Source organism: Bufo gargarizans, chromosome 1 (genome assembly GCF_014858855.1).
Source record: "Bufo gargarizans isolate SCDJY-AF-19 chromosome 1, ASM1485885v1, whole genome shotgun sequence".
NCBI classification, from domain to species: Eukaryota; Metazoa; Chordata; class Amphibia; order Anura; family Bufonidae; genus Bufo; species Bufo gargarizans.
The window spans coordinates 714,356,071-714,428,159 of record NC_058080.1 but is presented as its reverse complement, the minus strand read 5'-3'; the positions used below and the strand labels follow the sequence as shown (position 1 = coordinate 714,428,159).

The window sequence follows — 72,089 nt, the reverse complement described above, 5'->3', positions numbered from 1 at the left end:
CCTTTGTCCTGAGAGATAATTGGATTGCCCTCGGTTGTCTCCGGGACAGAGAGGAGTAAACCATGATGCATTGTGGGGATGTGTTGTATCTGTTCTGTGTCGCAGTCTCCCTTCTGGTCCTCTAGGGGGCGTGAACGATTGGTTGCTGTACTTGCATTGTGTGTGTTGTAAGATATTGATTGGTTGGATTTGAAAACCCTGTGGGCAGTACTATGTTTGTTTTTTATGAATAAAAGAGGCTGTACCTATTTTGTATCCAGTTCGGGAGTTTGGTGTTCTGCAGTAGCTGTGCCTGTCTCTAAGAAAGGGGCATATCGCCTAAACGGATTTTAACCCCTTGTCTGCTGAAATGGTCCATTACAATGTATGTGTGTGTGTATATATGTGTGTGTGTATGTATGTATGTATGTATGTGTGTATATATATATATATATATATATATATATAATTTTAAAAATATATGTATGTTTAACCCCTTAACGACCTGCGTCCGAAACCGGACGTGACTTAACGCCCAGCACTGTACATGTACTGATCGGGCGGGTGCAGGAGTTGCGCCGGCCCGGCCGATCCGCTGCAGGAATCTGGCGGTCACTGATAGCCAGACCCCTGCTTAAGCGCCGGCATCGGTTAAATCACTGATGCCGGCACAGTAACCCCACGGCACGTGTGGGCTTCAGAACTTGTGCGGGTTGGCCATCGGGTCCTCATGCTGCCATGACGGGGACCCTATGGCAGGGAAGGCAGCCTGATGCCTTCCTTAGGCATCGTGACGTCCTTCCGTTACAGCCTGGTAATACACTTACAGTCAATACATTACAATACAGAAGTATTGTCATGCATTGTAAAGGGGACCAGACCCCCAAAAGTTGAAGTCCCAGAGTGGGACAAAAAAGTTAAGTGAAATTTTTAAAACAAAAAAGATAATGTTTAAAAAAAAATTATAAAAAAAGTGTCCTTTTTTAAAAATAATAATAAAAGTAGACATATTGGGTATTGCCACGTCCGTAATGACCTGCTCTATAATAATATCACATGACCTAACCCCTCAGGTGAACACCATAAAAAAAAAATATGAAAACTGTGCTAAAAAAACATTTACATCACTAAAGGTGCAACACCAAGAGATCAAAAAGGCGTTTGCCCCCCAGAATAGTACTAATCTAACCGTCACCACAACCGGCAAAAAATGAGATCCTACCCAGGACAAATCGCCCCCCAAAAAAACACTATTGCTCTCAGAATATGCAGACACTAAAACATTTTTTTTTTTCTTTTATTTAAAAATCCTGTTATTTTGTAAAACTTAAATAAAAAAAGTATACATATTTAGTTATCGCTGAGACAGTAAGAACCTGCTGTATAAAAATATCACATGACCTAATCCCTCAGGCGAACACTGTAAAAAAAAAAGAAATTTTTTGTCACCTTTCATCACAAAAAGTGTAATACCAAGCGATCAAAAAGTCATACGCACCCTAAAATAGTACCAATCAAACCGTCATCTCATACCGAAAAAAATGAGCCCCTAGGTAAGACAGTCGCCAAAAAAAAAATAAAAAAAATATGGCTTTCAGAATATGAAGACCCTAAAAAAAATCTTTTTTTTTATTTTTTAAATGCTTTATTATGTAAAACTGATATTTGGTATTGTCGCATCCGTAACAACCTGCTCTATAAAAATACCACATGATCTAACCTGTCAGATGAACATTGTAAATAATTTTAAAAAAAAGTGCCAAAACAGCTATTTTTTGTTACCTTGCCTCGCAAAAAGTGTAATATAGAGCAGCCAAAAATCATATGTACCCTAAAATAGTACCAACAAAACTGGCACCTTATCCCGAAGGAGTTTCTACTCTGGGGGTGCATCAGGGGGTCTTCAAATGTGACATGGCAGCTTAAAAATTTCCCAGTGAAATCTGCCTTCCAAAAACCATATGGCGTTCCTTTCCTTCTGCGCAATGCCGTCTGCCTGTACAGCAATTTACAACCACATATGGGGTGTTTCTGTAAACTACAGAATCAGGGCAATAAATATTGAGTTTTGTTTGGCTGTTAACCCTTGCTTTGTTACTGGAAAAAATAGATTAAAATGGAAAATCTGCCCAAAAAGTTAAATTCTGAAATGTTATCTCCATTTTCCATTAATTCTTGTGGGTCACCTAAAGGGTTAAAGTTTGTAAAATCAGTTTTGAATACCTTGAGGAGTGTAGTTTCTAAAATGGGGTTATTTTTGGGTGGTTTCTATTATGTAAGCATCACAAAGTGACTTCAGACTTGAACTGGTCCTTTAAAAAGTGAGTTTTGGAAATTTTCTGAAAAATTTCAAGATTTGCTTCTAAACTAAGCCTTCTAATGTCCCGTCCCGTCCCCCCCCCCCCAAAAAAAATATGGCATACACAAAATGATCCAAACATAAAGTAGACATATGGAGAATGTAAAGTAATAACTTTTTGGAGTTATTACTATCTATTATAAAAGTAGAGAAATTGAAATTTGCTAATTGTTCCACATTTTTGGTAAATTTGGTATTTTTTTTATAAATAAAAATGAAATATTTTGACTCAATTTTACCACTGTCATGAAGTACAATATGTGTTGAGTAAACAATCTCAGAATGGTCTGGATAAGTTAAAGCGTTTGTTATTACCACATGTAGGATGCACATGCGCAGACCGGAAGGACGGATCCGGCATTGCGGTATTAGGAGCAATGTAAATTAATGCCAGATCCGGCAACTGATCAGGAAGTTGGGACGGAGATAATACTGCCGCATGCTGCAGTATTTCCTCCGTCCAAAACGCCGTTCAGTGACTGAACTGAAGACATCCTGATGCATCCTGAACGGATGTCTCTCCATTCAGAATGCATTAAGATAAAACTGATCAGTTCTTTTCCGGATTTGAGCCCCTAGGACGGAACTCAGTGCTGGAAAAGAAAAACGCTAGTGTGAAAGTACCTTTAAAGGGACCGTCCAGATCTATTGATAACATATTCTCAGGACAGGTCATCAGTATCTGATCGGTGGGGGCCTGACAACCGGCATCCCCACCAATCAGCTGGATGAAGTGGAGGCAGTGCTCCATGTGAGCGTTGCTTCCTCCTCATTACACTGCAACACGTCTCGCAAGTGCAGTGTAATAAAAGTACTAACTCTATTCAGGTTAATTGGAGCCAGTGCTTGCAATTATACTACGTCTCTGCTCTTCATATAGCTGATCGACGGGGTGCCGCGTGCCAGACCCCTGCCAATCAGATATTGATGACCTATCTTGACGATCATGAATATATATGGAAGGACAACCAATTTCATCCCTTCAGGACATTTTCCAATTTTTACTTTTGGCCTTCCCGGAGCCATCACTTTTATAGTTTTCCATTTAAATAGCTGTATGAGGGCTTTTTTTTTTTTGTGGGACAAATAGTATTTTTTTTTTATTGCCACCATCTACTTTTGAATTTGCTGAATCCGATGGGGTGTAATGTAAAAAAATAAATAAAATCTGCCACAGTGTAATTACAGTGATGCCACCTTGGCAATTTTTTTTCTTTTAATATTGAAAAAGATAATTAAAAAAATATATATTCTTTTCTTTGCATCTCCATATTCTGATCCCCATTTCTGTTTTAGAATTCTGTCTACATTGATAAGAGGGCTTATTTTTTGCGTTGTGATCTGTATTTTTATTATTTATATGTGTAGGTTTTTGATCACTTTTTATTTTTTATTTAGTTTTTTTATGAAGCAATGAAAAAAAGTCAAATTGGCCATTTAGATTTTTTTTTTTTTCAGTTATACTGTCCACTCTATGGGATACATACACTCACCTAAAGAATTATTAGGAACACCATACTAATACGGTGTTGAACCCCCTTTTGCCTTCAGAACTGCCTTAATTCTACATGGCATTGATTCAACAAGGTGCTGATGGCATTCTTTAGAAATGTTGGCCCATATTGATAGGATAGCATCTTGCAGTTGATGGAGATTTGAGGGATGCACATCCAGGGCACGATGCTCTCGTTCCACCACATCCCAAAGATGCTCTATTGGGTTGAGATCTGGTGACTGTGGGGGCCATTTTAGTACAGTGAACTCATTGTCATGTTCAAGAAACCAATTTGAAATGATTTGAGCTTTGTGACATGGTGCATTATCCTGCTGGAAGTAGCCATCAGAGGATGGGTACATGGTGGTCATGAAGGGATGGACATGGTCAGAAACAATGCTCAGGTAGCCCGTGGCATTTAAACGATGGCCAATTGGCACTAAGGGGCCTAAAGTGTGCCCAGAAAACATCCCCCACACCATTACACCACCACCACCACCAGCCTGCACAGTGGTAACAAGGCATGATGGATACATGTTCTCATTCTGTTTACGCCAAATTCGGACTCTACCCTTTTAATGGCTCAACAGAAATCGAGACTCTCATCAGACCAGGCAACATTTTTCCAGTCTTCAACAGTCCAATTTTGGTGAGCTCGTGCAAATTGTAGCCTCTTTTCCCTATTTGTAGTGGAGATGAGTGGTACCCGGTGGGGTCTTCTGCTGTTGTAGCAAATGCTTTGCTGCATACCTCGGTTGTAACGAGTGGTTATTTCAGTCAACGTTGCTCTTCTATCAGCTTGAATCAGTCGGCCCATTCTCCTCTGACCTCTAGCATCAACAAGGCATTTTTGCCCACAGGACTGCCGCATACTGGATGTTTTTCCCTTTTCACACCATTCTTTGTAAATCCTAGAAATGGTTGTGCGTGAAAATCCCAGTAACTGAGCAGATTGTGAAATACTTAGACCGGCCCGTCTGGCACCAACAACCATGCCATGCTCAAAATTGCTTAAATCACCTTTCTTTCCCATTCTGACAGTCAGTTTGGAGTTCGGGAGATTGTCTTGACCAGGACCACAACCCTACATGCATTGAAGCAACTGCCATGTGATTGGTTGACTAGATAATCGCATTAATGAGAAATAGAACAGGTGGGAAGTGGCGGTGCCAAAGATAATTTATATTTTTACTTTATATTTATTTTTACCTTTATTTTGGAGAAAGAGGGATGATTTTAATTTTACTATTTTAAAAAACCCTGCTTATTTAAAATCTCTCCTAAGGGATCTGAACATGCGATCTTTAGATTGCTTCTCCTATAGGCTGCTGTGAATTGAATTGAAGGGAATGGGTCCACATCTGCAAACTGCCTGCACTCGGCTGGTACCTGTGCATTGCAGACTATATGTGGTGCAGCACTGTTGGGGAAAGTCACCTCAGATGCTGTGGTTACAAAAGACCATGGCATCTGTCTGCGATCGGCATTATGGTCAATCACAGACATTAGCCCTGAGTCTCTTTAAAACAGCAGAAACCCAGAACAGAATCTAAACAAACCTGTTTCAGCCAACTACATTTTGCTGAAACCACTGCAGCTTTCTGGATTTCAGTTATCTCATCCAGCTGAGGTATCTGGGTGAGATATACATGCCTTCCACCACAGTATATATAGATGATGGATAGATATCTCTCCATCTTCACACACATATTATATATATATATATATATATATATATACACACACACACACACACCCTGTACACCTATGTACATGTCCACACACATGTATGTATTTTATCTCTTCTATTAAAAAATAATAATAAAGTTCACCACTGTAATTTCTTCTTTTTTGGCGTCGCAGACTACCGTGTGAAGCGGGCTTATTCACATTCAACAGACAGTTCAAAGAAGGTGTCGCGCTGCCCCACTTGTCTGTAATTCGAAGGTCTTGATCAGGATAGGATACAACAGCTTTTAGGTGATGCCAAACAACGAGGTTCCAAAGGAGGATAATCTCGGTCACAACACCACCACTCTGTAGATATAAAGGATAAGGCACATAGTGAAGGTCCACCAATGTTTCCAATGGGACCCAGGTTTCTGCGGTCTCTACAGCCGGAAGGTCTGAACATCGACCTAGATTTGAAACCTTGTTTGGTTGAATAGTAATGTATGGTTAGGTTATATGTCCTTGATTGCTGGTATTAATTGTGAGGGTTAATGTTCCTTATGAATAATGGTTTGACCTAGGGCTGCAGCTAACGATTATTTGAATAATCGATTAGTTGCCGATTAATTTCTACGATTAATCGATTAATCGGGAAAAACGACAAAATTACAAAACAGAGAGGTTTATATGATCTTACTTGAAAAATTATGTTCAAAGGCCATATTAAAACAAATTGTGGACGACACTATTATGGGGGATCTGTGGACGACACTATTATGGGGGATCTGTGGACGACACTATTATGGGGGATCTGTGGACGACACTATTATGGGGGATCTGTGGACGACACTATTATGGGGGATCTGTGGACGACACTATTATGGGGGATCTGTGGACGACACTATTATGGGGGATCTGTGGACGACACTATTATGGGGGATCTGTGGACGACACTATTATGGGGGATCTGTGGACGACACTATTATGGGGGATCTGTGGACGACACCATTATGGGGGATCTGTGGACGACACCATTATGGGGGATCTGTGGACGACACCATTATGGGGGATCTGTGGACGACACCATTATGGGGGATCTGTGGACGACACCATTATGGGGGATCTGTGGACGACACCATTATGGGGGATCTGTGGACGACACCATTATGGGGGATCTGTGGACGACACCATTATGGGGGATCTGTGGACGACACCATTATGGGGGATCTGTGGACGACACCATTATGGGGGATCTGTGGACGACACCATTATGGGGGATCTGTGGACGACACCATTATGGGGGATCTGTGGACGACACCATTATGGGGGATCTGTGGACGACACTATTATGGGGGATCTGTGGACGACACTATTATGGGGGATCTGTGGACGACACTATTATGGGGGATCTGTGGACGACACTATTATGGGGGATCTGTGGACGGCGTAGTTATAGAGAGGGGGATCTGTGGACGGCGCAGTTATGTAGAGGGGGATCTGTGGACGGCGTAGTTATGGAGAGGGGGATCTGTGGACGGCGTAGTTATGGAGAGGGGGGATCTGTGGACGGCGTAGTTATGGAGAGGGGGATCTGTGGATGGCGTAGTTATGGAGAGGGAGATCTGTGGATGGCGTAGTTATGGAGAGGGGGATCTGTGGGTGGCGCAGTTATGGAGAGGGGGATCTGTGGGTGGCGCAGTTATGGAGAGGGGGATCTGTGGGTGGCGCAGTTTTGGAGAGGGGGATCTGTTGGTGACGCTGTTTTGGAGAGGGGGATCTGTTGGTGGCGCAGTTATGGAGAGGGGGATCTGTTGGTGGCGCTGTTTTGGAGAGGGGGATCTGTTGGTGGCGCTGTTATGGAGAGGGGGATCTGTGGGCGGCGCAGTTATGGAGAAGGGGATCTGTGGGTGGCGCAGTTATGGAGAGGGGGATATGTGCACTGTTAAGATCCCTTTCCTCATAACAGTGCACAGATCCCCCTTCCCATAGCAGTGCCATACACAGACCCCCCCTCCTCCCCATAGCAGTGCTATACACAGACCCCCCTCCCCATAGCAGTGCTATACACAGACCCCCCTTCCCATAGCAGTGCCATAGACAGATCCTCCCCCCCCTCCCCATAACAGCCCCGGCCCCGATGCTTGCATCTTTATTTTACCTTTTTACAATGACGCTCCCGCTCCTGTAACAGCCAGGCAGAGCGGACGGCGGCGTAACGTCACTCAATCACGTGACGCACCTGCTCCGCCCACTTCATGAATGAAGGAGGCGGAGCAGGCGTGTCACGTGAGTGAGTGACGTTACGCCGCCGTCCGCTCTGCCTGGCTGTTACAGGAGCGGGAGCGTCATTGTAAAAAGGTAAAATAAAGATGCAGCGACCGCCCGCCCGCCCGAATAGCAACGAATCGGCGATTATTCGATAACTGGATTCGTCGACAACGAATCCAGTTATCGAATATAATCGATTACATCGATTAATCGTTGCAGCCCTAGTTTGACCATATATCATCCGAGACAAGAATTAAGATGTATTGGATAAATTAAGCTATTTTAGTAGGTAGAGAAGAATTTGGATGTGTGAACTAATATGAAGATATAAGTATAAGAAAATGACATTAGCTGGCATGTGATTTATTTCTTTGGATATTATGAGAGAAGTTGGTATTGTGATTAGAAAAAAACTGCTGTAATCCTATTTTTATATTATCTATTTTTCTATTTTAATATGGATTTTTCTGTGTTTACAAAAAATAGTGGATTTTAAATTTTGTAAAAATAAAATGGGGGATGGTAGAAGATTGAATGTTATTTCGACACCCATGTAAAAGGAACACCCATATGTGGGTGTATCATCCACTCCTGATGAAGCTGGTGTGGCGAAACCTGGGTCCCATTGGAAACATTGGTGGACCTTCACTATGTGCCTGAACCTTTATATCTACAGAGGGGTGGTTTTGTGACCGAGATTATCCTCCTGTGGAACCTCGTTGCTTGGTATCACCTAAAACCTGTTGTATCCTATCCTGATCAAGACCTTCGAATTACAGCCAAGTGAGGCAGCGCGACACCTTCTTTGAAATGTATGTATTTTATATATATCACCTTGTGGGAAAAGCAGTACCTTTATTCAATGCTGGGAATTATGTTGATTTCTCTATGTAGTTATTTGACTGGAGGACTGATGAGATGACACCGGAGGTGCTGTTGTCACTATGGCATCACAAGTAGGCAGAGAGGTCATGTGCCTGCTCCTCTGAAGATGCTTGCTGTGATGCATGCTGGGATTTTTACTTACCCCCATGTCACAACAGCACCACCAGAAAGATGGACTCCTCCCCCAGGGACAGGAAACCTAGAGCACAAAAGGAAGCACTTCCATCCCCTACATCAGTGGTTTCCTGTCCCTAGGAAGCCTGGAGTGATTCCATAGCCTGGTTTGGCTGTGTGCAGTATCTGGCTGGCGGACCTGGGAAGTTAGAAATCCCTATGGTTTAGGGTAGCTAGGTCCCCCTTAGGGCTCCCAGTGTGGAGCCGGTTCTTTCACCCCCAGCTGCCGGTCTTTGTGCCTGCTGCCTGCCTCCTGCTCCCTCCTCGCCACCGCCGCGGCCCGCTCGTAGTGCGGGAGGGGCCGCAGCAGTTTTTAGGCTCACCGCAGCTGCTGGTGGAATGAAGGAGGGGTCCGGTGCTCTGGTGTGGTTGCACTGGGAGCTCCGATGGCCGCGGCCATGTTGGAGGCAACCTGGGGCTGGGAAGGGGAGGGATGATGCCGGCGCTTATTGATGACGTCAGACGCCGGCTCTGCCAGTCTCAGAGCGGCAGTTTTGAAAAGGAGTTCCTTTGGCTGCAGTTCTGCCTTCCTTAGGTGAACTGAACAGCCAGCGTTGGTGATTCAGCTTCCAGGAGGGGGTGCTTGCCCAAGAAGATGAGTGCTTCCAGTGAAGATACAGGCTTCAGGAGGGCTCACTCACAATCTTCTACCAAGGTCCCATTTACGGTACCGTAGGGCGAGGTGGTAAGTGTATGCGTTTTGGTTTGTGAATAATGTTTTCCCTGACCCTTGGTATGGTTACTGTTTTTTAGGATGAGGGTTCCAGGAAATCTAAGAAAGTTAAGAGTAAGGAATGTGCCATGTGCAAAGTCAGTCTTGCGGCTGACTATAGTAAACCTAATTGTGTCAGCTGCACTAATAAAGTTATTGTGCAAGAAACGCCTTGACTACTGCTGCAGATGCAGGACATGGTCAAAAACCAAATAGAAGCCTCCCTAAGAGGATATTTGCCAGCGCTTACGTCACCTGCACCTCAGCCGGCAGTTGCCCCTTCTGTCCCAGTTCTATCTGATGTTGAGGAAGAAGGTTTAATTATGGCTCATTCGGACTCTGGTATAGTCTGCGGCTTGTCCGACCTTTACTTCAATGTATAGTACAGACCAAAAGTTTGGACACACCTTCTCATTCAAAGAGTTTTCTTTATTTTTATAACTATGAAAATTGTAGATTCACACTGAAGGCATCAAAACTATGAATTAACACATGTGGAATTATATACATAACAAAAAAGTATGAAACAACTGAAAATATGTCATATTCTAGGTTCTTCAAAGTAGCCACCGTTTGCTTTTACTGCTTTGCACACTCTTGATGAGCTTCAAGAGGTAGTCACCTGAAATGGTTTCACTTCACAGGTGTACCCTGTCAGGTTTAATAAGTGGGATTTCGTGCCTTATAAATGGGGTTGGGACCATCCGTTTGCGTTGTGGAGAAGTCAGGTGGATACACAGCTGATAGTCCTGCTGAATAGACTGTTAGAATTTGTATTATGGCAAGAAAAAAGCAGCTAAGTAAAGAAAAACAAGTGGCCATCATTACTTTAAGAAATGAAGGTCAGTCAGTACGAAAAATTGGGAAAACTTTGTGTCACGGACGGTGTACAGGAAACAAGACAAAGCAACATGCATATATGACTCACTGGATCCAAAGCTAAGGAACCAAAAGGGGGACCCCTGCACAAGACCTAGCACTTTCCCTGGCTGCTCAGCCTATGCAAAGATCCCAAAGGTGGATGGTTGCATATCCACGTACCTCGACTATATAACCCCTGAACACCCTACAATAGTGAGGGGACACGACCACCGGCTCCCTACACCAGACACGGAGGGAGTCAGGGTCACCTGGGATCCAGCAAACAGAAAATAACAGATAAATGTACAACACTTAACTTTGTAGCAGACTGGAAAACAGGATAAGCATGCACACACACTCCAGGAAGAAGTATAAGCCGCCCAGTAATGCATTATGGGGCGGAATTTAAAGGGATGCAATCAGTCCAACTACATGACAGCTGAGAGAGGCTAACGAGATGAGGAACTGAATACCACAACAAAGAAAACTCAAGGAGGAGGTTCTGAAAGGCTTCTGTCAGAGCTTCTCAGCTGTCTGGTTGTGACACTTTGAAAGTGTCCCCAAGTGCAGTCACAAAAACCATCAAGCGCTACAAAGAAACTGGCTCACATGCGGACCGCCCCAGGAAAGGAAGACCAAGAGTCACCTCTGCTGCTGAGGATAAGTTCATCCGAGTCACCAGCCTCAGAAATCGCAGGTTAACAGCAGCTCAGATTAGAGACCAGGTCAATGCCACACAGTTCTAGCAGCAGACACATCTCTAGAACAACTGTTAAGAGGAGACTGTGAATCAGATCTTCATGGTAGAATATCTGCTAGCAACCCACTGCTAAGGACAGGCAAAGGCAACAAGCAGAAGAGACTTGTTTGGGCTAAAGAACACAAGGAATGGACATTAGACCAGTGGAAATCTGTGCTTTGGTCTGATGAGTCCAAATTTGAGATCTTTAGTTTCAACCACCGTGTCTTTGTGCGACGCAGAAAAGGTGAACGGATGGACTCTACATGGCTGGTTCCCACCGTGAAGCATGGAGGAGGAGGTGTGATGGTGTGGGGGTGCTTTGCTGGTGACACTGTTGGGGATTTATTCAAAATTGAAGGCATACTGAACCAGCATGGCGACCACAGTATCTGAGCCTGAACCCAATCGAGATGGTTTGGGGTGAGCTGGACCGCAGAGTGAAGGCAAAAGGGCCAACAAGTGCTAAGCATCTCTGGGAACTCCTTCAAGACTGTTGGAAGACCATTTCAGGTGACTACCTCTTGAAGCTCATCAAGAGAATGCCAAGAGTGTGCAAATCAGTAATCAAAGAAACAGGGGGCTACTTTGAAGAACCTAGAATATGACATATTTTCAGTTGTTTCACACTTTTTTGTTATGTATATAATTCCACATGTGTTAATTCATAGTTTTGATGCCTTCAGTGTGAATCTACAATTTTCATAGTCATGAAAATAAAGAAAACTCTTTGAATGAGAAGGTGTGTCCAAACTTTTGGTCTGTACTGTATATATTTGTGTATATATGATATTGCTCCAGCTATTTCTAAAGAACTGGTCAGGGGATCTCAGCTCCAAAAATAAATTGTGTGCCATACCATATGAGGGCGAGTTACTCTTTGGTTCGGTCCTCACAGATTTATTAGAAAAAGCAGGGGATAAGAAGAAAGGGTTCCCTCTTCCTCAGTCCTCTAGGCAATATCGGTCCTTTCGTGCGAAGGGAAGGGAAGAGGAGGGGGCCAGGATAGAGGTAAAAGCCAGTCAGATTCCAGCAGAATCAATAAACATTGATATTATGGGGTGTATATATATATCAACAATTCCAGCACAAAGAAGAAACCCCTAAAATGTATAATTTTAATGGTATACCTTAAAAGGATCCCGATTGGGTCCACTTATATATGACATCAAAAATATACAAACAAAATAATGTGACCAATAATCACATCCAGCATAAATTAATAACCTGGGGTACGGGAATGATTGTCCCTATATCTACCCCTATCCTAAAACCTCAGCCCAGGGAGGGCTCCTAATGGTGGAGACCCCCTGTCCACGTACCTAAACTACTACCCCTTACAAATCTCTATAGCGGTGCAGCAGGGATGGTTCTAAATTGCCCCAGGTATGAGGTGAGGATAATGGATTGTCGTAAATATATAGATCAGCTGGATGGAATAAGAAAACGAGAAAAAACAAAACACATATAGTACAGACATATACAAAACATATGATTGTTCAGGGTTGACTTTATAGTCATACACCTTAGCTACCTCGACGCGTTTCCCCCTAGACAATGCTATGGGCTCATCAGGAGGTGTAATAAAACTGTTGGTCTATACTAAATAAATGCAACCAGATAAATACTGGCATAGAGCCAGGTCACATGAAAAAAGTGCTTCAGGATAAATTCCGGCATAAAGCCAGGTCGCACAGACAAAGTAGGATAATCGCTCTACATTTAGTTAATACAGGGGGATGTGATCGGGCCAATAGAAATGCTTGATGGCATCATTTCAGGCCAGTTATATGCACATTTTGATAATCGTGCTGCATAAGACTCCTTCAAAAGCAGTTGGTATGTTCCGCATCCTATAGGGCAGAAAATAATCATATACCAGGGTCAGTTTGGGGTTTATCGCCCATATACAGATAAAGTCATTAGTCAGTGCAGACTTACAGTTTAGATAATGGGGAGGATCCCAGCAGGATATTGTTTCTGTTATCCCCCTGTCATGGAGTCTTGGTAAGACCCACACTAAAATCAAGAGTTATAATCAACAATGGTGCTTACACTGAATAAACACTAAAGAATCCAAGACCAGTGGTTGACCAAGGTAAATTAGACTTACACGGTGGAGTCTTACTCTCTGCTCTCATTCCCGACCAGAACATGTGGTGGACAGAAATTTTTTTGGTTTGGACACGGTATATTGATGACGTGTTTCTGGTCTGGAAAGGTGGGTCGGACGAATTCGATAGGTTTATTATTGAGCTCAATGTGAACAAAATTGGTCTTCGATTTACATCAGATATCGACCCGAAGACAATTGCCTTCGTGGATGTATGTGTCACGATCAGTGGCGACAAACTAATGGCCAACATGTTTAGAAAGACGACCGCTACCACCTCCTTCCTGCACTGGGATAGTCACCATCCGGTCCCCCTCAAACGAGGGATACCGAAGGGACAATGTGCCCATCCACAAAGACTTTCAAAAGTACCTAAGGTTGGCAGTTCATGTAAACTCCCATCTGTTGCACCTACAGTTCTGTGCCCTGCCATTCGGAATTGCCGTCGCTCCAAGGATCTTCACAAAGATCATTACCGAGATGACGCCCCACATCAGAGAGGGGGATGGCATCTTCATCCCGTACTTGGACGACTTCCTGCTGGTGGCAGAGTCCAAGGAAAAGGTACAGGATTTCCTAATTTATACACAAACAATTGTGGAAAAACTGGGTTGGGTAATTAACTGGGAAAAATCTTCTCCCCTTCCTACAAGACAGAAGATTTTTTTAGGAATCTTATTAGATTATTAGATTCTGAGGTTCAAAAGTCCTTTCTTCCAAGACAGAAAATTTAGATTGTTTTTTTCTTTGGTGCAAGTTTGGTGCAGGAAGGGTATGTCTCTTTTAGGTCTGTTTACCGCCACTTTTCCTGCCGTTCCATGGGGTCAGCTGCATTCTAGGAGTTTACAATTACAGCTATTAGATTCCTGGGATGGTTTTTAGTCAGACCTGGATAGGAAGATTAAGTTGTCTAATGATGTTATCTCTTCCTTAGTTTGGTGGTTACAGGAGGAAAATGTATCCAGAGGTCTTGATTGAAACCCTCGATGTTCTGTGGTAATAACCACAGATGCTAGCCCCGTAGGGTAGGGGCACACATGGGGGACATAAACTGCCAGGGGTCTTGGGAACTGGAGTCTCAGACTAGATCCTCAAATTACAAGGAGACTCTTGCAGTTTTTAAGGCCCTTCAATCCTTAGCTCCTTCTATCAGGGGTAAAGATGTAAAAATGTTGTCCGATAATACAACTACTGTGTCCCTGATCAACAGACAAGGAACTACCAGATGTGCAAGTCTAATGTCATTGTCTTTTCAGTTTCTCTCTGGCAGAATCTCAACTAAATTCAATATCAGCGGTTCACTTAAGAGGACATCTGAACCTGAGAGCAGACTATCTCAGCAGACACCGGATTCGTCAAGGAGAGTGGAAGTTAAATCCAGAAGTGTTCCGGAAGATCTTATGTGGCAAGCCTCAGATCATCAAGAAGATAAAAGAAGAAAGGGCCAAAGTCATCCTAGTGGCTCCTTTTTGTCCTCGGAGGGCTTGGTTCTCCTGTCTAAAAAGCCATGTCGCTAGAGGATCACTGGGTCCTTCCGTAGCTTCCCAATCTACTCTTACAGGGCTCAGTATGTCATCCGGAGGTGCTCAATCTCCATTTGACGGCTTGGCTTTCGAGAGGTTAACTTTAAAAGCTAAGGGATTGTCGGATGCCGTCATCTCCACTTTGCAAGCCAGCAGAAGAGAGGTTACGTATAAGATTTATGTCAGGATCCGGAGAAAATTTCTGTCCACGATTAACCTGGCTTTCTTTGATCTGGAAAAACCCAGCTTGGCAGACATTTTGGATTTTCTGCAGAAAGGTCTGGAGAAGAGTTTGAGAGTGGCCACTCTCAAAGTTCACGTTTCTGGCTTAGGTGCTTTGTTTGGCCAGAAGATTGCAGATCATCCCTGGATCATTAGATTCCTTAAGTCAATCAAGATACTTCAGTTATCTGTACCGATACGATCGCCATCTTGGGACCTTTCAGTGGTTCTTCAGTACTTATGTGTAGGTCCTTTTGAGCCCTTATCTGATGTTCCTCTCAGACTGCTAGTTCAGAAGACCACCCTCTTGGTCGCAATAAAATCGGCTCGTAGGGTAGGAGAGTTTGCAGCCTTATCTGTCAGAGAGCCCTTTATTCAGATACTAGAAGACAGAATAATCTTTAAACCGGATCCAGCATTTCTGCCCAAAGTGGTCTCTGCTTTTCATATGTCCCAGGAGGTGGTGCTGCCCTCCTTCTGTGCTAATCCCTCTTCTGAGGGAGAAAGGCGTTTTCATATGTTGGATGTATGCAGAAGTGTTCTGGAGTACATAGACAGGACTAAGGGCTTCAGGACGTCTGATAGACTCTTTATTCAGGTGTCAGGGCCAAATAAAGGTGACAAAGTAAGAGGAGACACCATCTTTAGCTGGATCAGGCAGGGCATTTCTACGGATTATGTTTATGCAGGTTTATCTCCTCCGGATAGACTGAAGTCCCATTCTACTCGGGCGGTGGCATCTTCCTGGGCAGAAAGGAGAGGTGCCTCCATTGACCAGATTTGTAGGGCGGCTACCTGGTCGTCTACACACACTTTTTTCCGTCACAATAGACTGGATGTGGGTTCATTTTATTCCTTAGCTTTTGGCCGTAAGGTGCTTCAAGCTGTGGTCCCACCCTAATTTCTTCTCTGGTATTCTCTCTAGTGGTGCTGTCGTGACATGGGGGAAAGCCGGTAATTCTGTTTCCTCATGGTCACGACAGCACCACGGGGCTTCCCACTGTTCTATCTTGATTGTGCACAGTTGGTGCTCTCGAGGTGTCGCAAAAAAAAAAAGTGTTAGCTTGTTCTTTTGTTGTTAAGTGGTATGCATTATTTCAGATGTTAACTAACAAGAAGGCTTCCTAGATCTTTGTAATTCACTGATGTATGGGACGGAAGTGCTTCCTTTTGTGCTCTAGGTTTCCTGTCCCTGGGGGAGGAGTCCATCTCTCTGGTGGTGCTGTCGTGACCGTGAGGAAACAGAATTACCGGCTTTCACTTTGCAGCTGCTCCGCCCACACAGCCTCTCATCAACATGAGCATGCTATGCTGAATGCAGTAGAAAAATTATATATACACAGTATATCTCTCATGATACAAATACCTCTTGGCTTTAGTTATTTTCTGGGGCACTTTCTTGTTTGTTTTTTTTTATACGTATAGTGGCCAACCCCTTCAAGTTTACCTGTAAAGGTTAGGCTACTTTCACACTGGCATTTTGGCTTTCCGTTTGGGAGATCCGTTCAGGGCTCTCACAAGCGCTCCAAAACGGATCAGTTTTGCCCTAATGCATTCTGAATGGATAAGGATCCACTCAGAATGCATCAGTTTGACTCCGTTCCGTCTCCATTACGCTTTGGAGGCGGACACCAAAACGCTGCCTGCAGCATTCTGCTGTCCGTCTGAAGAAACTGAGCCAAACGGATCTGTTCTGACACACCATGTACAGTTGTGTTCAAAATTATTCAACCCCCAATGCTGTAAAGGGTTTTAGGGAATTTAGTGTACATTTGTAATTGTGTTCAGAATTAAATCTTACAAGGACTTTTTAAAGAACCAAATGCAACTAAAATGACATCAATTGTTTTTGTAATACAGTATTAAATGTTTTTTTGTGTGATTTCTTCATTGACACAATTATTCAACCCCTTAAAGACTACCACTCTTAAGAACAGAGGTTCATTCAAGTGTTTTCGGTCAGGTATTGAAAACACCTGTGGATGTCAAGGAGCAGCAATATAATAAGCACCAATTAGGCAGATTTAAAAGGACTGTGATACTCAGCTCCTTCTAGACATTTACTGGTGTGTTTACAAACATGGTGAAGTCAAGAGAATGGTCCAGGAAGACAAGAGAAGAGGTAATTTATCTTTACAGGAAGGGCAATGGCTATAAGAAGATTGCAAAGATGTTAAACATGCCAAGAAACACCATAGGAAGCATCATTCGCAAATTCAAGGCAAAGGGCACTGTTGAAACGCTACCTGGTCGTGGCAGAAAGAAGATGCTGACTTCGACTGCTGTGCGCTACCTGAAGCGCAAAGTGGAGAAAAGTCCCAGTGTGATTGCTGAGGAACTGAAAAAAGATTTGTCAGATGTGGGTACTGAAGTTTCAGCTCAGACAATAAGGCGCACACTGCGTAATGAAGGCCTCCATGCCAGAACTCCCAGGCGCACCCCCTTGCTGTCTCCAAAGAATAAGAAGAGTCGACTGCAGTATGCCAAAAGCCATGTGGACAAACCACGAAAGTTTTGGGATAGTGTTCTGTGGACTGATGAAACAAAATTACAACTGTTTGGGCCCATGGATCAACGCTATGTTTGGAGGAGGAAGAACAAGGTCTATGAAGAAAAGAACACCTTGCCTACTGTGAAGCATGGCGGGGGGTCAATCATGCTTTGGAGCTGTTTTGCTTCTACAGGTACAGGGAAGTTTCAGCGTGTGCAAGGTACCATGAATTCTCTTCAGTACCAGGAGCTATTGGATGAAAATGTGATGCAGTCCGTCACAAACCTGAGGCTTGGGAGACGTTGGACCTTTCAACAGGACAATGATCCCAAGCATACCTCCAAGTCCACTAGAGCATGGTTGCAGATTAAAGGCTGGAACATTTTGAAGTGGCCATCGCAGTCACCAGACTTAAATCCGATTGAGAACCTCTGGTGGGACTTAAAGAAAGCAGTTGCAGCGCGCAAGCCTAAGAATGTGACTGAACTGGAGGCTTTTGCCCATGAAGAACGGGCGAAGATACCCGTAGATCGCTGCAAGACACTTGTGTCAAGCTATGCTTCACGTTTAAAAGCTGTTATAACTGGAAAAGGATGTTGTACTAAGTACTAAGATTGAATGTCACTTGGGGGTTGAATAAAACTGATAATGATGTGAGCACAGAAAATACATTTGTCTTTAAAAGAGCTTAGTGGTGAGCTGGCAAAACCGTTAACAGATTTATTTAACCAATCATTAGTAACAGGAGTCGTCCCGGAAGATTGGAAATTGGCAAATGTCGTGCCCATTCACAAGAAAGGTAGTAGGGAGGAATCGAGCAACTATAGACCAGTGAGTCTGACATCAATAGTAGGCAAATTAATGGAAACCCTACTAAAGGATAGGATTGTGGAACATCTAAAATCCCATGCATTGCAAGATGAAAAACAACATGGGTTTACTTCAGGGAGATCATGTCAAACAAATCTTATAGATTTCTTTGACTGGGTGACTAAAATAATAGACTGTGGAGGTGCAGTAGACATCGCATATCTAGATTTTAGTAAGGCTTTTGACACTGTCCCACATAGAAGACTTATCAATAAACTGCAGTCATTGAGCATGGACTCCCATATTGTTGAGTGGATTAGGCAGTGGCTGAGTGACAGACAACAGAGGGTTGTAGTCAATGGAGAGCATTCAAAACAAGGTCATGTTACCAGTGGGGTTCCACAGGGATCTGTACTGGGACCAATTTTGTTTAATATCTTCATAAGTGATATTGCAAAAGGCCTCGATGGTAAGGTTTGTCTTTTTGCTGATGACACAAAGATATGTAACAGGGTTGATGTTCCTGGAGGGAAACGCCAAATGGAAAAGGATTTAGGAAAACTAGAAGAATGGTCAGAACTCTGGCAACTGAAATTTAATGTGGATAAGTGCAAGATAATGCACCTGGGGCGTAAAAACCCAAGGGCAGAATATAGAATATTCGACACAGTCCTGACCTCAGTATCTGAGGAAAGGGATTTAGGAGTAATTATTTCAGAAGACTTAAAGGTGGGAAGACAATGTAATAAAGCAGCACGAAATGCCAGCAGAATGCTTGGATGTATAGGGAGAGGTATAAGCAGTAGAAAGAGTGAAGTGCTTATGCCGCTGTACAGATCACTAGTGAGACCTCACCTGGAGTATTGTGCGCAGTACTGGAGGCCATATCTCCAGAAGGATATAGATACTCTAGAGAGAGTTCAGAGAAGAGCTACTAAACTAGTACATGGATTGCAGGATAAAACTTACCAGGAAAGGTTAAAAGACCTTATTATGTATAGCTTGGAAGAAAGAAGAGACAGAGGGGATATGATAGAAACTTTTAAATACATAAAGGGAATCAACTCGGTAAAGGAGGAGAGCATATTTAAAAGAAGAAAAACTACCACAAGAGGACACAGTTTTAAATTAGAGGGGCAAAGGTTTAAAAGTAATATAAGGAAGTATTACTTTACTGAGAGAGTAGTGGATGCATGGAATAGCCTTCCTGCAGAAGTGGTAGCTGCAAATACAGTGGAGGAGTTTAAGCATGCATGGGATAGGCATAAGGCCATCCTTCATATAAGATAGAGCCAGGGACTATTCATAGGATTCAGATATATTGGGCAGACTAGATGGGCCAAATGGTTCTTATCTGCCGACACATTCTATGTTTCTATTTGTGGTTATTTCATTATAAATGTTATGTTATATTTGTCTGACTTACAAGTGCCTCTTTGATTTAATTGTAAACAAGATGACTGAAATGATCAAAATCAATGTCAAACTGGCCAAAACACTCAATTTCAGTGGGGGTTGAATAATTTTGAACACAACTGTAAGTCAATGGGGACGGATCCATTTTCTATGACACAATCTGGCACAATAGATAACGGATCCGTCCTCTATTGACTTTCAATGGTGTTAACAGTATTTCTGGTGGTAGAAACCCTTTAATGAGGCTGACTGACATTAGCGATGCGCTAATGTCAGCACTACATAACAGTATGTTTTTTACCTTTTTCCCTGCAGCCGTTTTGGTAAAAAAAAAGGCTCTTTTATAATATGCTAATGAGTCTCTAGGTGCTATGTGGGCGTAAAATCAGCACCTAGAGGCTCAGTCTACTCACCCTTTATCCCGCCCAGGTCTTCTGTTCTGCCCGCCCCGGTCCTCTTGATTGATGCCACTGTCCGCCTCATCGCTGCTGAAATCCCGCGCCTGCGCCGTTCACTTCTGTATTCGGCGCAGGCGCAGTGAGTGTATGCCACTCTCCTGATGCTGGCTTCCTCACTGTGACATAATCGGCGCAGTGAGGAATCCGGCACCAGGAGCGCATCATTCACTCACTGTGCCTGCGCCGAATACAGAAGTGAACGGTGCAGGCGCAGGATTTCGGCATCGATGCAGCGGACCGTGCCATCAATCAAGAGAAGCAGGGCAGGCAGAACAGAGGACCTGGGCGGGATAAAGGGTGAGTAGACGGAGCCTCTAGGTGCTGATTTTACGCCCACGTAGCACCTAGTATATTATGCAAGTGCTTTTTTTTTTTTTTTTTTTTACCAAAACGGCTGCAGGGAGAAAAGGTAAAAAACATACTGTTATGTAGTGCTGACATTAACACATCGCTAATGTCAGTCAGCTCCATAACAGTATTTTTGGTGGTAGAAACCCTTTAAGACGGATCAGTCTTGGCTATGTTAAAGATAATACAAACGGACGGTTTGATTATCTGAACGGATCCGACTGTGCAGATCCATGACAGATCCGCACCAAACGAGAGTGTGAAAGTAGCCTTAGGCCTATTGCACACGACCGTATGGCTTTTTCAGTATTTTGCAGTCTGCAAAAGAGGCGATTACTCTTACCGGTAATTGGATTTTCCAATAGCCTCCACAACGGCACTCCAGGAGGGTGTCCCCGCCTCCCTAGGAGAGGAAACAACGTAGAAGCGCAATCTTAAAAGGCCCCCTCCCCTAACCTGCTTCAGTTAATGACATAGGACTCGGTTAGTTAGTTCAAGAAGTGTATTGATATAATGAATAGTATAACAACATAACATAACATAATATATCCCACAATAATTAACATAACTTGGGTAGGGAATCCAGTGCCGTTGTGGAGACTATTGGAAAATCCAATTACTGGTAAGAGTAATCGGCTCTTTTCCCCGGTGCCTCCACAACGGCATTCCAGGAGGATTAATAGAGAAAAAAAACTCTAGGGTGGGACTACTGCAGATAAGACATATGATAAATCACGAAGTACATCTAATTTATAATGCTTAAAGAAGGTATTTGGGTTTCTCCACGTAGCTCTCTGCATATTTGCTCTACTGAGGCAGAGACATTCTCTGCCCATGAGGCCGAGACAGCTCTGGTAGAGTGTGCTTTAATTCCTTTTAGAAAGGGTCAAGCTTCTTTGGAGGTAACAGAACTCGATGGTGCTTCGGATCCATCTGGCTATGGTACTTTTGCTTGCCGCCGATCCCTTATGCTGGCCTTGATACTGGAGAAGGAGATGGTCCGATCTTCTGAATACTTTTGAGACTTCTAGGTAAGTTAACAGGCATCTTCTGACATCCAAATTATGGTATCTCCTTTATAACTCAGAAGCTGGATTCTCACAGAAGGATGGAAGAGACGACACCTGTTGGCGATAGAATTTTGAGGCCACCTTAGGTAGGAACATCACGGTGTGTTTAAGGATAATGCTGTCTTCCAACACTGTGAGATAGGGTGCTCTGCAGGAGAAGGCCTGGGTCTCTCCCACTCTTCTAGCTGACGTTATTGCTAGTAAAAAGGTGAGTCAGGAGCTTAAGTGGGATCTCTTGCAAAGGTTCAAAAGGTGCGTCCATTAATACTTCTAACACTAGATTCAGGTCCCAAGGAGGAATGGTAGAATGGACAAATGGGCATCTTCCGAATGCTACTTTTATGAACCGCTTTATCAACGGCAAGTCTGCCAGCTTTACGTCAAGAAAACTACTCAATGCTGAAACTTGCACTTTGAGGGTATTTGGCTTGAGACCTTTGTCAATACCGGCCTGCAGAAAGTCCAGTATGAGTGGAATATCGGGATCCTGACTGCAGTACAGTCTGTCTCCTGCAAACTCCAAAAAGGCCTTCCATGTTCTCCTGTAGATCCGGGAGGTAGAGTCCTTTTTACTACAAAGCAGAGTGGATATTACAGATTCCGATAGGCCCCTTTGTTTTAAGTGGACCAGTTCACTCTCCAGGATGTTAAATGTAGTCTCGCTACATCTGGATGGAACACTGGACTCTGACGTAGTAGTCCGGGATACGAAGGGAGAGACCAGAATTGACCTGCGTAGAGATTGTAGAGGAGGGGAAACCAGGATCTTTTTGGCCAAAAAGGTGCAATCAGTATTAACTGTGCCTCTTCCTCCATTGCCTTTACTAATAACTTTGGAATCATACTGTAAGGGGGGAAAGCATACAGGAGATCCTTTGGCTATGAATATGACAGAGCATCCACCATTAGTGGGTGATCCCTGCTGGAGAGGGAACCGAATAAATCGAGTTGTTTGTCCTTCTGATTTGCGAAGAGATCCACTTTTGGCAACCCCCATTTGAGAGATATCTGTCTGAACATGTTGGGATCCAATGACCACTATCCCACTCTTAGATCTTCTCTGCTGAGATAATCCGCCATTCTGTTTTCCTCACCCTTTAGATGGACAGCTACCAGGGATTTTATATTTTTCTCTGCCCAACCGAAAATCTTCTCTGACAGTTGTAGCTCTCTGCTTCTTGTACCCCCCTGCCTAAGTAGGCTACTGTGGTAGCATTGTCGGACAATATCTTTATGTGATCGGATTTTACAGATGGATGAAGACACATAAGTACCTTCAAGACTGCCGCCAATTCTCTCATGTTCGAAGAGACAGCAGACATCCCTGGGCTCCAGGTGCCCTGGACCACCCGATTTCCTGTGTGGCCTCCCCATCCTTGGCTGCTGGCGTCTGTTGTTTTAACAATCTGAACTGCCGGTCGCCAAAAAACTCCTCTTTGGAGATTTTTCTTTATCTTCCACCAGAAGAGAGACATCTTCACTTTTTCTGGAATTTTCACTCTCCTGTTTAGAGAATTCTGATTTCCGTCCCAGGATTCCAGAAGGAACCTTTGCAGTGTCCTTGTATGATGCTGGGCCCATCGGACTGTGGGAATAGTGGATGTTAGATGTCCCAACAGTCTTATGATGTCTCTGATGGCCACTCTTCTGGATTCGCAGAATTGGGAGATTTTTTTTACTTACAACCATCTGCTTTTCTGGAGGTAAAAAGGACATAAGGTTGTGTGAATCTAGCAGGATTCCGAAGAATTTCTTGTGCTGACTGAGAACCAGGTCTGATTTTGGGGTATTTATTACCCAGCCTAACTCAACCAGCTTTTTTTGCCCCGTCTTCAGATGCCCCTGGTGGTTCTGAAGAGATGAACCTGCTATCAAAAGGTTGTCTAGATATGGGACCACTAATTATTCCCTGGAGATGTAGATATCCCGTCACCTTGGCCATAATTTTCAAAAATATTCTTGGGGCTGATGACAGCCCGAAAAGGATGCCTGGAACTGAAAGTGGTACTCCTGTCTTCCTAGGAGTATTGCAATCCTGAGGTACTTTTGGTATGCTCTGTGTATGGGAACGTGGCAATACGCGTCCCAGAGGTCTATAGTTACCATGTAACAGTTGCGAGACAGGAGATTCACTGTGGATCTGATTGATTCCATTTTGAATCTTTTGTAGGTCATGTATTTGTTTAGTTTCCTTAAATTGATTATTAGTCTGAAGGACCTGTTTGGCTTTTGAATAAGGAATAGGGGAGAATAAAATGCTCACCCTTCCTGGTATTTCGGGACTGGAACAATACCGCTTTTTTTTTTTTTTTTTAAGGAGAGATATAATCTCTGTCTCTAGGGCTTGCTGCTTTTCTGACCTTTTTAATGGCCTCACGACGGTGAAAAAATTCAGTGCAGGCGTGTCGAATTAGAGTTTGTACCCTATGCATATGGTATTTATAACCCATGGGGAGGATGAAATCTTTTGCCAGGACGTAGAGAACATTTTTAACCTGCCACCTACTTGAAGCCTGGCGTCATTGGCCAGGTTTTGAAGTGAATTCAGGGTTGAATAGAAACCTCTTCCTCTGGAGGATTGCCATCTTCCAGTACTCTTTCTTTTTCTGGTCTGGTTTAGCTTTCCTTTGATATCGAAAGGATCGGCGCTGCTGATAGAATCCTTTCTTCTTGTCTGATGCTTTATCTAAGATATCTTCAAGGACTAACCCGAACAGCCTATCCCCCTCACACGGAATAGAGCATAGCTGACTTTAACTTGCATCACCAGACCAAGATCTGAGCCATATAGCTCTTCTTGTGGAATTGGAGAGGGCTGAGGATCTGGCGGAGAGTTTCATCAGGTCTGCAGATGCATCTGACAAGTTACAAGCATATTTTAAGATGGGTATTGAGGCCAGGATCTCTTCCCTTGGAGTTCCTGCCACCAAGTGTTCTTAAAGCTGCGTTAACCAGACTAAGAGGGATCTCGAGGTACAGGTGGCAGCTATACTGGGTCTTAGCATGGCTGTGTTTGTTTCCCATGCAAGTTTTACCAGACCTTCGCATTTCTTATCCATGGGATCCTTTAAAAGGCCCATGTCCTCAAAAGGGAGAGAAGTTTTCTTAGATATGCGGGCAACAGGCGCATCAATCTTAAAGGATAACTGTCACACTTAGACCCCAATTTCAATTTTCATGTATGTAGTTACTAATAACATGATATTCCAGAATCAGTTCCTATTAGACTGACTTTTTATACACTGAGCAGACGGCAGATCTCCCTTCCCTGGTCTGCGCTGCTTCGACTCTGCATTCTCCAAGTCTGCTGAGTGAGGGAGCGTCTGCCAAGCGCAGGGACAGGGAGAAGTGCACACAGCCCAGGCACTGTTATCAGCTGCTGGGGAGGACCTGGCTTTAATCATTTACTTACAGTCCCTGGCTGTCAGTAATGTGACACTGCACGCTGCACGCTCTTGCGTCCTCCGTCCTTCAACAGATAGACAGACCCTGCATAGCAACCTGATTTTAGGCACAGGTAAAAGTAGGCAGTACAGGGAATAAAAATGTGGAATTAAGGGGCAATTGAATACACAGTGAAAAGTTGGGCCACCAAGAAGATATTAATCACCACAATCCAATACTCCCAAAAAAATAAAAAATATGACAAGAGTTTTGTCCCACAGTACAGAGCCCTCCTCGGCGAACGGATGTTTCTCTTAAAAGAAGTGGGAATTACATTATTTTTCTCTGGATCTTTCCAATCTTTATTAATCAACATTTTAATGTTATGTACAGGAAAAACCTTCCTTTTCTTCTCTCCCAGCCCCTGGAACATCCTGTCCTGGATGGACTGAGGCTCTTTAACTTCCTCTATTTTCATCGTAGCCCTGATGGTCTTTTCCGTATCCTGTGGGCTACAAAGGGGCTTCCCCGATTCATCATCGGAGAATTCAGATTCTCCAAATAATCTCTCCCTCATCAGAGTTAGGCCTCATGCACACGACAGTTGTGTGCATCCGTGTCCGTTGTGCAGTTTTCCGTGATTTTCTGCAGACCCATTGACTTTCAATGGGTCCGTTGAAAACTCAGAAAATGCACCGTTGTTCATCCGCGTCCGTGATCAGTGTTTCCTGTCCGTCCAAAAAATATGACCTGTCCTATTTATTTGACGGACAACGGTTCACAGACTCATTCAAGTCAATGGGTCAGTGAAAAAACACGGATGCACACAAGATTGATATCCGCGTCCGTAGGCTACTTTCATACAGACGGATCCGAAGATCCGTCTGCATAAAAGCTTTTTCAGAGCTGAGTTTTCACTTTGTGAAAACTCATATCCGACAGTATATTCTAACACAGAGGCGTTCCCATAGTGATGGGGACACTTCAAGTTAGAATATACTACGAACTGTGTACATGACTGCCCCCTGCTGCCTGGCAGCACCCGATCTCTTACAGGGGGCTGTGATCCACAGACTTTCGGGACTCAGAAGCTTCCAGGGGAGCAGACATGCTGTACGCGCTGCGATGCTGGAAACGCTGTACTCCATGCTCCCGTCCTCCTCATATCCGTCAGTTCTCTTACGTCACCGGAAGTGACTGAGGCTTGGCAACGGAATTCCCGGCCTGTGCGCATGATCCCTTGTTCCCCGCGATGAGCGAGCAGGGAACGGAAGCCCGGGGGCTGCCTTCATGGAAGGACTTATGCCGAAGGAACGGGGACAGGGAAGGATCATGAACCCCGACCTCTGCACGGCCCTCCTGGATGGGGCAATATTTAGGCTGAGCGATCCATCAACCCCTGACATAGCAGGAGCAGCTTCCACGCGATCCCGAAAACAGGAAACAAACTGAAGCGGGGCTTTTAAGATTGCGCTTCTACGTTGTTTCCTGTCCAGGGGGGGGGGTGTCGTCGTCCCCCCCCGCCTCCCCAGGAGTGCAGTTGTGGAGGCGCCGGGGGAAAAAAAAATAGATCCGCAAAAAATACAGATGACGCCCGTGTGCATTCAATTTTTTGCGGAACGGAACAGCTGGCCCCTGATGGAACAGTACTATCCTTATCCATTATGCGGACAATAATAGGACATGTTCTATCTTTGAACGAAACGGAAAAACAGAAATGGAATGCATACGGAGTACATTCCGTTTTTTTGCGGACCAATTGAAATTAATTATTCAGTATACGGAATGCAAAAAAAAAAAAAAAACGGAACGGAAACTGAAAAAACAAACGTTCGTGTGCAAGAGGCCTTAGAGTGCATTTTAGGTTCATCCATTAATTTCACCCAAAAGCCAAATATCCCTAACTTTTTGTGGGTAATGTATTTCTTATTAAAATGGGAGCTGAACCCATCACTTTTCCTTCCGGTTCTAGAAGTAGTATATGGATTTAAGATACCAGGAACACAGCTGCAAGGTGTTTGTTATAGGGTATGTAAAATTCTATTTATATTTTTATAAAAATCTTGGCCTGTCCTGTGTTTCAGTGTTTCTTTACTCCAGGGTGTGAGCTAAAAGGTCTTCTGCGAGCATTAAAACAGGAACTAGAGACCTGCCAGGACCTTCCTCCCCAATGGCATCACTGCAAATACATTTTCCTGACCAATAAGACGTAGCATTGGCATGGCAGCAGGGGAACACAAACAGTGACTGTCATGAGGGCCCAGGCTTGTAGGCTGAGAATGAGACTTTGCTGCAGCCCTATGAGAGCTTTAGAGAAAAAGGCCACTTACTACATGTGTGGATTCTGGAACAACGTGACATGCTCTTTTTTTTGGCTGGAGGTATGCTGCAGGAAACAAGCGACAATACACATTTTTATATTTTATTTATTTTTTCCATTTTTTTTAATTTTCATTGGAGGGAAGGGGCAATCAATGTGCATGGTGTTTGGACCAGCTGAGAGAAACAGCGTCTTAAGTGATTTTGGTTTCATGAGAAGTGTCAAAACTGCTGGTTACAATTTGTCTAAGAAGTTATCTAGGGGTGGGACTCCTTCCTTCAAACCTTTACGTTTCCTGGTTTCTGCCACCACTTGGGAGGGGCGAGAAGTGGGGTCAAATGGATCTCCGTGCAGGATCTGCCAGTGGTCAAATACACATTGTGGGAAGGCCTGACCTCCAGTGTTGGACCTGAGGTCAGCAGTAAAACCTGTGAGGAGACATGACATCAGCAATGGAATGACCAGGATTTGTATGTGCTTTTGTAACTCAATTCGTAAGTTAATACATGGAAGATTAAAGGGGTTATCCCATGGAAAGTATCACCGATTCTGAGGATAGGGGACAAATATCGGACCCTGAGGACTAGGGGGTCGCAGTCCCCCTCTATGAATGGAGCTCCTCATTCTTGAGGTCATGTGGGAGGGGCCAGCAGTCAGACCCTTTCCCCCTCCAATCTGACATTTATTACCTATCCTGTTGATAGAGGATAAATATTTTTCATGAGATAACCCCTTTTACTACGGTCCTAAATTTACACAGCATAAAAGTAGACCAGGCAGACCCTTCAAAGTGTTAATGAGGCACAAAAACAGTAAATAATCTGAATCTGGCAGAAACAGAGCGAGCACCATAGCCTCTGGGTCCCCGCTGTTTGTGGCCCCACTGAAACGAATGGGTCCGCATCCAATCCGCAAAATTGTGAAATGGACGCAGACACAAATATATGGCAGTGTGAATGGGCCCTTTGTAAGTAATAACATGTTGTTTCCTATCAATTGATGCTAAAACTGCAAAACCAGAACACCAGCTCAAGACGGCACATTTTACTCCAATGTAGAGTAGCAGGCGGCCATATTAAATGCTATTGTTAATAAATCTCCCCTTGGTCATTATTGGTGCGGCAGGACCTGCTCCTGTTTCTTGTAAAACATTTATCCAAAAACCTGGACTTGGAAGAACTTACCAAAGGATTCATTGACAGGTAAGTAGGCCTTCACTACAAACATGGGTGTTCCAGCCACATGAGACTCCTCGAAGACATGTCCACGCTTCCTGTTCAGTACACCATAGATGCCGCCGACCACCTGCTCTGGGCACTGTGCAAATAAAAGGCGGCAGATGTCAAATACTCTGGAGCACTGAGCGGACTCTATAAAGATAAAGCTGCTGGAGAATGAAAGTGGGAGGCTACTGCTCCATCTCCACGACCTACCTGAATCTCCACCAGATAGATTGGCTCCATTATCCTGGGTTGGGCTGTGATGGCAGCAGCATACAGCACTCTCCTAGCAGTGGGGATGATCTGTCCACCTCCACGATGAATTGCATCAGCATGCAGTGTGACATCATGGATGTCGAATCTGGCGCCTCTCATGTTCTCTTCGCACAGGACTCCCTGCAAAGAAATATTCAAAGCCATACATGAATTCTACAAAAAGTGAAGCACATTTGGAGTTTTAATACATCTGCTCCATGTATACCCATCAGCGTTGCAGTCACATCAAAGGTTAAATTGGAGAACCCTAAACTTGTTTGCTACAGAAATGTAAGGCTGCCCTGTACACAATGCAGCCCAGCAGCGGGATCCCTATTTGGTGGGCTACATTGCACATGAAACAAACCTCATGTACATGTGCGGCCTGGAAAGTACAGGTGTGGTCCGGCGGTGAGCCGCATACAGATACTGCTGGTGAGCCACAAAGTGTAAGAGCAGCCTAAGTGATCAGATACAAAACGAACCTCCTTGGTAGCCCACTGGAATCCTGCCACAACGCTGTCCTTGATCTCATTGAGGTACTGGACTCCTTTAGTGACGTCAACCAGGATGTTTGGCCCAGTTCCATCGGGACCGAAACACCAGATCTTTCTGGCCTCTGCCACATCCCACTCGTACTTCTCTGCCAAGTAACGGGCGCGCAGCTTCAATTCCTGCCTGGAACTGACGTCACCCTTGTCGATGTCTTCAGCCAGGCCGTCGGGTAAGGGCCGGGCCTTCATGTACAGACGGTTGTGCTTGTTGGGAGATTTGGACAAGCAGAGCTGGTTGGATTGGTCACTCACAGTCTCCCTGTACGACACAACAGGGTCCGATTTCTAGAACAGAAAGAACAGTGTCAACAATGGAGAGTTCTTCAGTTCAAGATCCTCATCTATTTGTCAGAGCCGAGACCGCCTAAAAGTCACTCTCTCTCAGGAGAACCCACCATGTCCTCCCATCACACAACCCACTGCTTTCAACTAGCCGATACACAATTTCGACTGCAAGGAAATTGAACACTTATCATGGATCACAACAAATTGCTGAGGGTCCCATCAGTGGATGGCTTCTATTGAGAGACTGTCCAAAGCTAAAAAACGTTATTAATGTTCACTCAATAGACAGACCCCTATAGAAGAGCATTAAGGCCCTGTTCACATCATGTATGGATCTACACTTAGCATGTATGCCAGGTAAAGCTCCCAGCGCATCTTATACAGCTTCATTTACCCAACTGTAGTAGACGACACCACGCTATATAAAAAGGTATACAATTTTTTTTTTTTTATAATGAGGGGCATTTATCAACTCCTGCGGGGGGTAAAACAAACATTTGCAAGTTACGGCAGACCATATTTGCCCTATAATTTGAGACTACAAAAGGGGCTGAGCTTAGCATGTCCCACTGGATTTACTCTAAGTTACAGCGTGTAATTTATTCAGGAGCATCTTCCTACAGTGCAGGGAAATAAAGACTGGCGTATGGGAACGCCTTAATAAATCTCCCCAGAGGTCCAGAAATCTTGATCTGAACATGGCCCTGGTGGAAGGGGTCATATGATATTACATATCAGAGCAGACCTTCCAACCATCTGCAGTAATGGCTGACATCTCACCTTGATGGGGATACAGGCATGATCTTCTTCAAGGTCTTTAAGGCAGATTTCTAGATGTAACTCCCCGGCTCCTGCAATGATGTGCTCTCCCGATTCTTCAATTATACACTTAGCATAAAGAGAAAAGAAAGTACTATTTACTCTGAAATTACTTTGCTGAAAATATTAGAAAACTGTTGGAAATATTCTGGAATCCTTTCTATTAGTTATCAGTTATCCTTTACAAGGAAACCCAGGGATGAAGCAACTCAGAACAACTGGTCCGTTCACTTCTGGGGTACGGGACCTTCGTTCTCGTGATTAGTGAAGGTACCAGCGTTAGGACCCCCACCAATTTAATAGTTAACCCCCCCCCCGATCTGATGTTTCAAACTGGGCTCCACTGCCTGCTTCTGTCTCGACAGCAGGAAATTGCTGTGAAATTGGCTCGGGTACTCCGGCTGAGCAGCTTTCACAGCCATTTTCTGTCGCGTCGAGACAGGAGCAGGAAGTAGAGCACAGCGGGGCCAGTTTTAATAAATTCCCCCTAGTCTCTCACTACTCTATCAAAAATACAGAAAAGTGGCTTTGGTTTCATTCTCCACCAAAACGTGCGACCCTCTGTAGTCTCTATCCTATCTGCAGGCTGCTCTACATCAGAGCCTGAAGCCTTTTACATGCCCGCTTCCTGTATTCAGCTTCGATTCTGGTTGGTCACACCAGAGCCGTCCATTGCGAGCTGCTAAACACACAGGATCTCCGCTTTACCTGGACCATAGGATCAGACTTGGCCAGACGTTTCAAGCCCTCCACCAGTTTCGGGAGGTCCGCAGGATTCTTTGCCTCCACAGCGACACGTACGACAGGACTAACGCTGAACTTCATCACTCTCATGTTGTGGGCGTGCTCAAAGGTGGAAATTGTTCCAGTCTTCACCAGGAACTGGTCAACGCCAACAAGACCGACTATATTGCCACAGGGCACATCTTCAATGGGCTCTACGTAACGCCCCATCATAAGGATAGTCCTGCGGAATAAGAGGAGAGAAGCCTTGAGCTTAGGAAGTTACCATGCTTCTGGCTAATGTTGTCCCAGTGACTTTGGAGGTGACAAATCAACTTCTTCTGTCTATTGGATTCAATGGGGCAAGGAAGGGGAGCACTTACCTCTGAATAGGCTTCAAGTAAAGATCTTCCTTCTTCCCTGGAGTGTAGTTGGGACCCATAATTCGCACTTTCTGTCCAGTTGACACAATTCCAGAAAAGACACGACCGAAGGCATAGAACCGTCCTTTATCAGATGTGGGCACCATCTTGGAGATGTACATCATCAGGGGGGCTTTGGGGTCACAGTTTTTCACACCTACACAGATAGAAAATAGTGCCATCAATATCTCCTACTACGGGGGTGTCATGTGATCATATAAAATAAATTGATTTGTGCATTGGGCCGCTGAAAGCTCAAAGACCCAGCAAGCTCCCTCTAGTGGTGGCTGCAAGTAGCCAAAATGTTGTCTATGCAGGGGATGTGGAGGAATGTTTGCCATTTACATGCCTAGAGTAGCGCCACCTGGTGTTCAAAGTGTACAACACATCTACCTAATGAGCTAAGTGCTGGTAGACACACATGCTCAGTCACTAATCCTCCTTCTCTGCTCCCTGTGTATTGATTCACCGTTCACTGACTAGAAGTCCATACAAATTGCTTCCTCGCTGCTTGTCAGGAAAGCACCAGATCCGGTGTCGTAGAACAGCACTGTACGGTAAGCTGAGGAGACTGTTTCTGAGGACCGACTTTCGAGAAAGCAAATGCTATTTCTCTTAATTGTTCCAGACCCCACAGGAAAAGTATTATCTATTGTATTTGCACGGAAACTTACTGATGATTTTCTGATATAGCTACAGCTGACAGAGGGGGAAGGAAACTGACCGGGAGCTTATAATTACAGCTACAAGAGGGGGAAGGAGGCTGACTGGTGGTTATGTGGAGAATGCATATGTAAGGGGTTTGGGGAGTTGTAGGTAGCCCTCACACAGCAGCAAAGATGGGTGCTGATGGAGGCAACAAAGGAAAAAAAAAGGTGTTTATAAAATAAAAAAATAAAAAATAAGAGTGGTTATTAGCCATTTTTGACTTTTTATATGAATTTGACTTGTTGGATAACCTCGTTCAGAAATTAGTGAGCACAGATCATTTATCACAAAATGTTGTGCTGCACATCAAGCATGGCCCTGTGGCAGTGACCCTTACCCATAGCAGCTTCATCATCAGGTGGCCCCTCGTACAGCAGCTCACAGCGGTATTTCTGCGCCGTGACAGGGGAAGGCAGGTGGATGGTGATCATCTGCAACAAGGCGTCACCAGCCGGTAGCCAACGCCTCATCACTGCCTGCAGCACAGGAAAGAAGCATCCCGTTAGTTGGTGCATTACCGCAATTCTTACCAAAGAGAACAGAAATCAGCAAGAACATTCTTCAGTGTCCACAGACAGAAAACGAGAGCTGGATTTAAAGAGAGATTTCAGTGTTAATGATGATCAGCCATCGGGTTAGTGACATAGGAAGGCGTTTATGTAACAGATGTAGATTACAAAATGCCTTTATTTCTCCAAGAACTGGGGGAGAAAAAGTGGAGTTTCCCCTTAAACCGGACTGCTGCTCCAGACTAACCTTTAGTAATGGAGGCTGCCAGCCCTGGAAGAATACCCAAAAGTAATGTGTCCCAGGAGGCCGTATCCTCACCGTTACTCATATCATGTCACAATATCGTACGGTATGGCTTTTTTCAAAGTTCTTGACCAATGAGATATATAAAATAGTTAAAGGGGGTAACAATTATTAGGAAAGACCTGGTTCCGTCGACATGCAGGAAACGCATGGAGAAGCCTGGTCAGACAACCGTCGGTCGTGGTGGTGACCTGCCTTAGCCAGTGAATGGCTGAATGGACATCTTCAGGTATTTCCTGTAAGTCAAGGTGGGACCCGAGAGCAGAGACCAGCGGGGACCTTCTAAGTGTCGGAACAGCTGAGGATCTTTGAGTCAAGTGTGGCTTCTTTTAGTCAATTTGGACATCTTCCCCAATTATTTTTACCCCTTGAACAACTTGTCTAGGTTAAAACAGAAGGGAATCAGGAATTCCATGAGTTTGCTTGTGTTGGACTTTCCCTCTGAGGAGCTGTACCAGAAAGAACCGATAGCCATTCCCCACCTTCAGGATGGCTCATCCAACAGCGAATGTTAATGGGGGTTTGGTGTTGAGAATTAGCAAAACAGATGAGTAACAAGTAGAGGATACGACCCCCCCACCACCCCAATATTACAGCTGCACCCCCCCACTAGTCGAATATGGTCACACCTTTGTGCTGCTGAATACGAGGGCGACGGCTGCTTACAATTCCCATCCACGGGCACTCGAGAGTAACAGAGCCTGAAATAAAATGGCTTTCTGCCTGTCACTAACACTTATTACTGTCGTCTTCCTAGATGGGAGGAGAAAAACAAAACATTTCAGGGTAAAAAAGAAGAAAACTGGAGATCCTTTCTCCACGATTGGCGACACGTAGGTCCTTGTGGTTTCTGTGGGACGGTTGTTGGATTAAAACACAGAACAGGCCTACAAGCCTACAGCTCCTGTTTCCATGGTTACAGACTACAAACAAGTCCCCAGTGTAGTTGGATCCTGCAGTCAGGTTCTCATCTTGGTGATCTTCAAACAGTAGGAGGGGAAGTGACTGCTGGATTCGGACTGTCTAGCGTCTGTAACCATGGGCGCACATTATTCAAATCGGGATTATTTGCAACGTTGCCTCAGATTTTATTTTTATTGAAAAATACAGACCCCCTCACCCAAAGAATAAAACACTGGATTAAAACAAATCTTGAAAAACATTTTAGTTTTTATATAGATGAAAAAATAAATGTTCATAAAGAATTACTTTCTATATACATGACAGACTGAGTTACAGTCTATTACAGCCAGAGCTGCATTCACAAATCTGCTGCATATGGCCCAATAGCTTAGTTGAGTTTTTATGAAAAGTGGAATACTTTTTTTTTGTTATTTGGTGGTCCGATGTGGCAGCCATACTGGACTTTGCAGCATACTTTAAATCTAAAAGTAAAATACTGATGATCTAGCATCAATATCAGATTGGTGGGGGTCCAACACCTGGCACGCCCGCCGATCAGCATTTTGAAGAGGCCCAGGCCAATGAAGTCACGTTTATTGGTCACATTGCCTACCTGCAGCTCAGTCCCATTCGAGTGAATGAGCCTAGGCTGCAATACCAAGTACAGCCACTAAACAATGGACAGCGCTGTGCTTGGTTTTCTTGTGAGGAAACTTCAGTGCTCGGTATGCATTGCAGCTTCTTCAAATACCAGATCGGCAGGAGTTCAAGTAGTTGGACCCTCAGATAGAGACTTCTTGCCGTCCCCTGCCACCACCTTGCGGGGCTCCGTTCCTGATATAGGTGCGGGTCCCAGCGGTGGGACCCGCACCTATAAGACAATGGGGGCATATCCTAGCAATATGCCCCCATTGTCTGTGATGAGACAACTCCTTTAAATATGTATCCAAACCGGCTTGCACCATCAGTAATATAACTGCACCCAGTTTCTTGTCCGACCGAATCCCTGTTCACACCGCCTGGCAGCGGTACCATGGGTCACTTACAAGGTGGACCCAAGCACTTGCTGATTTCTCCTCTGGGTCTGTTAACGCTCAGAAAGAATTCAATTTCCACTGCTATACATTGGTTATTTCATGGCTCTAATGTTGTGCAACCTGCAGTATGTAGGCTGCACTACTGGAATAAGACCATGCCTATCCGGTGTTGCCAAAGCCAAATATCTAACAGGATAAATCGGTGTGAAAGGTAGACGTTCACAATTGTTATTAATTCTCAGCCTGGTAACGAACGTTAAAATAAAACAAAAACTAAACTTTATTGCGGATTCAATACTAAAATCTGGAGCAGTACAGCCACCCTAAAGCGTCAAATGCAGGCCAGGGTGCAATAGTTAATCAGAGCTATGTCTATAAAGATTTCCCTCAATCCTATTGCTCCCCTTTCACTCCAAGCTGGGAGACTTCAGAAAAGCAGCCCAGGATCTGAGAACTCTGTTTATTAAACAGGGTTATCCGCAAGACATTATCAAACAGGCTTACCACCACTCTCGGAGTTCAAATCGTACACAATTATTACGCTCCAAAACTGACCGACAACAGGACAATGAGCTGGGAATTATAGAGACATATGACAGGGCCAACCGACAAGTACGTGATAGATTACAAGACAACTGGGGAATCCTCCGGTTGGACCCCGATATACGTGATCTTATATCTGACCATCCCAAGATAACTTTACGACGGAGTTGGAATTTAAGCTCAAACATGACTTCATAGCGCCATAACCGGTAAGTATCCATGTGCCTCCATTTTTAAGGGGGTGTTTACCACAGTAGATGAAGACCGTACCTTAAGGAGTGGCTTTCCTTCCTTGTCCCGGTCCTCCGCGTCCAACTTGATGTCCAGTTTCTCAACCAGTTTGGCAGTCTCATCTTTTTTGAAGTTCATGATGGCATCAAATATCTACAGGACACAGGGCAGCAGGTGACTCAGCGTCCTGGAGGCACAGAGCATATTACACTGGAAGTGAAGGAGATATGAGGGATATCCATTACCTTAAAGATGGGGTCCAGTATGAGCTGGCTGAATGTACGCGGCAGCTTCTTTCCATCAGCGTTGGTCGCAGATTTGCTGAATTTGCCAGTGGCCGGATCAAAATACCTAAACGCACAAGGTGATGAAGACATCAGCGTTCTGCCATATTAACCGGATAAGACCTCAGTACCGTAAGAAAATACACTGGAGCTCAGGATATAACAGTCTGGGGACAAATCTCAACTGGGTAATGGCCGTGCCATGTCCTGTACTGCTCTCCAGTAGGAGCTGCTCCATTGTGTACTGTACAGGACCCTGAAGAAGTTCTTGTCCTCACCATAGAAAGTGACTTCCAGCATCTACTCCTGCTATATGTAAGGACTTTATTTGTGTTCGTTATCTGCTTATTTTTTCTTAAAAGGTTATATTCTCTTATACTGTGATGACATTTTGGGGCTTTGGAACCAAATACTAGTTTTTCCCAGTCTTATTGACTCAAGTTACAATGGTTGTCCCAGAGCCAACTTATATTGTAACCTGAGAATTACTTTACTTCTCCTGTATTATACTCCAGAGCTGCACTCACTATTCTGCTGGTGCAGTCACTGTGTACATACATTACATTACTTATCCTGTACTGATCCTGAGTTACATCCTGTATTATACACCAGAGCTGCACTCACTATTCTGCTGGTGCAGTCACTGTGTACATACATTACTTATCCTGTACTGATCCTGAGTTACATCCTGTATTATACTCCAGAGCTGCACTCACTATTCTGCTGGTGGAGTCACTGGGTACATACATTACATTCCTTATCCTGTACTGATCCTGAGTTACATCCTGTATTATACTCCAGAGCTGCACTCATTATTCTGCTGGTGGAGTCACTCACAGTCAGCCTGTCAGTGACATTTTACTTTACGTTTCTAAATGTATAATGAAAACGTTGATGTTTCCATAAGCGATATTTTATAGATATCTGACATAAGCAACGTCCCCCACCACCTCACCGCCGTATATAATTACATACTTGTCTCCCCATAATTTCTTCATCATGTCTTCTACTTTCTTTGATCGCTCAGTTGGAGTTGGCTGAGCCTTCTCTCCTTTGGATGCAAACTTGGCAACATACATCTCTGCAAACTGCTTGAGGGTGAAGGCCCAACCGTGCAGGCCCGACCCAAAACCGACTGTGCCAATCACAGGGTCAATCTACGGACACAAAAAAAAATACAAAATAAAAAGAAGAGGATGAGGACTGGGTTACAGAAAGCTGGAAACATTAAAGTTTCATAATATGGGGAATACCGCTGCCAATTAGTGATGCTGAGGAAACGGCCACATGTCGCAGGCAAAAACCGTGCCATCAAATCGCAACTTTGAGGTTTATAAACGTATTAATAATGCCCACAATTCTGCAGGTAAAGGCCAGCTGGCTGCGCAGTTTTACAGGCAAAAACATTGTTTATCTGTAGAACTGTATGAAACCGCTGCACTGTACAATAAAATAGCAATTTTTGGCCGGGTTAGCCCAGTACCCGCCACACGTGGCCACATCCAGATAAATTTGATCCATTCCAATGGCTTTGTAAAATGGGCTACACAAGGATACAGAGTCAATAAACAGTTTTATCAAAATCAAGATAAAAGTCTACTGAAAGACAAAATAAAATATACTTGCGATACGTGTGCACATAGCAGAGCACACAGCCGTGATGTCTCCTCACCATAATGTTGCCCATGGGGCCGGTTTCTCCCTCCCCGTAGGTAGAGATGATGACGTTGACGTTCTCCACTATCCTCTGGAAGGTCAGGAATAACTCCTCAGGTTCCAGCTGAAGCTCCAGCAGCGCTCGGTCCATTTTGTTCATCATGAGAACCGGTTTGATCCGTTCAGCAATTGCTTGTCGCAGAACTGTCTCCGTCTGGACGCAGACACCTGAAACCGAAGGTATGTAAAAGTCAAACACCTGAGACCAACTCCGCTTCCACAAGAACTTCCAGTTTCAGAAAATTTTCAACGTGGCACAACTTTTGGCTCTGCCGATCCCTGGAAAGATGGGGCTGAAGGTATATGGTTCACTAGACCACCACCTGTGCCTCCAAAAGAGAGAACGGTGCTCAGCCGAATGCTTCTGCTGGGGTCCCAGTAATCAGATCCTAGTACTGGTTTGAAAACTGCAGAATATTTTTCATGGGACAACCCCTTTAAGAATTTCTGAAACTCGAAGTGAAACTTTTGCCAAGTTACTAATGGTGGGGGGACACCACTAGTAACTTGGCAAAAGTTTCACTTCGAGTTAAGAAATTCTTAAACAGGTTGTCCCATGAAAAATATTCAGCCGTTTTCAAACCAGCAGCTGGATCTGAATACTTATGTAATTGCATGGAATTAAAATGTATTTTGGCGACTGAGTTATTCAGTAAAGTGTAGATGTCTAGCACCACCTGCTGCTTGTTCTTTTTCTTATTTCTATGTCCACCTCAATGAGGTGGTTGCACATGCTCAGTTCTATCCTTCAACTGCCACCAGCTGCAGAAAAAAAGTTCATACCTACTTAACTGCATGAGCTGTGATAGGGAGACAGCTGCAGCGGAAAGGACACACCCCCGTGAGCTGGGCACGCCTCCAGGCTGTCAGCTTGATAGAAATCTGGCAGAGCAATGAATGTGGAGATCTCTGGATCCATGTGAGGTCCAGGGCTGGTTCTAGCTTTGTTAGAAAGAGATTGTCATGTTCTACGTGATGTCCGATTTTAATTTTTTACATTCATCATGTGACAACTCCTTTAATCCCTAGGCAACCCTATACTAAGGGTGGTGGGCCTAGTTTCCTTCAAGGATGTCCTGAAGGCCGCTATCCTAAAGTACATTACATACAATGGGTCCATCACATTTGTGAGGCCGTCATCTTTCCTGGCCTAATATTTCTCAGAGTTGAGGGTTTGCTACAATTGCGTCCAGGTCATGGGATCTGCTATGGAAAACTAAGGTTTATGACTAACTTGGGTTCACAAAGATCTGTGGAGGCCATGCTGTGAAAAAACAATATCAGCTAGTGGTGCTTAAATTATTTTCATTGACTTCAATTCACTTCTGAAGTCTGTGAGTTGTCCATAACACATCTGTCCAGCCAAGTAGAGGCTGCTACTCTGTCACTTTCCAATGCTTTACACTGCAGCTCTGATTATGCAGGGTATGAGCACAAGCTCAGCAGGACTTTACTGTATGGAGAGCTGGTTTTCCGTTACAAGGGCAGAATGATTAGAAGCCACCAATGAAAATCAGATCATTTCCACACAGACCAAGCCAACCAAGTGGAGCACAAAATCTCCTTAAGGCCTCATGTACAAAACAGTTTTTCGGGTCCGCATCCGAGCCGCAGTTTGCAGAAGGCACACGGCCGGCTTCAGTTGTTTGCGGATCCGCAGTTTGCAGACCGCAAAAAATGGCACGGTCATGTGCATGAGGCCTAACTGATACACAGAAAAAAGATTGAGACTCCTCAGTGGTGGATGCTTTTTAATGGCTAACTGTAAAGATGAAGACAAAATTGCAAGCTTTTCAGACTATTTAGGCCTCTTCCTCGGGCATCTTTTAAGACAGTACCTGAAGAATCACATATTTACTTCCTTCGTCTCAAGGAGCCTCCCCTCCTCCCCTTGTTCAGTCATTGCTGAGGTGGGGGGGTAATGAGGGCATATCGCTAGGATATGCCCCCATTGTCCGATAGGTGCGGGTCCCATCTCTGGGACCCGAACCTACAAGGAGAACAGAGCGGGGAGAGCTGTGGCTGGAGGACCCGGGGTCCGTCCACCACCAGGCGCAGCCCCCTGCCTCTCCCATTGAAGTGAATAGGAGCGCACCGCGCATGCCCGGCCACCGCTCCCATTAACTTCTATGGGGCCGACGGAAATAGCCGAGCCAGCGCTTGGCCATTTTCGGCGGCTCCATAGAAATGAATGGAGGACAGCTGCGCATGCGCAGTGCGCCCTCCTGAACTTTCTTCGCTCCGTTCTCCTTGTAGGTGCGGGTCCCAGAGGTGGGACCCGCACCTATCAGACAATGGGGGCATATCCTAGCGATATGCCCCCATTGTCTAAGATGGAAATACCCCTTTAACTAGATAATACACATATATATATATATATATATATATTCAGTGCCTATAGAAAAGCGCCTCCTTGAAGTGTCACTTATGACGTATGTAGTATTGAGGTTAGGAAGACCGCCATCACAACATGGCGCGGACCCATAGATATTTATATTAATCCACACTCCAACGTTTATGAGCTGGTGCATACTGCGCAGAAGCCTAGTGTTCTCATCTCCTTTTCCTCCTAAAGCCAATGAAGTCATGGCGTGTGCCCCAGGAAGGAGCGCGTACCTGAAGGTGTAGAACTGCTTTACTTCTTGCAATAAACGTAGAGATTACCTTGACCAGCTACGCGTCAGCGTCTAGTCTCTCAGCCACGCGTTGATATTAACCCCTTGGGGCTACCTTGATTTGGAGCACCAGGGGAGAACTTGGAGGTCCAGCTTTAACAAAGTACATAGGAATATCGCGGTAGGTGAGACACGTGCTATAAAGCCGATCAGTATGGGTGGCGGTGTGGACAAACTCCTGGAGCAGTTGTAGATGAGCAGTGTGACAGTTTTATTCTCCTCTAATAGATATCCAGGCCATGAATGCGATGAACCCAAGAGGTCTGAACCCTGAAACCCATTCATGGACTGGATATCTATTAGAGGAGAATAAAACTGTCACACTGCTCATCTACAACTGCTCCAGCAGTTGTCTACACCGCCATCCATACTGATCGGCTTTATATCACGTGTCTCACCTACCGCGATATTCCTATGTACGTTAGTGTACAAATATGGGGAATATTTAGATACCGTGTTAAAGGAAGCCTGAGGAAGAGACCCAAATAGTCACAAAAGCCTGCAAATGTGTCTCAATGGGGGAGATTTATCAAAACGGTGTAAAGGAAAACTGGCTTAGTTGCTCATAGAAACCATTTTCCTTGAAAAATGAAAGGTGGGATCTGATTGGTTGCTATGGGCAACTAAACCAGTTTTCCTTTCTTTACACCCGTTTTGATAAATCTACCCCATATTTTTAATCTTCTATTTACTGGCAAACACAGTACAAATATATATATATATATTTTTTTTATAATTAATTTTTTTTACTTTACCTGATACACAGTCGACAACTACAAGTGCCCCGTCTGTAACGCGGAGGGCGGCCGTCACTTCTGATGAAAAGTCTACATGCCCGGGGGAGTCAATCAAGTTTATAAGGAAACCAGAGCCATCCTTGCATTGCTTGATAAAAGCCAAGTCGTTCTCATAGAGCTCGTAGTACAGCGAAATCGCCCTGCAGAGCAAACACACAGATGATGAGTGTTGTCCGTGGGCTCAGGACAGGTCATCAGTATTTGGTCGGTGGGGGGGGGGGTCAGACACGCGGGACCTCCGCCCATCATCTGTTTGAGAAGGCAGCGGTGCTCCTGTGAGCCCGCGGCCTTCTCACAGCTGGCCAAGCACAGCGCCGTACATAGTATAGCGGCTGTTTGTTATCGCAGCTCAGCCTCATTTACTTCAATAGGGCTGCGCGCGAAACCAGCCACGGACGCTATACTATGTACGGTATTGTGCTTGGTAAGCTGCAAGAAGGCCGCGGCACTCACAGGAGCACCGCTGCCTTCTCAAACAGCTGATTGGGTCCTGGGTTTTGGACCCCCACCGATCAGACACTGCTGATCTGTCCGGAAGATAGGTCATCAGTACCAAAATCTCACAAAACCCCTTTAAAAAACATAAAAAATACATTAAAAAAAAAAGGTAATGTATTTTACATGCAACCATAAGTTAACCTGCACCCCATCTCTGAAGCAGGAAGCCCCCGGCATTGGCGATATCAACACAGGAGCCTGGAATCCTATGCATCCACAGGATGCAATATGGCAGCGGTCACATGACCAAGTCACACAACAGCTGCCATCTTGCTTCCTATAGACGAATCGGATTCCAGGCTCCTGTTTCAACGCCATAGATGCCGAAGCAGCCGAGGGGCCTCCAACTTCAGAGCTGGGGTAAAGTACATGTTAGCTCATGCTGGAAAGTACAAAAAACTAGATTTTTGTACTTACCGTAAAATCTGTTTCTCTTCCGTTCATTGGGGGACACAGGCTTTGGCCATGGGTATAGCTGTTGCGGCTAGGAGAAGGACACCAAGCACACAAAGTGTAAGCTCCTCCCTTATAAAACTTGGGAAAAGTATGCAAAGACAACCGAGTAGCCGCCTTGCACACCTGGAGGGCCGAAGCCCCGTGGTGCACCGCCCAAGGGGCCCCCACTGCCCGAGATGAATGAGCAGTCACCCGGAAGGGCGGAGCCCGGTCCTTAACGCGGTACGCTTCCACAATAGCCAAACAAATCCAGCGGGAAATGGAAGCCGGGGCCTCAATTAACAATGGCCCCGGCTGCCCCAGAACAGACGCTCCGACCAGGAAGTGGCGCTCAGGAGGAGACTCCGCCCCCTCCTCTCCCAGGTGCATTCAGCAGGACGCAGCCATGGAAACAGTAGTAGACCCCAAATGAAGCCGGGGCCTCAATTACCAATGGCCCTAGCTGCCCTGTGGAAGCGGCGATATCCTCAACACAGAGGAGGGTAACTCTGCCCCCTCCTCTCCCCCAAGGAAGATGCCACGGAACCAAGGAAGCTGCAGGAGGAGCTTACACTTTGTGTGCTTGGTGTCCGCCTCCTAGCAGCAACAGCTATACCCATGGTCAAAGCCTGTGTCCCCCAATGAGACGGATGAGAAAAACAATAACATCTATGGACATTTTAAATGCGGAGGTATAGATTGGTCAACTCCCAAGTGGGGCTGCTCGACCCTTTCAGGGAGCTGGGACGCCGGTCTAATCAGGATCTGTGCGGGCGTCACATGGCTCCTTAGGCAGGCTGTTTAAACAGGCGCCTGTGATTGGTGCTCTAAGCCTCACTAGAATAGCTGTGCGTTTGCCACTCTGGATCACTGACTTTTTCCTGATTCTCTGATGTTGTCAGAGGCAAAAATCTGTAATTAGAGCCTGTCCGGGTTTCACCTCTTCATCTCGCTACTCTTTTCCCATATGGTTTAGGCCTCTGCACTTCACTATGAAGGGACAGCCATCCAGTTGGGGGCCATCGCTGAAGATGGATGGTGCAAGTGGGTAGGGACAGCGGTGCAGGTGGAGCTCAGGGCTGCACAGTTCTCTACCGTGACACCCGGGCTTTACACCCACACCCCCAAAAATGTACAATGCAGGTTTAAAGCCCCTGCTCTTGCTAGATTACAGGTCAGGTCCCAAGACCACCAGAAGTAGTCAGAATCAGCTATAAATGATGGATCCACACATGGATTTAATTTCATGTCAAATGAACACCACCACAGATTTTCTATTAGAAATCAAATACACACCAAAAATCCATGAGATTTCTGCTGTGCACTCACACATGAGCGTGATGGATTGGCCCCGGATGCGTTCAGCGAAACTCGCACCATTTTGCAAGCAAGTTCAGTCAGATTGGTCTGTTCAGTTTTTTTCCGCGCGGGTGCAATGCATTTTGATCTGTTTTTCACGGGCGTGAAAAAAAAAACTGAAGGTTTACAAACATCTCTTAGCAACCATCAGTGAAAAACGCATCGTATCCGCACTTGCTTGCGGATGCAATGGTTTTTTCACTGAAGCCCCATTCACTTCTATGGGGCCAGGGCTGCATGAAAAGCGCAGAATATAGAACATGCTGCGATTTTCACGCAACACAGAACTGATGCGTTAAAAACATCGCTCATGTACACAGACCTATTGAAATAAATGGGTCAGGATTCAGTGCGGGTGCTATGCGTTCACGTCACGCATTGCACCCGCGCGGAAAACTCGCTCATGTGAAAGACCTTATATGCAGATTTGGAGCTCAAAAAACCCTACACACAGCTTTACATATACATTATTATTTTTTACATAACACCCCTGTCCTACTACTAGTGTCCCTGGTACAACACGTATGACCAGGATGGGCACTGCGGTGAATGATAACCCGGTTGGCTTGATATCAGACACATGAGCCTCTGGTTGTGAAATTGTTCCGTAAATGAAAGCAGAGGCTAAATATACCCGCCGCTCATTGCCTTGGACTCTGTTCCTATCGCTGCCGAGAGGAGCGACAAAAATAAAGTCACAAGTGCGAAATGTATCCCTGCAGGGGGGGGGGGGCAGTCATCCTGACTCAGCAGCTCTGCCACATGCACATGGACCCGGGAGAAAGAAGCCTCTATCTACGAGAAGCAGAATACATGTACGGGCATGGTCAACTGATGAGATGTCTCCTGGGGACCTCATTCTACAATACAATAAGGATCAGTGGTCACGTGCCGTTCCTGCACACGTCACCCCTGAGACCACGGATTTGCTGGCAGCACTGACATACATGTAAATGGCATGTCACACAGGGATGGGAGCCATGATGCTGGAACTGGAAGGCTCTGACCAGGTCTTTTTTTTCTTTTTGGGACCATATCTGGTCATCCCTAACCTTTTTGGGGTCTCCTACAACCCTTTAAAGGGGGTTTCCAACTTTTTTATTTTTTTTTAAATGATGACCTATCCTTTGGAGAGGTCATCAGTATCTGATAAGTGGAGGTCCCACAAACAGAACCCCTGCCGATCAGCTGGTTGAAAAGGCTGAAGTGTTGACAGGTGTGCCATGGACTTCGCACAGCTCAGTCTAGGCCAGTGACGTCACATTTATGGGTCATGTGGCCTGGGTGCAGCTCAGTCCCATTTGAGTTAATGAGGCTGAGGTGCGAAACCAAAAAACAGAGGAGGCAGCTGCTCTCACCGGTGGGCACCACGGCTTCCTCAAACAGCTGATCGGCGGGGGTCCCTGCTGTTGTACCCCCACCAGATACCTTTGAGCTATCCTTTGAGTAGGAAAACCCTAGTATACCATCCTAATGATCCAGCACCTGACCCCCATTATTTATTAAAAACAGGGGAGGGGTGCACAGTAAGTTTATAAAGTTTTATCCTTTTAATAAATTCAGCGAATTTCAGACTTCACCAAGACTAGCGTAGGTAAGTCTGCCCCTACGAGTTCAGACACCGCTCTCTCTCTCTCTGAGATATTCAGAAACTGAGGGGCGTATCATTCAGCTGAGCCCTTCTGACCCTTCTTTTTGCACACATCAGACTACCTGGGATTTGTTTGTAGTCTGTAACCATGGAGACACACAGGAGACAAAACCAAGTAACAGTGTCACAGCACATTATTGCAGGGCTCAGCTGCCGTGTCCTGGAGTACTTACGTGGACTTGATGGTGATGCAGCGTTCCTGTTCGTCTTTGCGCGTGTCTGTGAATCGCGTTTCTCCGGCTCTGGAAGAAGCGATGATTCCGGCTTTACACACCAAAGAATCAGTAAGGGTGGATTTGCCATGGTCAACATGAGCAATGACAGACATGTTCCTGATGTTGGACTTTTTGTCCATGATCGCTCGGATCTGGTCTACTGTGAAGTTCACCTACGATGGAAACAGAAAAGAAGGAAATAAGCTCCGTAAACACTCTGCGAAAAATATAAGCTAGCGCCCCCTGCAGTCCAGGAGATCAGTATAGCAATATGGAGGACAGGGGTCACTGACATGGGATGCTTCTCTTGGGGAGCAGTAAAGGGATTCTCCACTATTGAATACTAATCTACGTTTAGGCAGAGGACGCCATTGGGACCTCCCAACATTCACAGCAGGACCCTCTATCAGATGACCATCTATCTATGGACATATGACAGGATTAGAAAAACATGGACTTCAAAAGTGAATGGAACTGAGCTGCGATACCACAACCTGTGGCACTGGTTTTGGAAGACAGCAGCCACGTATTTGTAACAGCCACTGTAAAGGGGTCAAGATGGGAGATGAAACTATCTGTAAGAGAGGAGAGGAATCATGGGAATTGTAGCCCTTTAACTTTATAAGCTAGCCCCGGCGGCATCAAAACTAAGGTGCGGCACAGAACTGAGCACGACAATGAAAAATAATGACTTCTGAGCTATTGTGCCATCCGCAATCCCCTGGTAAACAGATAATTTGCCATATTTTTTGGAACCTTAGAAAGCCCCTTTAATGACAACCTGGGGCTGTGGAGTCACATGGTATATCACATGATCCGTGTATTCCTGTCAGCAGCTCAGAATAGGTCATCAATATCACATCGTCAGGGCTCCAAAACCCAGCACCCTCGCCGATCAGCTATACGAGGAGATGGCGCGCGCAGTAAGCACGTGCCTCCTCTCTTCCTGTCCGCTTCTACTGTCTTTTGCGAAGACCATAAGACAGCAGTAGTTGACTGGAAGAGACGGCACATGCATACTGTATACAGGGCCGGTTTTAGACAAAATGTGGCCCTGGGCAAAATCAAAAGTGGGGCCCCAAATCTTGTAATAATGTACTAACAACACAGTTACATTCTGTCGATTCCGGCCCTCCCTCACAGATTTACACCCCATAAAGCTCCTCACACAGTTCTTCACCCTCATGGTCCCACAATACGCCACATGCCCCCTGACAGCAATGAGTTCCCCTCACTCACAGCATCTGAGAGTGTTAACAAAGTGCGGGATCCCTCTTCAGGCGCACCCCAGCGGAGATTGGGGAAAGCACCCTGTTCTATAAATAAGCCACAGCCTGTACTAGACTTCCAGGCTCATTGTTAGACCCGCGCCCCCCTCTCCTCCGGGGTCAGCCCCGCGCCCCCCTCTCCTCCGGGGTCAGCCCCGCGCCCCCCCTCTCCTCCGGGGTCAGCCCCGCGCCCCCCCTCTCCTCCGGGGTCAGCCCCGCGCCCCCCCTCTCCTCCGGGGTCAGCCCCGCGCCCCCCCTCTCCTCCGGGGTCAGCCCCGCGCCCCCCCTCTCCTCCGGGGTCAGCCCCGCGCCCCCCTCTCCTCCGGGGTCAGCCCCGCGCCCCCCCTCTCCTCCGGGGTCAGCCCCGCGCCCCCCCTCTCCTCCGGGGTCAGCCCCGCGCCCCCCCTCTCCTCCGGGGTCAGCCCCGCGCCCCCCCTCTCCTCCGGGGTCAGCCCCGCGCCCCCCCTCTCCTCCGGGGTCAGCCCCGCGCCCCCCCTCTCCTCCGGGGTCAGCCCCGCGCCCCCCTCCCTCCGGGGTCAGCCCCGCGCCCCCCCTCTCCTCCGGGGTCAGCCCCGCGCCCCCCCTCTCCTCCGGGGTCAGCCCCGCGCCCCCCTCTCCTCCGGGGTCAGCCCCGCGCCCCCCTCTCCTCCGGGGTCAGCCCCGCGCCCCCCTCTCCTCCGGGGTCAGCCCCGCGCCCCCCTCTCCTCCGGGGTCAGCCCCGCGCCCCCCTCTCCTCCGGGGTCAGCCCCGCGTCCCCCTCTCCTCCGGGGTCAGCCCCGCGTCCCCCTCTCCTCCGGGGTCAGCCTCGCGCCCCCCTCTCCTCCGGGGTCAGCCTCGCGCCCCCCTCTCCTCTGGGGTCCTGCACCCTTCTAATCCAACTCAGCTGTTGCAGAGCTAGACAGACATGACAGGTGACCCTAATATAAAATGGCCGCATCCCAGTCAGTGGAGCAGAGGGAGCCTCGTCCCCTCCTGAATCCCCGGCCCCCTGCACCTCTCTGACATCTGGGGGACCTCATCTTTGGGCTGTGCAGCCTCTCCGCCGACACTCACCATGGTGACGGATGCCTCCGAATCCCCGGGCACAGAAAAGCAAGGAGCCGCCTCACAGCTGGAGGACTTGAGGAGAAGGAGGAGAAGGCGGGGCGATGACGTAACTGACAGGCTGCTGGGAATAAGGGGCGGGGAGTCTCTGTAACCATGGCGACATGACGCAGCTGCAGTGAGGACCCCTCTCCTGCCGCAGTCAGTGCGGTGATGTCCGCATCCTCAGCGGACGTGTGTGCTGCATCTCCTCCGTCCATTTCTATATGGTCCCTAAAACACCGCATCATAAAAGCATCAGCCTATATTTACATGGCATCCTGGATTTTTCTAGGATTCCACTTTTAAAATCCGCACACAATTGCATGCAATTTTGATATCAGTCGGAAACCGCAGGGTTGTTTACACAGCACGTTTTTTTTTCCTGCTCCTGGCTATAAAACCACCGGCGTGGACGCTCATTCCGCGTTCAGTTCCGTTTCGACCTTAAATACACATCCCCCCCCCCCCCCCCCAAAAAAAAAAAAATAAACTGCATGCAATTTCAAAGCAGATGCCACTTCTACTATGTGGGGGCACTATGGGGGCATTCTACTATGTGTGGGCACTATGGGGGCATTCTACTATGTGTGGGCACTATGGGGGCATTCTACTATGTGTGGGCACTATGGGGGCATTCTACTGTGTGGTGGCACTATGGGGGCATTCTACTATGTGGGGGTACTATGGGGGTATTCTACTGTGTGGGGGCACTATGGGGGCATTCTACTATGTGGGGGCACTATGGGGGCATTCTACTATGTAGGGGCACTATGGGGGCATTCTACTGTGTGGGGGCATTAAACTATGTAGGGGCACTATGGGGGCATTCTACTATGTGGGGGTACTATGGGGGCATTCTACTATGCGGAGCACTATGGGGGCATTCTACTGTGTGGGGGCACTATGGGGGCATTCTACTATGTGGGGGCACTATGGGGGCATTCTACTATGTAGGGGCATTATGGGGCATTCTACTATGTGGGGGCACTATGTGGGCATTCTACTACATGGGGGTACTATGGGGGCATTCTACTATGCAAGGGCACTATGGGGGCATTCTACTATGTGGGGGCACTATGGAGGCATTCTACTATGCGAGGGCACTATGGGGGCATTCTACTATATAGGGGCATTATGGGGGCATTCTACTATGTGGGGGCACTATGGGGGCATTCTACTATGGGGGGTACTATGGGGGCATTTTACTATGCGAGGGCACTATGTGGGCATTCTACTATGCAAGGGCACTATGGGGGCTTTCTACTATATAGGGGCTTTCTACTATGCGGGGGCAGACTTACTGGAAGGAGATTCATCACCCTACCTAAGCCGCTCCCAAGGTATTGCACTGATCCAGCCAGAATCCTACTCCATACTGATGAGGGGCAAGGAACAGCTGCTGGTTAGGTCATCAGTATCTGTTCTCTGTGGGTCCGACACCCGGGACCCCCGCCGATCAGCTATTTGAGAAGGCACTGGCGCTCGCAGTAGCACTGCAGCCTTCTTGTAGCTTTGCCTAGGGAAAAAAATACAACATTATGGCTCCGGGAAGGCAAGGAGTAAAAAAAAAAAAAAAAATGGAAAATTGCGGCGTCAGGAAGGGGTTAAGGCGGTTTTGTATGTTGACATCCCTCCTGGGCGAGTGTCCCTCCAGGCTGCTCCTTCATATGCAGTTCAGTAATCGTTCAGTCATGCATCCCCTTAATAAGGGCTCATACACACAAACGTTTTTTTTGCGTTCCGTATACAGACTGTATTTTGATTCCGTATACGGAACCATTCATTTTAATGCGGCCGCAAAAGATGCGGACAGCACTCTGTGTGCTGTCCGCATCCGTTGCTCCGTTCCGTGGCCCCACAAAAATTATGAGACTTGTCCTATTCTAGTCCGCAAAACGGACAAGAATAGGACATCTCTATAATGGGCCTCCTGATCTGTTCCGCAAATTGCGGAAGGCACACAGGGGCGGCATCCGTTTTTTTGCGGATCCGCAATTTGCGGACCACAAAAAACGGCACAGTCGTGTGCATAAGCCCTAAGATTGTAACCACCAAGCGTAATGTACAAAGACTGCATAAAGTTGAGTTTGTGATGTGCCTTCACCTGCCACTATTATCACACTGTCCAAACTGTCTGCCCTCAACCTACATTGTGACCCAAGAAGCCATTGGTGGGCTTGGAAATAAATGGGGTCACAACGTGCCTGAATAGGAGATGTGGGGTCGGTCAACTTAACAGGGATCCAGAGATGGAGAAGTATTTCTGCAGCAATGCATGGCTCTTAAAGCAATGCCAGTAGGCAGGAGCAGACTGGGAACTTAAAGTGACCCTGGAAAAAACTTAAATGTGGCCTCATGTTGTTGGAAGGTTCAAATTGACAGAAGACCGGACAACACAAGCAGGCAGGGACAACACAAGCAGGCAGGGACAACACAAGCAGGCAGGGACAACACAAGTAGGCAGGGACAACACAAGCAGGCAGGGACAACACAAGTAGGCAGGGACAGCACAAGTAGGCAGGGACAACACAAGCCGGCAGGGACAACACAAGCAGGCAGGGACAACACAAGCAGGCAGGGACAACACAAGCAGGCAGGGACAACACAAGTAGGCAGGGACAACACAAGCAGGCAGGGACAACACAAGTAGGCAGGGACAGCACAAGTAGGCAGGGACAACACAAGCCGGCAGGGACAACACAAGCAGGCAGGAACAACACAAGTAGGCAGGGACAACACAAGCAGGCAGGGACAACACAAGCAGGCAGGGACAACACAAGCAGGCAGGGACAACACAAGTAGGCAGGGACAACACAAGCAGGCAGGGACAACACAAGTAGGCAGGGACAACACAAGTAGGCAGGGACAACATAAGTAGGCAGGGAACACAAGCAGGCAGGGACAACACAAACAGGCAGGGACAACACAAGCAGGCAGGGCCAGCAATACCATAGTACTGCACAAAATACCACCCCAGCAGAACCAAATACCATAGTGCAGCACAAAATACCGCTGCCTTGTTGCAGTATTCAACTGTATCACTGTCCTGAGGATGGCAATGCAGTTGAATTTAGGGCATCTGCACTGGCTGGCCAGGTGCATAAGTACCTGATATTCCTACATTAATCAAAGCATAGGTGGGATCATCACCAACCTTTACTATGTGGCAAAATTTTATTTCTCGCCCATTCCATTGGGGGACACAGACCATGGGTATAGCTTAACCACTTCAGCCCCGCTAGGTGAAACCCCCTTCATGACCAGGCCACTTTTTACACTTCGGCACTACACTCCTTTCACCGTTTATCGCTCGGTCATGCAACTTACCACCCAAATGAATTTTACCTCCTTTTCTTCTCATTAATAGAGCTTTCATTTGGTGGTATTTCATTGCTGCTGGCATTTTTACTTTTTTTGTTATTAATCAAAATGTAACGATTTTTTTGCAAAAAAATGACATTTTTCACTTTCAGCTGTAAAATTTTGCAAAAAAAACGACATCCATATATAAATTTTTCGCCAAATTTATTGTTCTACATGTCTTTGATAAAAAAAAATGTTTGGGCAAAAAAAAAATGGTTTGGGTAAAAGTTATAGCATTTACAAACTATGGTACAAAAATGTGAATTTCCGCTTTTTGAAACAGCTCTGACTTTCTGAGCACCTGTCATGATTCCTGAGGTTCTACAATGCCCAAACAGTAGAAAAACCCCACAAATGACCCCATTTCGGAAAGTAGACACCCTAAGGTATTCGCTGATGGGCATAGTGAGTTCATAGAACTTTTTATTTTTTGTCACAAGTTAGCGGAAAATGATGATGATTTTTTATTTTATTTTTTTTCTTACAAAGTCTCATATTCCACTAACTTGCGACAAAAAATAAAAAATTCTAGGAACTCACCATGCCCCTCACAGAATACCTTGGGGTGTCTTCTTTCCAAAATGGGGTCACTTGTGGCGTAGTTATACTGCCCTGGCAATTTAGGGGCCCAAATGTGTGAGAAGAACTTTGCAATCAAAATGTGTAAAAAATGGCCTGTGAAGTCCGAAAGGTGCACTTTGGAATATGCGCCCCTTTGCCCACCTTGGCAGCAAAAAAGTGTGACACATCTGGTATCGCCGTACTCAGGAGAAGTTGGGGAATGTGTTTTGGGGTGTCATTTTACATATACCCATGCTGGGTGAGAAAAATATCTTGGTCAAATGCCAACTTTGTATAAAAAAATGGGAAAAGTTGTCTTTTGCCAAGATATTTCTCTCACCCAGCATGGTTATATGTAAAATGACACCCCAAAACACATTGCCCAACTTCTCCTGAGTACGGCGATACCAGATGTGTCACACTTTTTTGCTGCCAAGGTGGGCAAAGGGGCACATATTCCAAAGTGCACCTTTCGGATTTTGCAGGGCATTTTTTACACATTTTGATTGCAAAGTACTTCTCACACATATGGGCCCCTAAATTGCCAGGGCAGTATAACTACCCCACAAGTGACCCCATTTTGGAAAGAAGACACCCCAAGGTATTCCGTGAGGGGCATGGCGAGTTCCTAGAATTTTTTATTTTTTGTCGCAAGTTAGTGGAATATGAGACTTTGTAAGGAAAAAAGAGAAAAAAAAGAAAAATCATAATTTTCCGCTAAATTGTGACAAAAAAAAAAAAATTCTAGGAACTCGCCATGCCCCCCACGGAATACCTTGGGGGTGTCTTCTTTCCAAAATGGGGTCACTTGTGGCGTAGTTATACTGCCCTGGCAATTTAGGGGCCCAAATGTGTAAGAAGTACCTTGCAATCAAAATGTGTAAAAAATGGCCTGCGAAATCCGAAAGGTGCCCCTTTGCCCACCTTGGCTGCAAAAAAGTGTCACACATCTGGTATCGCCGTACTCAGGAGAAGTTGGGCAATGTGTTTTGGGGGGTCATTTTACATATACCCATGCTGGGTGAGAGAAATATCTTGGCAAAAGACAACTTTTCCCATTTTTTTATACAAAGTTGGCATTTGACCAAGATATTTTTCTCACCCAGCATGGGTATATGTAAAATGACACCCCAAAACACATTCCCCAACTTCTCCTGAGTACGGCGATACCACATGTGTGACACTTTTTTGCAGCCTAGATGCGCAAAGGTGCCCAAATTCCTTTTAGGAGGGCATTTTTAGACATTTGGATCCCAGACTTCTTCTCACACTTTCGGGCCCCTAAAAAGCCAGGGCAGTATAAATACCCCACATGTGACCCCACTTTGGAAAGAAGACACCCCAAGGTATTCAATGAGGGGCATGGCGAGTTCCTAGAATTTTATTTTTTTTGCATAAGTTAGCGGATATTGATTTTTTTTTGTTTTTTTCTCACAAAGTCTCACTTTCCGCTAACTTAGGACAAAAACTTCAATCTTTCATGGACTCAATATGCCCCTCACGGAATACCTTGGGGTGTCTTCTTTCCGAAATGGGGTCACATGTGGGGTATTTATACTGCCCTGGCTTTTTAGGGGCCCTAAAGCGTGAGAAGAAGTCTGGAATATAAATGTCTAAAAATGTTTACGCATTTGGATTCCGTGAGGGGTATGGTGAGTTCATGGGAGATTTTATTTTTTGACACAAGTTAGTGGAATATGAGACTTTGTAAGAAAAAACAAAAACAAAAACAAACAAAAAATTTCCGCTAACTTGTGCCAAAAAAAATGTCTGAATGGAGCCTTACCGGGGGGGGGTGATCAATGACAGGGGGGTGATCAATGACAGGGGGGGGTGATCACCCATATAGACTCCCGGATCACCCCCCTGTCATTGATCACCCCCCTGTCATTGATCACCCCCCTGGTAAGGCTCCATTCAGACATCCGCATGATTTTTTACGGATCCATGGATCGGATCCACAGAACGCATGCGGACGTCTGAATGGAGCCTTACAGGGGGGTTATCAATGACAGGGGGTGATCAGGGTAATCAGGGTGATCACCCCCCTGTCACTGATCACCCCCCCTGTAAGGCTCCATTCAGACATCCGCATGATTTTTTACGGATCCATGGATACATGGATCGGATCCACAGAACGCATGCGGACGTCTGAATGGAGCCTTACAGGGGGGTTATCAATGACAGGGGGTGATCAGGGTAATCAGGGTGATCACCCCCCTGTCACTGATCACCCCCCCTGTAAGGCTCCATTCAGACATCCGCATGATTTTTTACGGATCCATGGATACATGGATCGGATCCACAGAACGCATGCGGACGTCTGAATGGAGCCTTACAGGGGGGTTATCAATGACAGGGGGTGATCAGGGTAATCAGGGTGATCACCCCCCTGTCACTGATCACCCCCCCTGTAAGGCTCCATTCAGACATCCGCATGATTTTTTACGGATCCATGGATCGGATCCACAGAACGCATGCGGACGTCTGAATGGAGCCTTACAGGGGGGTTATCAATGACAGGGGGTGATCAGGGTAATCAGGGTGATCACCCCCCTGTCACTGATCACCCCCCCTGTAAGGCTCCATTCAGACATCCGCATGATTTTTTACGGATCCATGGATACAACCTGTGTGAAGTTGGCACCCCATGTTCTTAAATTTCAAAAAGAAATACACCATTCGTTTGTGCTGCGTTTGTGCTGGTTTGTGCCGCAAAAATGAACGTTTGTGCCGGTTCGGTTCCTGAGATATTGCGCGTTAGATTTTTATGAAGCCCCGCCCATTTTCCACCCCATGTTCTTAAATTTCAAAAAGAAATACACCGTTCGTTTGTGCTGCGTTTGTGCTGGTTTGTGCTGCAAAAATGAACGTTTGCGCCGCTTTGGTTTCCGAGATATTGCGCGCTTGATTTGCTGAAACCCCGCCCATTTTCCACCCCATGTTTTTAAATTTCAAAAAGAAATACACCATTCGTTTGTGCTGCGTTTGTGCTGGTTTGTGCTGCAAAAATGAACGTTTGCGCCACTTTGGTTTCCGAGATATTGCGCGCTTGATTTTCTGAAACCCCGCCCATTTTCCACCCCATGTTCTTAAATTTCAAAAATAAATACACCATTCGTTTGTGCTGCGTTTGTGCTGGTTTGTGCTGCAAAAATGAACGTTTGCGCCGCTTTGGTTTCCGAGATATTGCGCGCTTGATTTGCTGAAACCCCGCCCATTTTCCACCCCATGTTTTTAAATTTCAAAAAGAAATACACCATTCGTTTGTGCTGCGTTTGTGCTGGTTTGTGCCGCAAAAATGAACGTTTGTGCCGGTTCGGTTTCCGAGATATTGCGCGTTAGATTTTTATGAAGCCCTGCCCATTTTCCACCCCATGTTCTTAAATTTCAAAAAGAAATACACCATTAGTTTGTGCTGCGTTTGTGCTGGTTTGTGCTGCAAAAATTAACGTTTGCGCCGCTTTGGTTTCCGAGATATTGCGCTCGATTTGCTGAAACCCCGCCCACTTTCCACCCCATGTTCTTAAATTTCAAAAAGAATTACACCGTTCGTTTGTGCTGCGTTTGTGCTGGTTTGTGCAGCAAAAATTAACGTTTGCGCCGCTTTCGTTTCCGAGATATTGCGCTCGATTTGCTGAAACCCCGCCCACTTTCCACCCCATGTTCTTAAATTTCAAAAAGAAATACACCGTTCGTTTGTGCTGCGTTTGTGCTGGTTTGTGCTGCAAAAATTAACGTTTGCGCCGCTTTCGTTTCCGAGATATTGCGCGCTTGATTTGCTGAAACCCCGCCCACTTTCCACCCCATGTTTTTAAATTTCAAAAATAAATACATCATTAGTTTGTGCTGCGTTTGTGCTGGTTTGTGCAGCAAAAATTAACGTTTGCGCCGCTTTGGTTTCCGAGATATTGCGCGCTTGATTTGCTGAAACCCCGCCCACTTTCCACCCCATGTTTTTAAATTTCAAAAAGAAATACACCATTCGTTTGTGCTGCGTTTGTGCTGGTTTGTGCAGCAAAAATTAACGTTTGCGCCGCTTTCGTTTCCGAGATATTGCGCGCTTGATTTGCTGAAACCCCGCCCACTTTCCACCCCATGTTTTTAAATTTCAAAAAGAAATACACCATTCGTTTGTGCTGGTTTGTGCTGCAAAAATGAACGTTTGCGCCGCTTTGGTTTCCGAGATATTGCTCGCTTGATTTGCTGAAACCCCGTCCACTTTCCACCCCATGTTTTTAACTCTGACTCTAGACCCCCCAGGTGTGCTGCAGCTTGCCCCCCTCCCGCCCCCTTTCACAACTTTATTTGGGGCACAGGCATATTATTTTTTTTTTTCTGCGTACTCTGACTGTGGCCGGGACTCTTAGCGTCACTGTTTGCGCATCGCACGCCCCACCGCTGATCAACTTCAGACGGTTGATCAGCGAGTTTGAATAAAAAAAAAAATCAAATTTTTGGGCCTTTTTTTTATTTTTTTGTCTGTAAGGTTTAGGGTAAGTTCCCGAACACCCGTCCCCCCACACACACGCACACAAAATAAAGTTTATCACACACACACACACTCCCCTATGGCCTGCCGGATGTTCTCGTAGCGGGCGCATGCGCAATGCGATGCCCGCTCCTGGCAGGGCATCGCAATACCTACTGCGCATGCGCCCGCTACGATTTGGACCGCACAGCCGCAGTAGAAAGGGACAGGGGAGGGGAGTAAACGGGCGGGCAGAGGCGCACGGAGGGCGGAGTTATCAGCCGTTTAGGAGGTGCCAGCCAGGGGCTCCGAGGATTGAGAGACCGCCCTGGGCACTTGAGAGGGCTCCGAAAATAATCTTATAAGTTTGTTTTCTGCAAATTGAAAAGTCCGTTTTCTACCACAAAGGTACCGTTTTTATGTTCTGGCTGGATCACATAACCCTATTTTAATGGTCTAACATGCAAAAAAGTGGTGACAGACTCCCTTTAACTGGTGGGCCAGAAAACTAGTACGAGCCCTAGAGCTTCTCGTACTAGTGTGGGCCACAGGGTCCCTAGCATGGCGGTCTCCTTGCTCCACCTGGCGGCGTCTCCGCCGCCTTGGGGTCTCATCATCATTGCTAGATGATGAGGAGGACGCGGATGACAAAAGGAAAGTGGGGTTATCCTCGTCCTCACTGGGGCTCTCGGAGGCAAGCTGGGCATATGCCGCCTAGAACATCCGGCAGGCCATAGGGGAGTGTGTGTGTGTGTGATAAACTTTATTTGGTGTGCGTGTGTGTGGGGGGACGGGTGTTCGGGAACTTACCCTAAACCTTACAGACAAAAAAATTAAAAAAGCCCCAAAAATGTGATTTTTTTTTTAAATTCAAACTCGCTGATCAACCGTCTGAAGTTGATCAGCGGTGGGGCGTGCGATGCGCTAACAGTGACGCTAAGAGTCCCGGCCACAGTCAGCGTACGCAAAAAAAAAAAATATAATATGCTTGTGCCCCAAAAAAAGTTGTGAAAGGGGGCGGGAGGGGGGCAAGCTGCAGCACACCTGGGGGGTCTAGAGTCAGGGTTAAAAACATGGGGTGGAAAGTGGGAGGAGTTTCATCAAATCAAGCATGCAATATCTCGGAAACCAAAGCGGCGCAAACGTTCATTTTTGCAGCACAAACGCAGCACAAACGAATGGTGTATTTCTTTTTGAAATTAAAAAACATTGGGTGGAAAGTGGGCGGGGTTTCAGCAAATCAAGCGAGCAATATCTCAGAAACGAAAGCGGCGCAAACGTTCATTTTTGCGGCACAAACCATCACAAACGAACGGTGTATTTCTTTTTGAAATTTTAAAACATGGGGTGGAAAGTGGGCGGGGTTTCAGCAAATCAAGCGCGCAATATCTCAGAAACGAAAGCGGCGCAAACATTAATTTTTGCTGCACAAACCAGCACAAACGCAGCACAAACGCAGCACAAACGAATGGTGTATTTCTTTTTGAAATTAAAAAACATTGGGTGGAAAGTGGGCGGGGTTTCAGCAAATCAAGCGAGCAATATCTCAGAAACGAAAGCGGCGCAAACGTTCATTTTTGCGGCACAAACCATCACAAACGAACGGTGTATTTCTTTTTGAAATTTTAAAACATGGGGTGGAAAGTGGGCGGGGTTTCAGCAAATCAAGCGCGCAATATCTCAGAAACGAAAGCGGCGCAAACATTAATTTTTGCTGCACAAACCAGCACAAACGCAGCACAAACGCAGCACAAACGAATGGTGTATTTATTTTTGAAATTTAAAAACATGGGGTGGAAAGTGGACGGGGTTTCAGCAAATCAAGCGCGCAATATCTCGGAAACGAAAGCGGCGCAAACGTTAATTTTTGCTGCACAAACCAGCACAAACGCAGCACAAACGAATGATGTATTTATTTTTGAAATTTAAAAACATGGGGTGGAAAGTGGGCGGGGTTTCAGCAAATCAAGCGCGCAATATCTCGGAAACGAAAGCGGCGCAAACGTTAATTTTTGCTGCACAAACCAGCACAAACGCAGCACAAACGAATGATGTATTTATTTTTGAAATTTAAAAACATGGGGTGGAAAGTGGGCGGGGTTTCAGCAAATCAAGCGCGCAATATCTCGGAAACCAAAGCGGCGCAAACGTTTATTTTTGCAGCACAAACCAGCACAAACGCAGCACAAACGAATGGTGTATTTATTTTTGAAATTTAAGAACATGGGGTGGAAAATGGGCGGGGTTTCAGAAAATCAAGCGCGCAATATCTCGGAAACGAAAGCGGCGCAAACGTTCATTTTTGCAGCACAAACCAGCACAAACGCAGCACAAACGAACGGTGTATTTCTTTTTGAAATTTAAGAACATGGGGTGGAAAATGGGCGGGGCTTCATAAAAATCTAACGCGCAATATCTCAGGAACCGAACCGGCACAAACGTTCATTTTTGCGGCACAAACCAGCACAAACGCAGCACAAACGAATGGTGTATTTCTTTTTGAAATTTAAGAACATGGGGTGCCAACTTCACACAGGTATGGATACATGGATCGGATCCACAGAACGCATGCGGACGTCTGAATGGAGCCTTACAGGGGGGTTATCAATGACAGGGGGTGATCAGGGTAATCAGGGTGATCACCCCCCTGTCACTGATCACCCCCCCTGTAAGGCTCCATTCAGACATCCGCATGATTTTTTACGGATCCATGGATACATGGATCGGATCCACAGAACGCATGCGGACGTCTGAATGGAGCCTTACAGGGGGGTTATCAATGACAGGGGGTGATCAGGGTAATCAGGGTGATCACCCCCCTGTCACTGATCACCCCCCCTATAAGGCTCCATTCAGACATCCGCATGATTTTTTACGGATCCATGGATACATGGATCGGATCCACAGAACGCATGCGGACGTCTGAATGGAGCCTTACAGGGGGGTTATCAATGACAGGGGGTGATCAGGGTAATCAGGGTGATCACCCCCATGTCACTGATCACCCCCCCTGTAAGGCTCCATTCAGACATCCGCATGATTTTTTACGGATCCATGGATACATGGATCGGATCCACAGAACGCATGCGGACGTCTGAATGGAGCCTTACAGGGGGGTTATCAATGACAGGGGTGATCAGGGTGATCACCCCCCTGTCACTGATCACCCCCCCTGTAAGGCTCCATTCAGACGTCCGCATGATTTTTACGGATCCATGGATACATGGATCGGATCCATAAAAATCATGTGGACGTCTGAATGGAGCCTTACAGGGGGGGTGATCAATGACAGGGGGGTGATCAATGACAGGGGGTGATCAGGGAGTGTATATGGGTGATCACCCGCCTGTCATTGATCACCCCCCTGTAAGGCTCCATTCAGACGTCCGTATGCTTTTTGCGGATCCGATCCATGTATCCGTGGATCCGTAAAAATCATACGGACGTCTGAACGGAGCCTGACAGGGGGGTGATCAATGACAGGGCGGTGATCAATGACAGGGGGGTGATCAGGGAGTTTATATGGGGTGATCAGGGGTTTATAAGGGGTTAATAAGTGACGGGGGGGGGGTGTAGTGTAGTGTGGTGTTTGGTGGGACTGTACTGACCTACCTGAGTCCTCTGGTGGTCGATCCTAACAAAAGGGACCACCAGAGGACCAGGTAGGAGGTATATTAGACGCTGTTATGAAAACAGCGTCTAATATACCTGTTAGGGGTTAAAAAATTCGGATCTCCAGCCTGCCAGCGAACGATCGCCGCTGGCAGGCTGGAGATCCACTCGCTTACCTTCCGTTCCTGTGAGCGCGCGCGCCTGTGCGCGCGCGTTCACAGGAAATCTCGCGTCTCGCGAGATGACGCGTATATGCGTCCAGGAGGAGTAAAGCAACCACCTCCCGGACGCATATGTGCGTACAGCGGTCGGGAGGTGGTTAAAGAGGACCTTTCACTACAGCATAAACTAAAAACTAACTAGATCAGTGGGCAGAGCGGCGCCCAGTGGTCCCCCTGCACTTACTAGTATGCCTGGGCGCCGCTCCGTTCGCCCGGTATAGGCTCCGGTGTCTGCGCTCCCTCTGACTGATTTTTTGTAGGAGGCGTGTCCCTTGCTGCAGCACTGGCCAATCGCAGCGCACAGCTCATAGCCTGGCTATGAGCTGTGCGCTGCGATTGGCCAGTGCTGCAGCAAGGGACACGCCTCCTACAAGAAATCAGTCAGAGGGAGCGCAGACACCGGAGCCTATACCGGGCGAACGGAGCGGCGCCCAGGCATACTAGTAAGTGCAGGGGGACCACTGGGCGCCGCTCTGCCCACTGATCTAGTTAGTTTTTAGTTTATGCTGTAGTGAAAGGTCCTCTTTAAGTCACCACTAGGAGGAGACACTATGCAAATAAGAAAAAACTGCCCCTCCTCCACTGGCTATACCCCCATGCTCCAACAGGAGGACCTCAGTTTTAGCTTAGTGTCGGATAAGGAGGTGACACTCCTGCTCCTGCAGGGTTGTCCCTGTAGTTTTTTCTTCTTGCGCAATCTTTCGCGCCAATTTATTGCGCTATTTGTGACGCGACTGGGGCGCTTCCGTTTTGCCTCAGCGCTTCTCCACGCTTGGCTGCTACTCCAGCTCCTCACAGGTCACGGTAGGACAGATAGTGTTCCGCAAATACAAACCGGATTCCAAAAAAGTTGGGACACTAAACAAATTGTGAATAAAAACTGAATGCAATGATGTGGAGATGGCAAATGTCAATATTTTATTTGTAATAGAACGTAGATGACAGATCAAACGTTTAATCCGAGTAAATGTATCATTTTAAAGTAAAAATACGTTGATTCAAATTTTCACGGTGTCAACAAATCCTTAAAAAGTTGGGACAAGTAGCAATAAGAGGCTGGAAAAAGTAAATTTGAGCATAACGAAGAGCTGGAAGACCAATTAACACTAATTAGGTCAATTGGCAGCATGATTGGGTATAAAAAGAGCTTCTCAGAGTGGCAGTGTCTCTCAGAAGCCAAGATGGGTAGAGGATCACCAATTCCTACAATGTCGCGCAGAAAGATAGTGGAGCAATATCAGAAAGGTGTTACCCAGCGAAAAATTGCAATGACTGGATGCCCGTGATCTCCGGGCCCTTAAACGACACTGCACCACAAACAGGAATGCTACTGTAAAGGAAATCACAGAATGGGCTCAGGAAAATTTCCAGAAACCATTGTCAGTGAACACAATCCACCGTGCCATCCGCCGTTGCCAGCTGAAACTCTACAGTGCAAAGAAGAAGCCATTTCTAAGCAAGATCCACAAGCTCAGGCGTTTTCACTGGACCAGGGATCATTTAAAATGGAGTGTGGCAAAATGGAAGACTGTTCTGTGGTCAGACGAGTCACGATTCGAAGTTCTTTTTGGAAATCTGGGACGCCATGTCATCCGGACCAAAGAGGACAAGGACAACCCAAGTTGTTATCAACGCTCAGTTCAGAAGCCTGCATCTCTGATGGTATGGGGTTGCATGAGTGCGAGTGGCATGGGCAGCTTGCATGTCTGGAAAGGCACCATCAATGCAGAAAAATATATTCAGGTTCTAGAACAACATATGCTCCCATCCAGACTTCACCTCTTTCAGGGAAGACCCTGCATTTTTCAACAAGATAATGCCAGACCACATTCTACATCAATCACAACATCATGGTTGCGTAGGAGAAGGATTCGGGTACTGAAATGGCCAGTCTGCAGTCCAGATCTTTCACCTATAGAGAACATTTGGCGCACCATAAAGAGGAAGGTGCAACAAAGAAGGCCTAAGACGATTTAACAGTTAGAGGCCTGTATTAGACAAGAACGGGAGAGCATTCCTATTTCTAAACTTGAGAAACTGGTCTCCTCGGTCCCCAGACGTCTGTTGAGTGTTGTAAGAAGAAGGGGAGATGCCACACAATGGTGAAAATGGCCTTGTCCCAACTTTTTGGGGATTTGTTGACACCATGAAATTCTGATTCAACATATTTTTCCCTTAAAATGGTACATTTTCTCAGTTTAAACTTTTGTTCCGTGATTTATGTTCTATTCTTTTTTTGTAAAATCTTTATTTTCAGAATATTGAGCAAATATATCCAATCACATACATGACAGGTGCAGGTAGAATAACAATCAACATCAGTAAGTACCAAAGTCTGCGGAAAGCATATTATCATCATAACATCAGTCATATAACTGTCTGAAGACACGAGAATCGGCTACTAGAAAGAAAACATACAAAGTATGACATCTGTAGTGCAACCAATAATGACAAATTAGATTAGATTATGAGTCAAAGCACATTACATGCCTCGTACCTAACCAGATGTATAACCCTTATACCAATCGGACCATTTCCCCCATGTCAGAAGAAACTTATCATGCGACATGGTTTCCCAGCTAGTCAATTCTTCTAGAAGATAGATCTCCCTAACTTTATTGACCCATTCTCTCAAGCTGGGTATGTCCTTAGAGAGCCAATATTTTGGGATAAGTAATTTTGCTGCCGCAATAAGTTGTGCAGGCAGAGAATTACTAGCTAACCTGTAATTTCTATCAGGTAAATTCAGGAGTGCTACCAAGGGTGTGATGGGAGAGTCAATTTTACATATCTTCTTGACTACCTTTGAAATAAGGTCCCAAAATTCCATGATTTTCGGACATGACCACCATACATGATACATTGTACCCTTAGCCTCACCGCACCTCCAGCAATCTGCTGTTATTGATGGATCCATGGCATGCAGCTTATCAGGAGTTTTATACCATCCTGTGACTATTTTGAAGGAATTTTCTTGAATTTTAATACACCGTGAGTATCCATGTGAATGGGCAAGAACCCTTCCCATGGTATCTCCGTCCATACTGTGACCCAACTCCTTCTCCCACCTTTCAATATGCGGCGGCTTCTTCTCGGAATCCATTTCCAGCATTTTATTATAGAGTCGAGAGACTGTACCTTTGATACACGTTGCCTGATTCCAGATTGTGTCATACCAAGTGGGGGAATAATCACCTTTGGTGTTCTCTAAGTATTGGGTGCATATCATACTGAATTGTGAGTAATGGGTCACCGCCCATGGGATATGTGGGAACCTGGTCCTTATAGTACATATATCTGGTATTGTTCTATCACTCAAGACGTCCCCAATAGCAACTTCACCCAACGCCTCCCACAACCCCATATCATCTTGAAAATCGCTTTGCATTAAATAGGGGATATATTTAATAGGAATAAACGGCGACAGACGTTTGGGGGAGTGTAAACGTTTTGACCATTTTGACCAGTTGTTCACTACTCCTCTCAAGGAGACAGGGACTGTGTCCTTTCGGCAGGGTTGATTATTGCTATCCCACAATGTAGCTAAAACTCCAGGTCCCAACAATTTCCTAGCAATCTGGCATCCTAGTTTTACTACTCCGGGGTTTATTATCTCTGTATGCAATCTCAGCTGCACTGCTCCATAGTACCCGTTAATGTCCGGTAGTCCAAAGCCACCTTTACATTTAGGTAAGGTCAGTCTCCTATACGCCAGTCTAGGTTTTGCGTTGTTCCAAACAAAGGTGGAGAAAGTCCTCCGTATTTGAGTCAGGTATTGTTGGGGCAAGGCTACAGGCAAAGTCTGCATTAAATACAGAAGTTTAGGTAGGATATATGTTTTCAGCACATTCTTCCTTCCTAGCAAAGTCAAAAAGGGGATTTTCAACTCTTTCAGCTGGGTTTTGATATCTTCTAACAGTTTAGGATAATTCAATGAGAACAATTGGGCAGGATTCTTGGTTATGCGAACTCCCAGATACCCTATACTATCTTGTTCCCATTGGAAGGGGAAATTTGCTTTTAGGTAGGCTATGGTAGCTGGAGGTGTGTTAGTTCCCATTGCCACACATTTCGATAAGTTAATCCTAAAATCGGACACAGCCCCAAACGCATCCAACTGTCTCAGAAGCGCAGGGAATGCTTCCAAAGGGTTAGTCAGTAAAAGAAGCATATCATCAGCAAACGCAGCCACTTTATGTACTTGAGGGCCTACGCTAAGTCCCTTAATGTCTTTGTCTTGTCTGATGGCTTGTAGGAAGGTTTCTAGGCACAAAATGAATAGGGTGGGGGACAGTGGGCAGCCTTGACGAGTCCCGTTCTTAATCTCAAAGCAAGGTGTGAGATTGCCATTGATGCGTATCTTCGCTGTGGGTGAGGTGTACAGAGACAGCACAGCGGTAACGAATTGTGCGGGGAAACCAAACTTGTATAGAGTGGCTTTCATATACTGCCAATCCACTCTATCGAATGCCTTTTCGGCATCTGTGCTTAGAAGGGTGAGCCCTTTACCCTGTGATAAAGCATACTGTTGAGCTTGTATCACCCGAAATGTGCTGTCTCTACACTCCCTGCCCCACACAAAGCCAGATTGATCCGGGGAAATCAAACCCTTGAGTAAGGACGCGACTCTTTGAGCCAAAATTTTTGCCCAAAGCTTAGCGTCCGCGTTAAGCAGCGAGATTGGCCTATAACTAGCCGGTAAGGTCGGGTCTTTGCCAGGTTTGGGCAGTACCGTAATATGAGCCTCTAAAGACTGTTTAGGTAAAGGAACTCCTTGAAGCAGGGAATTAAACAAGGAGACCAGCTGGGGGCCTAATATGGGAAGGAACTTCTTATAGTAGGCTATAGTTAGCCCATCTGGGCCCGGACTTTTGCCCTTAGGAATAGATTTTAGGACTTTACCTATTTCATCTATCGTGATAGGGGACACTAATGAATCTTTTTCCCCCTCTGATAACCGAGGTAGGGTGAGCTTTCCTAAGTAAGACTCTATCATACCACACCTATTTTGTTCATCTCCGCTAGTTTCCGCCTTCCTTAGATTATATAAGTCATGGTAGTAGGAAGTGAACACCCTAGATATCTCCTCTGGGTCAGATGTCAAGTCGCCACTAGGTAACCTCATTTGCTTGATAAAAGATTGTTCTGTCCTCTTTTTGATCATTGCAGACATTATTTTACCTCCCCTATTCCCATGAACATAATGTTTTTGTTTCACCCTTAAGTATGCATTAGCAGATCTAATGTTAAGCAAGGACTTTAGCTCCTGCCTAAGGTTCACCAGAGATTCAAGATCCTTTTCAGCTCGGGATTTTTTGTGTGCCCTCTCTATGAGCGAAATTTTGGTTAGTAACTCCGTCACTCTGGCTGCTCTTACTTTTTTGAGATGTGACCCAAGTGCTATAAATTCCCCACGAATCACCACTTTATGTGCCTCCCAGGTAATAGTGGGTGACGTGGCAGTGTTTACATTTAGCTCAAAATAATCTCTGAGCTTATTAGAAATAGTCTCAACATGTGATTGCGTATCTAATAACGTGTGATTTAGTCTCCACGACCACTCTCTCCCAGTTACAGCAGGGAATATTATAGCACATCTCATCATGGCGTGGTCAGAGACCGTTATATTATCGATATCAGCTGACTTGATGGAGGTTAAGTGTTGTTCCGGGATAAAAAGATAATCGAGTCTCTGGTAAGACCTGTGTGGATTTGAATAGAAAGTAAAGTCTTTCCCATCCCCATGAACTGCACGCCACACGTCAACCGCACGGAGATCTTCTAAACGTGTTTTCAGAGACTTCAATGCCCTGAACGAGACGGCCGACCTCTGAGATGAGGAGTCCAGCAGTGGGTTTAATGTCAAATTAAGATCCCCCCCTATAACTATCATACCAAAGGAAAAGGCGGCTATCTTGTCCAGGGTCTCCAAAATCCACCCCACCGTTTTAACATTCGGGGCATATAAGTTGCATAACGTCACTTTTGTGCAACCTATTTCACAATTCACCAGTAAGAACCTACCCTCTGGATCAATCAGCTGAGAATGAAATGTGAACGGCACACTCTTTTTTAATCCGATACTAACTCCATTCCTAGCTGATCCATCCAAACATGAATGAAACCAGTGGGTAAATGAGGAATTGTTTAGATTAGGTACACAACTGGCCGAGAAGTGTGTCTCTTGTAGCATTATTATATCTATTGCTGCTTTTTTAATTAACTGAAATATACGGCTCCTTTTCACGGGACCTTTACAGCCATGAACATTAAAGGTCGCAATATTAAGAACTAGTGGAGCCATTCATGTCTCAGATAATGATAGCAATTATGCATGTGACAGATGTTACCTAAAGGCAGGGCGCAGAATTATAAAAGGAAAAAGAACAATAAACCAACTTAATACTACATAACTTTGTAGATATAACTGCACCATCGTTACAATACCGTACAATAATTTAAGGGGGGTGGTAGGTCGAGGAACAATAAGTCCTGATCGGCCTAGATCCTCCTTCAGCTTGACGGTTAAACCATCACAACTATTAATCACCCATAATCCCTGAGGTTCCTGCTAAAACAATGGGTGAGATTCAAAAGAAAGCAGATATTATTATTATTATTATCCGATAGCTAATGACCTGCTGAAACAGTTAACAAAGCAATGAAGAACAGTAACCCTGTCCACCATTCGCATGTGTAACCAAGCGAATAATAGGAAAAAAGGCAATGCGAGAGAAGAGCATCCCCTCAAACAGCCGTTATTCACTGTATATAATAAACAATGTGGGAAAATGCTCTAACCATACTGAACAGCACACCATCAGGAGTTCAAGTGTCCAGTCCACTGTAGGCTGCTCTCCTGTTGCGCCCCAACCTCTGTTGTTTCGGCTTTACCCAGGGCGAAATCTTGGGTAGCGGTGGCAGCTCCTCCTCTGGTGCAACGGGTAGCCACGAAGGGACTTCCACCGGCGGCAGTTCAGTCATCTCCCAAAAGGGTATCAGATCAGCAGGTGAGCGGACTGTGAACCGACGGTTACCCGCAGAAATCATCAAGCCAAATGGAAACAGCCATTTATATGGTATCTTCGAGGAGCGGAGCAGGTCGGTCAATGGCTTAAGCAACCTGCGCTTCTGAAGTGTGGAGGCGGCCAGGTCTTGGAAGATCTGTATGTTTTTGCCTAGAAGCTTCACCTCTTTTCTCTCTCTTGCCGCATGCAGGGTGTCTTCCGTATCCCGAAAACTTAGTAAGCCACAAATAATGTCTCTTGAATTTTCAGATGGCCCGGGCTTCGGTCTCAATGCACGGTGAACTCTCTCAATCACAATACCCTTAGCTCTATCTGAGCCTAGTAGGGATACAAATAGCGAGTCCATCACTTCAAACAGGTTTTCACTGTTTTCAGCCTCAGGAAGACCTCTGACTCTAATATTACGCCTCCGATTCCTATTTTCCTGGTCTTCCATTTGCAGAAGCAAGCTGTTCATGGCTCTGTTATGAGAGCCTAGTGAGCTCTTAACTGCCGTGTTGAAGGCTATTACAGCTTCCTGGGACTGCTCTAGAGACTCCACTCTATCCCCAATATGGCGTACCTCTTCCTTTATGGTAGCGAGGTCTGCCGCTAACGGGGCTAAGGCTCTGTGTAGGGCACTTTCAAAAAAGTCTCTGGTGAGTACCGCCGAGTCTTCCTCCATACGCGACCTGCTTACCTCGGCAGTTTCACTCTGTGCCGCCGCACCACATGCGTCTCGCTCTGCCCCTTCTCCTTCACCATGTTTCAGCGCCATCTTGTTCAAGCGCGCTGGTGCCTGAGGAGTCGGCTTCTGAAGGAATTTCTCCATATCCGACTGCAGCGGCGGGTCTTTTTTGGGGTCAGAAACGAGCCTAGAAAGGTCTTTGGGTTGAATCTTCATCCCTGAATTCGGGTGATGCTTTGAAAGGTGCTATTGCTGGATCTAGTGGCAGGAGCTCTTTCCTCAAGCTGCCGCCATCGAGCTCGGTCAGGCCACGCCCCCGATTTATGTTCTATTCTGAATAAAATATTAGAAGTTGGCACCTCCACATCATTGCATTCAGTTTTTATTCACGATTCGTATAGTGTCCCAACTTTTTTGGAAGGAATCCGGTTTGTATGTAGGAGACCCTGACTCCGGGATTGCCGCCGTCATGCCAAGTCCGGGGGCTCTGCAAAAATCTAAACGACACCTCAGGTCCCACTGGGATCCTGTAAGGTCTGCTGCTTGCCACTATCGTTTACAGGCTCCTGTGACTCTTGCCCTGCCTCGGGACAGGATCATCCGCCTCCTCCTCCCCCTTCACCAAACCAGCCCAGTCCCTCCTCCGCCCCTTCGGAGCCCGCGGAGCCCGCGGAGCCCTCCTGGGCCTCTGCCATAGCTAGGGCGGCCGCGGACTTGGCCCAAGTCTCGCGCGTGGCCATGGCCTTTATGGAACGCATGGCGGCCTCGGATCCACCGCCTGCGATGCCTGTGGTTAGCACCACTCCACCTCCCGGTGCCCCCCACATAGGACGCTCGACCGTTAAGAGACAGCGTGCGCAGCAGCATCCCTCCTTGGATGACTCTGCTTCTCCCCCTCGCCTAGAGGCGTGTTCAGCCATCTAGGAGTCAATATATTTGTGCTGAACTCTTTGCACAAGCTACACAATTATTGGACCTTATACCTGCATGGGATCGTTTTGGACTTTATAATGTGATTGAAAGGACAACTACTCTATTCAAATAATTTTGCTTACTATAAGCTACTAATCACATATTATGAACTAACAAAGGTATTAATACATGCCAGTGCTGCTATCTACTAATTTTTAGCGTATATATGCTTTTATTGTATTGTGTATTTTATTGTATTATACAGGGAGTGCAGAATTATTAGGCAAGTTGTATTTTTGAGGATTAATTTTATTATTGAACAACAACCATGTTCTCAATGAACCCAAAAAACTCATTAATATCAAAGCTGAATATTTTTGGAAGTAGTTTTTAGTTTGTTTTTAGTTTTAGCTATTTTAGGGGGATATCTGTGTGTGCAGGTGACTATTACTGTACATAATTATTAGGCAACTTAACAAAAAACAAATATATACCCATTTCAATTATTTATTTTTACCAGTGAAACCAATATAACATCTCAACATTCACAAATATACATTTCTGACATTCAAAAACAAAACAAAAACAAATCAGTGACCAATATAGCCACCTTTCTTTGCAAGGACACTCAAAAGCCTGCCATCCATGGATTCTGTCAGTGTTTTGATCTGTTCACCATCAACATTGCGTGCAGCAGCAACCACAGCCTCCCAGACACTGTTCAGAGAGGTGTACTGTTTTCCCTCCTTGTAAATCTCACATTTGATGATGGACCACAGGTTCTCAATGGGGTTCAGATCAGGTGAACAAGGAGGCCATGTCATTAGATTTTCTTCTTTTATACCCTTTCTTGCCAGCCACGTTGTGGAGTACTTGGACGCGTGTGATGGAGCATTGTCCTGCATGAAAATCATGTTTTTCTTACCTTGCAGACTTCTTCCTGTACCACTGCTTGAAGAAGGTGTCTTCCAGAAACTGGCAGTAGGACTGGGAGTTGAGCTTGACTCCATCCTCAACCCAAAAAGGCCCCACAAGCTCATCTTTGATGATACCAGCCCAAACCAGTACTCCACCTCCACCTTGCTGGCGTCTGAGTCGGACTGGAGCTCTCTGCCCTTTACCAATCCAGCCATCTGGCCCATCAAGACTCACTCTCATTTCATCAGTCCATAAAACCTTAGAAAAATCAGTCTTGAGATATTTCTTGGCCCAGTCTTGACGTTTCAGCTTGTGTGTCTTGTTCAGTGGTGGTCGTCTTTCAGCCTTTCTTACCTTGGCCATGTCTCTGAGTATTGCACACCTTGTGCTTTTGGGCACTCCAGTGATGTTGCAGCTCTGAAATATGGCCAAACTGGTGGCAAGTGGCATCTTGGCAGCTGCACGCTTGACTTTTCTCAGTTCATGGGCAGTTATTTTGCGCCTTGGTTTTTCCACACGCTTCTTGCGACCCTGTTGACTATTTTGAATGAAACGCTTGATTGTTCGATGATCACGCTTCAGAAGCTTTGCAATTTTAAGAGTGCTGCATCCCTCTGCAAGATATCTCACTATTTTTGACTTTTCTGAGCCTGTCAAGTCCTTCTTTTGACCCATTTTGCCAAAGGAAAGGAAGTTGCCTAATAATTATGCACACCTGATATAGGGTGTTGATGTCATTAGACCACACCCCTTCTCATTACAGAGATGCACATCACCTAATATGCTTAATTGGTAGTAGGCTTTCGAGCCTATACAGCTTGGAGTAAGACAACTTGCATAAAGAGGATGATGTGGTCAAAATACTCATTTGCCTAATAATTCTGCACGTAGTGTATTATGTTTATGAATTAAATTGTGATCACTTTTATTTTATCATATTATTCATTGTATTTATTCCATATTACCACACATACAGAGTGCCAGTCCAATTTAATTTATCTGTGTTCAGCCTCTCCCCCTCGCGGGGACTGCAGGTCTGAAGGGGAAAGGTCCGGCTCGGACGAGGACACGGAACCGGAACCCTCGTCTAAGCTCTCCACCATGGTGGCAGACTTGGTCACGGCGGTCCGTGACACCTTTGACATACAGGGGGAACCTCCTTCTTCTAGTAGCCAGGAATTCCCCCTTTTCCACTCCAGTAGAGGTGACGCACCAGAGGCAGTCACATTCCCCACTCATGGTGAGTCGCCAAGGACCTTTCTAAGGCTTGGGAGCGCCCTAATCACAGTTTTTTCTGCCACAAGGCACATGGATACTCTGTATCCTTTCCCGGCAGATAATGTGGTCTTCTCCTCCAATGGTCGACCCGCCTGTGGCCAGATTGGCTAAGAATTCGGCAATACCAGTCCTGGACGCGTTGCCCCTACAGGACTCCGTTGATAGGCGTTTGGACTCTCTTTCCAAAGCCATCTTCACTCTGGCAGGCACTGGTCTGCGACCCTAGTTTGCCTCGGCCTGGGTAGCGAGGGCGCTTTCGGTGTGGTTGCAGTGCCATCATCAGGACCTCGCAGAGCAGGATACCTCTGCGGACACCCTGAGCTTTGCCCTCCAGATGTCCCAAGCGACAACATTCATCTGTGAGGCCTCATTGGACTTCAGCACTCTCTTTGCGCTGATTGTTGCTCTCTTGGTCACGCAGCGCAGGGAGGTCTGGTTGAAGGTCTGGGACGCCGACGCTTCCTCCAAGCGCTCCCTCACTGACCTCCCCTTTGCGGGCTCCAGGCCCTTCGGCGCTACGCTGGACGAGATTATCTCTGACGCTACGGGGGGCAAGAGCACACACCTGCCCCAATCTAGATCCAAGTGCGCCTTCAGAGCTCGCCCCTTTGGCTCTAGAAACCAGTCCTTTCGAGACAGCCCCCTCCTCCGGTGGTCTCAGGACTCCCGCAAGAAGCCTTCCTTTAAACCTCAGCATTCCTGGCGTCCGCGGGCACAATTCCAGGGGCCTGCGGTGGGGGCCATCTGCTCTCCATTTAGCAGGTCTGGAGAGCTCGCGTTCGAGATGCCTGGACCCTGAAAATTGTAACTTCTGCTTACAAGATAGAATTCGCTTCCAGACCTCCGGAACGTTTCTTCCCTTCTCGGGTTTCCGGGGGATCCGGCCCGAGCCTCGGCCCTTTTACAAGTGGTCTCTTCCCTTCTGGTCCGGGGAGTAATTGCCCCAGTTCCTCTGGAGGAACAGGGTACAGGGTTCTACTCAAATCTCTTTGTGGTGCCAAAGAAGGAGGGATCTGGACGTCTAGTCCTAGACCTGAAGCTCTTAGACAAGTCCTGTCGGGTGCGGAGGTTCCGGATGGAATCCCTCTGCTCCGTTATTGCTTCTCTTCTTCCAGGGGAGTTTCTCGCGTCAGTGGACATCCGGGACGCCTATCTGCATGTCCCTATCGCAGAATCTCACCACAGATTCCTGCGCTTCGCCATTGGCGGCCGTCATTATCTCTGTTGCCCTACCTGGACGACATACTGATAAAGGCTCCCTCT

General features: G+C 46.0%; 1 protein-coding gene across 1 annotated transcript; it reads right to left on the bottom strand.

Annotated features, from left to right (window-relative positions):
- Window positions 1-27,386: 27,386 nt before the first annotated feature.
- LOC122924829 (elongation factor 2-like) lies at window positions 27,387-47,897 on the bottom strand. Its single transcript, XM_044276297.1, has 15 exons — window positions 47,763-47,897; window positions 45,400-45,614; window positions 41,242-41,423; window positions 37,768-37,979; window positions 37,071-37,252; window positions 36,057-36,162; window positions 35,851-35,964; window positions 32,622-32,760; window positions 31,538-31,733; window positions 31,140-31,398; window positions 30,393-30,500; window positions 29,259-29,612; window positions 28,732-28,914; window positions 28,483-28,615; window positions 27,387-27,726 (listed from the first exon to the last, which is right to left on the bottom strand). Exons 1-15 carry the CDS (start codon window positions 47,763-47,765, stop codon window positions 27,533-27,535), a joined length of 2,580 nt encoding a protein of 859 aa, XP_044132232.1. The 5' UTR covers window positions 47,766-47,897; the 3' UTR covers window positions 27,387-27,532.
- Between the last annotated feature and the right edge of the window lie 24,192 nt (window positions 47,898-72,089).

What these genes read in the sequence shown, in the direction of transcription:
- LOC122924829 (XM_044276297.1), bottom strand. An exon ending in AAGGAAAGCCACTCCTTAAG is followed by an intron (nt 32,761 to 35,850) that starts GTACGGTCTTCA and finishes CCTGTGCTGCAG; the next exon opens with GCAGTGATGAGGCGTTGGCT. An exon ending in ACCTGTCAATGAATCCTTTG is followed by an intron (nt 27,727 to 28,482) that starts GTAAGTTCTTCC and finishes GTCTCCTCACAG; the next exon opens with GTTTTACTGCTGACCTCAGG.